General features: G+C 48.3%; 3 protein-coding genes across 6 annotated transcripts in view; all 3 read right to left on the bottom strand.

The window, feature by feature from the left end:
• Nucleotides 1–3,233, bottom strand: part of SLC45A3 (solute carrier family 45 member 3) — a 6,765-nt gene extending 3,532 nt beyond the window's left edge. Inside the window, exons 1-3 of the mRNA XM_074163453.1 lie at nt 3,086–3,233; nt 1,985–2,818; nt 188–453 (exon numbers count right to left, since the gene is read on the bottom strand). Coding sequence (XP_074019554.1) covers nt 188–453; nt 1,985–2,818; nt 3,086–3,233 — 1,248 coding nt within the window. The remainder of the gene's footprint in view (nt 1–187; nt 454–1,984; nt 2,819–3,085) is intronic.
• A 38,450-nt stretch (nt 3,234–41,683) lies between these two features.
• NUCKS1 (nuclear casein kinase and cyclin dependent kinase substrate 1) lies at nt 41,684–57,693 on the bottom strand. 3 transcript variants are annotated; one of them, XM_074163456.1, is made up of 8 exons: nt 57,500–57,693; nt 49,619–49,668; nt 48,444–48,549; nt 46,374–46,429; nt 45,895–46,047; nt 45,497–45,649; nt 44,578–44,724; nt 41,684–43,899 (listed from the first exon to the last, which is right to left on the bottom strand). In XM_074163456.1, exons 1-8 carry the CDS (start codon nt 57,514–57,516, stop codon nt 43,700–43,702), a joined length of 882 nt encoding a protein of 293 aa, XP_074019557.1. In that variant the 5' UTR covers nt 57,517–57,693; the 3' UTR covers nt 41,684–43,699. The 3 variants fall into 3 exon arrangements, with proteins under 3 accessions (XP_074019557.1, XP_074019556.1, XP_074019558.1); XM_074163455.1 differs by having other exon boundaries at nt 44,578–44,727; nt 57,500–57,616; XM_074163457.1 differs by lacking the exon at nt 45,895–46,047 and having other exon boundaries at nt 44,578–44,727; nt 57,500–57,516.
• A 2,689-nt stretch (nt 57,694–60,382) lies between these two features.
• RAB29 (RAB29, member RAS oncogene family) lies at nt 60,383–70,276 on the bottom strand. Of its 2 annotated transcripts, XM_074163311.1 has the most exons (5): nt 70,144–70,276; nt 68,476–68,547; nt 65,844–66,025; nt 64,580–64,701; nt 60,383–63,918 (listed from the first exon to the last, which is right to left on the bottom strand). In XM_074163311.1, the coding sequence occupies exons 1-5, from the start codon at nt 70,265–70,267 to the stop codon at nt 63,801–63,803; spliced, it is 618 nt and encodes a 205-aa protein (XP_074019412.1). In that variant the 5' UTR covers nt 70,268–70,276; the 3' UTR covers nt 60,383–63,800. The 2 variants fall into 2 exon arrangements, with proteins under 2 accessions (XP_074019412.1, XP_074019413.1); XM_074163312.1 differs by lacking the exon at nt 68,476–68,547 and having other exon boundaries at nt 60,384–63,918; nt 70,144–70,267.
• Nucleotides 70,277–70,544: the final 268 nt, after the last annotated feature.

The following is a 70,544-nucleotide window of genomic DNA, read 5'->3' as shown; positions in this document are numbered from 1 at the left end:
CTCCATTTCAGGTGAACCTTCAGAGAAGACACAGCCTGGAGACAGGAGGCACATGTGGAAAACCTTTGTACACAGGCACGTTTCTCTTCCATGGGCTGCACTGATTGTCCCAGCTACCAGTGGCAGAAGAGGCTGGTGAAGCTGGTGACAGCCACCCGGCACATGGCCCTCTGGAGCAGATCCCTACCTGTTTTTCATGATGATACAGCGATGCCAGTGTGTAGGGCAGGATCTGGAGTGCAGAGAAGGTGAAGCCCGTCAGAGCAGCTGAGATGGTAACGATGATGACGCTGTGGGAAAGGCACATGACGAAGGCAGCCACGGGGAAGAAGACCACGCTGGCCAGGTAGACCGCCCGCGTCCCAAACTGCTTCACCATCCGGTCCATGATTGTCGAAAAGAAGATGGACGTGACGCATTGCAGGAAGAGGCCCAAACTACCCATCCGGACACCTGCAGGTAAGCAGAGGTGGTGAAACACGGCCCTGACTGCGCCCAGACTTCACCCAGCCTTTGGGCCTCCTTCCTTCTCCTTCGTGCCCAACTCAGGACAGCCCATGCAGAGTGTGGCACAGCCACAAACAGCCCTGGCAGCCACACGGCTGGGTCAGGAAGCAGAGCAGCAACACCTAACACAGCCCAGGGTCACACCAGCCACTGTCTGTAGCTCCCACCCTCCAGCAAGGACTTCCTACACGTGCTCCTGGGCACCCCAGTCTAACTAAAGGGGCATGGGAGATAGGAACCCAAATGCCATTCTTGTCTTTAGAAGTCCCTGTTCCCGCCTTCCAACTCTTGACCCAGGATCTGTCACCTGCTCATGAACCAGGATCTGTTGTTATCTGATGCCAAAACCAGCAGCAGAACAAAAGGAACAAGGAATTGTGCTTAAACCAAGGTAAAGTACACAACATCCACTAAACGACTGCAGTATCCGGTAGCAATCTGGACCTTACCCTTTGCAAAGATCTATCAGATTTCAGGGAATTAAAACCATTAACTCTTTGAAGCAAGGATCATTACTCAACACGTTTCTACGACAGGTAGCACAATGGAGCCCTGACCTGCTGGAAGCTATACAGTGTAAGTGTTAAATAATAATTAAGCTCCCTCTAAGTTAAATAGACACTAAGCACAAAGAGGCAGTGTACTGCGGAGCTCACAGAAGCAGTGAGTGGAAAACTCTGAGGGAAAGATACACAGCTGGAGGAGGAGGAGGCCAGGAAGGTGCCTCCAAGAATAAAATACTTAGATCAGGGAGAAGAAAAGAAGGGCTGGGCAGCAAGTCAAGGCTCTGGCACAACGCAGCAGGTAAAATGGGAGAGCAGGCAACAACAGCAAGTAGGTAACGAGCTGCAGGGAGCAGTATCCCATGATGTGGACACCGCAGCTACTGTCTGCAGTGGTGAGCACCAGAAAGCACTGGAGAGAGGGGTGAGAACTGGGGAAACTGCTCGAGGGCTCCCCAGATACAGACGTGGGACGGGAATCTCACAGTAGCACAAAAGGAAGATGCAGCAAAGCCCACCTCCCTGCTAGTGAGTGTGTCCTGGCTTTGCAACCCCTGCCCTCTGAGAGACAGGGAGCACCGTCACCCCTCGATAGAAAGGAGGGAATAGCAGTAAAAGGACCTGGCAGCGGCAACCCCAGCCCGCAGACAGAGCCGGATACGTCCTGCTCAGCACGCAACCTGCCAGACCGTTCTGCCACTTAACAATTCAGCCCCAGGCCAGGGCTGCGCTGCCAGATCTGGTTCTGTGCCGGGTAGCTCGGAGGACAAAGAGGCGTTTCCCTATTTGGGCCACTGTGAACGCTCTGGGGACCAAGGAGGAATGCTTTGTCCTGACCCACCTGCAGAAAGTCTAGTTTCCTGTAACGTTTTTTTACGTTACTAGCAGATCCGAGCCCATTCCTAGCTCCCACTAAACGCTCCTATCCCAGGGAACAGGCGCCGCAGCCTCAGAGCAGCTGGTTCTCTTCTCACCTTCATCGTAGTGGCGTCTGGCATCCGTGCCTGGCTTGGCTCTGGGGACCCCGTGGTACAGTCCTTCCCCAACAAAGTCCGTGTAGAACAGCATGAAAGTCATAAGTGCCATCCAGCTGCAGAGCTCGGCCACAAACAGGCGCCGGATAACCTTGGGGATGCGGCAGTAGAGGCTGTGAAGCCGTGGCACCAGCGTGCAGAGGTTTCTCAGGGCTTGCATCACGTGCCTGGCCTGCAGGAGACAGGAGCTCCGGGAGAGCTGGCAAGAGCAGCAGGCAGGAGGCGAGGGCTTCGGGGGAGCATCCTTCAGCGTGGGGCCATCCAGGACATCTGCTTGGGTGGCTGCCTCCTCCGTCACAAAGAGCGTGGCCAGCACACAGCCGAAGAAAATGACAGCGAGGAGGCTGAAGAGGCAGGTCTCCTGCCCTCCCAGGTACGGGGCCAGAAAGCTGCCCCCCCAGTCAATGGCTGGAAGCAGGTAGCCGATGCAGCCCCCCAGGCTGATCATGAAGGCGTACATGGAGAAGGCCTGGCGGCAGTTGTCTGGCTCCTGGAAGAGGTCTGAGAGCAGGGCTTCCAGTGGAGTGAAGCAGACCTGACCACAGAAATCCAGTAGCCCGATGCCCAGGATGAGGAAGGCGATCTCCAGCGGGCGAGGGTTGAGGGCAAACAGGCTGGCCAGGCTGCTGGCATGAGGGATAACGAAGAGGCTCAGCAGGACTCCCAGGCACAGCATCCAGATGAAAGGTCGCCTTCGGCCATAGCTGCTGTGCCAGTGGTCACTGGCGGATCCGATCAGCGGGACAAAAACCAAGCCAAGGACAGGTCCTATCCCTGGAAAAGAAAAACAAGGTGGTGTTAGGGGGACAGATCTGGTGGACACTGGTCTGTACGCACTGTAAAAAAGGCCTGGGACATTTCAAAAATTCAGTAAGCTCTGCTGTGTCACAGCTTCCTCCTCCAAACACAAGGCTGCCCTTGATCTAACAGCAGCCCTGCCACCACCCTGCAGAGACAAGCCTCCATGCCCTTATCTGCCCCTGCCCTCCAGTCTCAAAGGGGAAACAAGCACCTCAAAGACAAGAAAAAACCCCTGCCTACCTAAAACCATGGTCATGAACTTCTCCTCCACGCCCACTTCCAGCAGCAGCGGAGGGACGTAGGTTATTCCTGCAGCCAGACAGACCTCCAGGCCGAACGTCAGGGAGTTGACCAGCAGGAGCTGGGTCTTGCGGTTGTGGAAGAGCATGCTGCCCCCGGGTCTGCCCCACGCTGCCCCGACAGCCCTTACTGACACACAGCTGCGGTGCTGCGGCTGCGGCGCTCCCAGGGATGCCCCACAGGCAAGGTCTGGAGCTTCTCTTCCTGCTCTGCTGGGCAGATGCTGCCTCCCATTTTTAGCAATGGTGAACGAAGGGGCTTTTCCTCTTCCTCTTCTCGTAAGATGTGGCCCCAGCGACGTCGAGGCAGGGATCCCTCTCCAGGCTTCCCCTTCTGCTCACATGCTGTGGTCTGCGAGGAGAGAGAGCTTGTTAGACACGGGGTCCGGGGCAGGGGAAAGGGCTAAAAACAGGTATCACACAGACACGTCATCGCTGAGAGAGACAGTCCCCATCCCAAAATGCTTGTGGGCATGGGAGATGACGAGAGGACATCTGGGAGAGTGGCAGGGTTAAAAGACACGAACCACATTGGTGCCAGGTTTCTCTCCAAGGGCTTGTGACAGGTGAGACAGGCACCCGTCAGATGTGGTTTGGGAAAATCCAATCCCGCCTTCGGGCTAAGGGAGGTCTAATGACCTCTCCGTGTCCTGTCCAGCCTCATCCTGTCCAGTTGTGGCAGAGAGACAAAGGGTTTAGGGTCCCCTCTCCCAGTGAAATCAATTAGGAATCCCCCTTCGAGGAGCAGGGCTGCAGGCACTCGCCTGCAGTCACACAGGGTCACCTCCAGGGACCTGCGCCACCGCCTAATGACCTGGGCATCCTCCGCGCCACCCCGCAGCTCCCGGGGAAGCAGTTTCACCCAAATCCTGCCTCCAGCCCCCGAGACGGGGCGCAGAGAACAGATGGTGCCTCTGTGGAGTTTCACAAACAAACCTGACCCACTTTAGCGTCATCTAACAGTGAACGGCAATTACCTTACTCATTAGTCTGAGTCATTTATTTGCCCTGTAATGTGCTCCCTCTCTCCAGCTTTCTTCAGAGGGGAGAGGCCACCAGATCAGGACAGGGGCTAAGCAGCTAAGGGAAGAGTATCCTGTTATGAGCCTGCCACTATGTCAGTCTCCAAACAAAAGAAATCCTGCGAGGTTACCAGCATCTAGTCCTCCAAGCCGTTGGTTTGCTAAAAGCACCTCGGGAAGACGGTCTGTAGTTACACTGGGAGAGATAGAACGGGTTAGCAAGTCATTAAGCTCCTGCACAGACATTGATTCAGGAGTAAAACAAGTTGCTGCCTAATTCTCAGGATCTGTACGCTCCGACTTCTCACCCTAAATGAGCCACTATCGAGTTTCTCCCTGGGGACAAGGAACAACAAGTCCCGCTGGCCTGAATGTGCTTCATGACCCATTTCAGGACTGTGCCCTGCACCCCCAGTTTGCCGGGAAGCTTCTGCCTCCTGTCCCACCGCAGCGCAGCCCCCGAGCGCTTCGGGTCCCTTGGGATGGAGGAGGCTCAACAGAATGTGAGACACGCAGGCGGAGGAGTTTATCTCCAGTCGCTCCCTCCCTGACTGCGGGGAAGCTGTAACCACGTACCTACCCGCCTGTAGGTCTAGTGTAGCTGCATAGAATGAACCCATCAGGAGAAAACAGGTAAAAATCCAGTTTTGCAGCCCGGTCTCCCTCTAAATCCTCTGCGGCAATTACAGGGGAGAGGAAAAAGCTCCTACAGGGAATGTCTCCAGGCCAACACTCGCCTCCCTCCTCAGCCTGCTGAGGAAACCAGTGCTGGAGGCCATGCCTGGTGGAGCAGGTCAGACCTCGCAGAGCTGGACGGGCTGCGGGATGCGGAGTGTGTGCCCAGGAGGAGCTGCTGAACCACCAGTGCTGGCCCTCAGCCCTGCCACAGCTCCACTGGGCAGAGACAAACCTCCATGTTAGCACCAAACAGGGTGCAAATCAGCGTTCCCTAACTTCACAGAGCACAGGCATCTCCCCTCCATCTCTGCACAGGCAGGTACAGATGGTATAGTTTCTGCCTTCTCCCTTATCTCTTTCCTCCCCTCTTGCCACCAGCCGAGTGACCCACACAGAGGTGACCGGGTGAAGCTGGAAGCGTGGCGAGGAGGGTTTTTTTTGTGATGACAAGGTTTTTACAAAGCCTCAAGCATCACTCCCCGCCTCTAGCAGCAGCGGAGGAGAGGCACCGCTCCCGAGCCGAGGAGCTGACGGGCTGCCAACCACACACAATAACTACACATTATTTTCCTTCCCAGATCCCTCACCTTCCCCCTCCGCACTCACTTAGACCTCCACTGTCACAAAAGATACCTCCTTTTAACAACTGTGAACATTTAAATGACTTGCCCAAGGTCAAATAGCAAGCCAACGGCAGAGGGGGAACAGTAACAGTTCTCCTTTAATCACTAGAGGCGGCTTCAAAGGAATAGTCGGAGGCCCCAGATCTGCTCAGCAGTTACTTCAGACGCACTCTATCTGCAAGGAAGCGATTGGGGGCAGCAACCACCTTGCTTAGATGTGGGCTAGACACAGGATGTCTCAGCCTTGTTCCCTTCTGATGGGTGCCCAGCTGGCTGACAGCCTTGGGATAGGAATTTAAGCTGCAGCCCTCCAGCTCCAGCAGCAGAAGCCCCGCTGCTGTTACCCAGAGGAGGCAGATTCACGAGCCAAAATTAACTGAACCACCATCACTCTGCACTGAACTAGACGTAAGGTCCACTGTAGTCCAGGGTCTGGAGGGTTTACAGAGGGGGACTAATCCCAAGGTAAACCCCAGACATTAAGTAAAAGATCTCTCACACACATAGAGAAAAAGAAATTATTTTCTTCCCTTTAATCGCAGTGACATCTCCAGCACTGGGGAGGAAGCAGGAATCCGTCCATCTCCCCGACTACCTGAGAATTTCAGTTTTGAGGCAGAGGGGCTGAATTTCTCATCAGTAGGTAAGAAAAGACCCGTCTCTTCCCCCCTCCGCACCCTCACAGGGCTTTAAGGAAAAAATAAATCCCAGTGTTCCCAGAAGCTGGGATGGGACCAGGCTGGATGGGGCTTGGAGCAACCTGGTCTGGTGGGAGGTGTCCCTGCCCAGGGCAGGGGGGTTGGAACTCGATGGTCTTTAAGGTCCCTTTCAGCTCTAACCATTCTGTGATTCTATGAAGCAATACTCATGCACAGCCAGAGATGGGAAGTTGCCAACAGCAAACAAGTTGTAGATATAATTGCAACAGATTATGAACCCTTTTCTGTTTAAATTGCATTTTGCCCCAGTAGTCATCAATCGCTTTTTCTATGGTGTTGACAGAATGGAGAGACGGGTTGGTTTAGCTGGAAAGAAACGCCAGTGCAGGGTAGGAAAATCACCTGAACCGTCGATCCGTAAGGACAGGGGCAGAGGGATGGAGAAGGAAGGTTGGGGAGGCTCAGAGGAGCGGGACTGAAAGGCAGCCAGAAGCCAGGACTCACCTCCTCCGCCGGCGAGAGGCGATCCGGGCACAGAGCACTCGGGAAAAGCTGCTGAAGCCGTTTGCAGGGAAGCAGAGGAGGAACCCAGCGGCAGGTACACGGGCGGGTTTGGTTTCAGGGCCCTCCCTGCCTCCTGATAACACGCCGTTATTATCGGGGAGTTATTGGCACCAGAAGCGCGCTGGGGCCGGTGTGCGGAGCAAAGACGGGCTGCAGGCACCGGCCCCGCGCAGGGGACTGAGCCACAGCGGCCCCAAACCAGCCCAGGAGGAAAGTTGGGCTCTGGGCTCGCGTCTGAACTTTGCCCCAAGCCCTGCCCTGGTGTTAACGTTTGTCACCTTCCCTCGCTGATCCACTGGCACTCCACGAAGAGCCAGCAGAGAGAGATTTAGTACACGGGATTATTATTATTTACTTTTTAAAGACAATTAGATGTTCCCTGCAGCTTTGCAGTTAACAATCTGGCTCTAATTAACAGCCCCAGCACCAAGACCAAACACTTCATTTAAACCGCTGATGTCTTCTAGGACAATTTACCTGGCAGACTAGGCAGGAGGACTGGTTTGAGTCCGGTGCTCTGTAACTTTATCCTGACGTGGAGGGGTCAGTTAGGCATGCCCTGGCTGAGAGATCCCACCCAAGCGAGGTGGCCACAGCCTGTTTAGCCCAGTGGGATCCAGCATCTTGTGATGGGGAGACCTTTAACAGTGAGAGAGGAGGTGGCTGGTCCAAAAAGCTGCATGACAGCAGGAATTTCTTGCCCTCTGGCCTCAGTTTCCCCAAACTTCTACAATAAGGACACAGCATTTCTCCTTCCCCAGGGAGCACAAGGCCAAGCACCTTGACCATGGCAACAGCCAGCCCCCGAAAAAGGGGGATACCAGCCCTTCTTTGCAAGGTTTCCTGCACGCAGAAGCAGAAGGGAGCCACGTGTGGGGCTTTTCCACAGCTGCTCACCGAGCTATCGTGCCATGGGGACATCATCTGCCATTCAGCTTTAAGGCTCTTCCTCCGCTCTTCCTCTCCCTCCTCAAGGAGAAGCAAAGCATCTTGAAACCCAGGCTTTTTTTCCATTTGACTTTGAAGCTTGCAAACCGAACTTTCCCTTTCCTTTCTCTGCAGAGAAACAACAGATCAACGCGGAGAGGCTGGTTCACCTGGCAGCCAGGTAGGAGGCGGGTTCTGGGAGCAGGAGCGAAGCAGCAAACACTGCCGGACAAAGGCAGGAGAGGAGAGGGCTCTGCCACCCACCTGCACCGAGGAGCCTTTCCAGCAATGGCAATCAGAGCAGAAAGGATTGCATCTCCTGCAGTCCTGGTGTCTCCTCTCCCACCGGAGTACCCAGGAAAGGGAGGAAGCCCCTCTGCTGCGAGGACAGGCTGAGAGAGATGGGGGGGTTCAGCCTGGAGAAGAGAAGGCTCCAGGGAGACCTTAGAGCCCCTTCCAGTCCCTAAAGGGGCTCCAGGAAAGCTGGGGAGGGACTCTGGATCAGGGAGGAGAGCCATAGGAGGAGGGGGAAGGGTTTGACACTGAAAGAGGGGAGATTGAGATGAGATGTGGGGAAGAACTTCTTTGCTGTGAGGGTGGTGAGAGCCTGGCCCAGGTTGCCCAGAGAAGCTGTGGCTGCCCCATCCCTGGAGGGGTTCAAGGCCAGGTTGGAGGGGGCTTGGAGCAACCTGGTCTGGTGGGAGGTGTCCCTGCCCAGGGCAGGGGGTGGCACTGGGTGGGCTTTAAGGTCCCTCCCAACCCAAACCATTCTATGATGCTATGAAAGCAGGCGCTCTGCCTCTGCCAAGATCAACTCATCCAGCAGCACCAGCGCGGAGCAAGGAGAAGGAGCAGGGGTGAAGCCAGGGAAAGCAGTTTCTGAGAGTCCATTTCTCCAAAGGCAGTGGGCCAGCAGATTGGACTCGCACATTTCCCCGACTCAGAGTTTGTTCTCCGTTCACAAGCTACAGAAAAAGTTTTGACAAACGCCTTCCTGTGCCCGGTGCGGTACAGAGATGCAGCAAGGCCAGCAGACGTTGGCTTCCCACTTCCCCTCTCCCAGCCGGCACAGACGCTGCTCCGGGTCCTCGCTAACGGACTTTGAACCCCACCTTTCGCTTTTAGAGGACACAAACCCCGAGACAACTGAAGAGATGGACCACATGCAGGAAGCTGACAGACACGCATGAGCAAAGGCTGAAAGAAGCCTCTCCTCCTCCCAATCTCCTCACATCCTTCCAACGTAGGTTCTTACAAGTATTCACATCTAAACAGTGCCTAAACAGAGAGCGACGGACAGTTTAAAAATAAAATTTGGGTGTAGTTGTGGCAGAGAAAAACTCATTTATTCCTCAGAAGAATCCACACCCTGCCACACCATAATCCTCCCAGTCTCTCACATGGGTGCAGAAGGGACAAGAAATGTTATTAAATGTGGTAGCAGCCTCTCTGATTTATGACGGTCGTGCACCCACCCCGGAGTCCGACAAACAGCCACAGGAATGATGAGACAACACAGAATTAGATTCATCAACTATTTGTGACCTGTCAGGGCTCTGTAATAACCTGAGCCCTGTCTTATAAGGGAAAAAATTACCCCAGAAAAGCCTCTGCAGCAAAGGAAAAGCCATAGATTTTTGGAGAAGCGTCGGAGGGGGGTGGTAGGGGCTGTGCGGGGAGCTCAGGAGGGGGCTGCTCCGATCCAGCAGTTCTCAGGTGAGAGGGACCTGCATCCCCCCTCCCCGCACGGCAGGAATTGGAACCCAATTCCCAACAGGCAGCAGAGAGAGGGGAGGGCGAAGGGTATTGCTAGCACTCGGGTTTCCCATTCATAACCGCAACGCTACACTTCCAACCTTCCAAGGGGCTCTTTATGAATGTTATTAATTCCCCGCTCCCTGGAAGCCCTTGGGAAGAAAGGGTGGGAGAGAGCACAAGCGGGAGCGCTTAGGGAAGGGCTGTTCATCCAGCGCCAGACCCTTTCACAGCTATCAGTGTCCTTTCACTGCAGCTGAATGTGAAACGCACCATGGAGAATAGCTCTGGCAGCCTCGCGCGGGATGAAATGGAAAACTCACCTGACCTCTCCTGACCCTCTCCCCTTCTCCCCCCCCCCCCCGCCCCCCAAATCTCCTTGACCCCATTCACGGCGTGGGGAGAGGGGAGCGGTCATTAAGCAGGGATGGGAGAACCGGCGATTTATTTAGTCTCTCTGAATTAACTCTGCGTTTCCTTTGAGCTCAGGGGCTCCATTATACCGGCCTCGGCAGCTCGGCTTAGGGAAAGAGCAGCAGCGGGTGGAAATCCCCTCCGACGAGAACAAGGAAGACCCAGGCACCCCAACCCGTTTGAAATTCCCTCCCTCACCCTACAGTGCAGCGTCCAGCAGCTCAGACACCAGCATATATATATATATATATATATGTATATCCAGGAAAATGCTAGATGCTACAGATGCATCCAGAGTTACAGGAAGGGGCAGGTCCCCACGAGAGCTCAGAAGACCTTCCACACAGCTTGGTTCAAAGGCAGACATGTGAATTTGTCAGGACTGGGGGTTGGTTCGTTCCTGCCACGCTGCAAATGTTTCGTTGCAGCACCTACAACGCGACCATCCCGCTTTCAGGGGAGTTTAGCTCAGGCCCTTTTGTGCTGCTGCTCTCCTGATCCCTGGCCCAACAGACACGTGTGCCAAGACTGAAGGCAGTTCACCACCATCGCCGTTTTGTGAATTTAAAGTCAGAAGCCATAGAGAGAAGAAGGGGTCAAGTTTTAAGCACCCGCAACCATCAGCTGATTTTCAGGGAGCTGCATCTCCCACTTTCTCCCACTAAACCAGACTGCACCCACTCAGACGCTGAGCCCCATAACCACTGAGCTGCTAATAAAGGTCACTATGAGAGGGATAAGGTGGAAGTATTTAAGAATGGGAGCTAGGGAAGGATGCTTTCCCAGCCCGGCAGGCCAATATCACGGTCCGTGCTCTGCCTGTCGGACAGAGAGGATGCTTTCCAGGGTGGAGAAAGGTCTGTCCCACTTGTCCTTCACCCTGCACGTCTCCGGTATCTCACGCTCCTTTCAGGAGCCGTGCCAATAGCTCTATGGACACTTTATCCTCACCCCGCAACACGAACATCCAACAGACAGCAGGGCGGCCCCACAGGCTCCACTGACCTGACCACAACCTGCTTCTTCCCCTGCCAGATGAAGGAATTGCTCCTGGCAGGAGGCTTCCTCCCAGGCTTTGACTGCCTTAGCTCCCGTGCCCGCCTGTTTGACCAGTGGAAAAGACACAGCAGCAAAGATTGGCCAGTTCCAACCCATCCTCCTCCTCTTCATCCTCCTCCTCTTCTTCCTCCTCCCCGTTACAAACAGGAACCTTGTCTGACTCACGGGGTCAGGAGGCCATGCTGACACTTTGGGCGCTTGATGTGCTTCTCAAAAGGACAGACATCAGCCTGGTGCTCACAGTGATGCCAGCAGGTGTCATTCACCCTCCTGCAGTTGGCAGGCGTCGTTGCCGTGGTGGCCACAGGCTCCAGGCTGCCTGCGGGACCCTGCTACAGTCCAGACCAGGAGGAACGTGGCCGAGACAAGATGCAGAAGGAGCTGCCACCGCGCTTTCTGCAGACAAACAGCGGCCAAGGCTGAAGGGCTGAAACCTTCCCTTGCTCAGCCCCATTTCCATCAGGGCCACCACAGAAGGTGACCACACTGGAGGTCCCAGTTCAGCTGGGATGCGACGAAGGATGAGTGTCCCAGTAAGTATCCCACAGCTGAGCTCAGCTGCAGAGGGATCTTCAGACTGCTTGCTTGTGCCTGCAGGATGATCTCACGTCTAATCACCAAACTTCATTAAGCACACAGAAGTCTCACACACTCCAAAACACACGCAATGCAAATGAAGATGCAGCATTTTCAGCCTCTGCTCTCGAAAGCCTCACCCTTCCCCGAGCCGGCCTCAGGTCTGCTATAAACAACTTGAGACCTCCGGACAAGGTTGGCCGCCTCTACCTCGGAGCCACAGCTTTGTTTTGCTACTGCACAAACCAAGTTCTTGCTTTTATTCATGAGGGGAGCCCCTGTTTTGGAGCGGGAGAGGAAATGAGAGCAGATATAGTTCTGCTTTTCACTTGAGCTCACTTTTGGTGCGCCCATCACCCTGGCGTTTGGTCTGACTCAGTCTCTCCCCCACCCCCTCTTCTTTTTTTTTTTTTTTTTTTTTTTTTTTTTTATGATTTTTAGCAGAAGAATAAAAATGTAAATTGAACTGGAAAGGGAAAAAAATAAGCCCCCTCCAGGTGCCCCCCTTCTCCGCAGCGTGGTAACGGGCACAGATTATATCCGGCACCACATGACCAGGGCCCGTATTTATATGTCAGTGTGTAAAAACCTACCCCGCTGAGCCGCCTTTTCTCTGCCTGAGGCTGGGGGCTTCTGCTACGCGTCTAGTCAAACAGGCCTACAAAGGGGATTAAGGAGAGCCCCTCAGCCCCGCAGAGTAATCCATCAAATTATCCCTTGTTGGCGTTGCTGTCCTCTTCAGAAGAAAAAAAAAAAAAAAAAGAAAAAAAAAAAAGGGGGGGGGGAGAAAAAAAAAAAAGCAGCAGCCATCCAAAGGGTTTTAAAGGCACTGAAATTACACTTGAGCCTGAAACACTCCACCCAGCTGCTGTAGCCCACAGCACAATGGGCTGGTTGTAAAGGGAATACCGGGAAGCGAGGAGCGAGGAAAAAGAGACGGACGCTGTTAAAAAGGGCAGCAGCTTCCCCACGTCTGGAGCTCCAACAGGTGGCTCGGACCCCCCCGCTCCCGGGACCCCGCAGCGGAGCCAGCCTCGGTCACACCAGGATGCACCCAGGGGGGCTCCGGGACACATTTGCTGTGCCCAGACAGACCCACGGACACGTCCTGGCACAGGCAGGGTCTGCACCCAGCCACGGAGGAGCACCCGACCCTCTTCTAACCAGGAACCAGAGCTGGAGTCTGGTGGTGTCCCATGCCCACTGCCACCCCATGCTCCTACACAGTCCCCAGAGCCCTGCAGCCCAACAGTCCTTCAAAACCCCTACAGAACCTCACGCAAATGATCAGGCTTCTCTAAAGCTCACGGCATCTTCACAGGGGTCCCCATCGGCAGAGCAAAGCCAAAGGGAGATCACACTCACCAAAACTCTGTGAATGTCTGCTTGGACACTGAATCTGTATTTTCTTCCTCCGCAGCTACTACCTAAATAAAACCATCGCACAGGAACTTTTGGGCTGGTCGTCACCACCCGATTTTGAGGTACGAAGTCCTCCGTCCACCAGCCCTGCCTAAGCAAGCACATGGGATTTCTCGGGTTTGCATTACTGTAATCCTTCTTAGGGAGAGACGATCACCGGGAGCGAAACTGGGAAAGCAGATAGTAAAGCACTTACACCAACAAACTGGAACTGGCAAAGAGAAGAGCAAACCAGTCCTGGTGGAAGGCCGTTACCGTGAGAGAACGCATGGCAATCCCACCACATGCTATGTGGGTCACCTCAGCACTGAAAACAGTGACACAAAACTTCGGAGTTTTAATCACTAGTGCTGAGTAAACGGAGAATAATTTCCCCATGTGTTACAGAGAAGAGATGGGAAGGCAGAATCCTCGCCTGCTTTGCTGTCCGCTTTGCAATGCCTCTTCGCAGGGCTGGGAAAATGGGAAGTGAAATTCAAACTTCTTGTTTCCAAGAACAGCACAAATGCTGTGTAATGGGATGTCTGACTCTCAGCAAGCCAACACCGTTCCTCGGCTCCTCCTGCCTCCGGCACACTGTGCCTCCAAGGCAGCTCTAGGACTCCTACCCTATGACTCCGGCTTTATTTGGAAAGCTGTGACAGTCATGGGGCCGGCTGAGTCTCAGGACCAGTCTTGGGGTGGAGAGGGCAAGTCTGATGTACTAGCAAAAACCAGGGGCCAAAGCAAAGGCCACGGCTGGCACCGACACGTGAGGATGCAAATCCAGACCATCAGCTACGGATCCCAGGCCAGTGATGGCCAGGAGCTCTGCAGAAAGAAACCCCCAAGCCCCAGCAGAAGGGCTGACGGGGTGTTCGTTAGCCCAAACAGCACCCCAACAGGCTGATTATCAAGTAGGACTAAGGGCTTTGACAAATTTAACCCCAGCGGGAGCTGCTGCCCCCTAACACTGAAATCCAGCCTCCCCTCCTTTTGCCAGAAGCCACATCTGCCCAGGAAAGAAGGAGGAGCGCAACCAGCTAAAGCTCCACGCGTGGCAGCCCTCGGAGAGCAATGGGCACAGGCTCATACAGTCCCTTTTGCTTCAAGTTTTGGGAGCGTGACCTTGTGCTCTCCCTCAAAGGATATACTTTCAGCCCTAGACACACACAGAACTAATGGGCTCTTTTGTAATCACATGGTAGTTAGTCCATTTTTTCATGGTAATTTTCTGGTCTGCAATTCCAGTTATTTGTGTCCCTGCCGGAGAAGTTTGATGCTAACATATCTCTCAGCGAGCCCTTTGACCTCCGCTGGCAGGTTGGTGGGTTTCTCCCTCTCTGTTTTCTGTCTCTAAAATGAGGTCATGGCTTTGAATGAGACAAAGAGCCTTTGCAGCTTGAGGAATAGCCCCAAGACAGCTGTGAGTACAGAACCCCCATCACTCACACCAGACCCGGAGTGCACGAGAGGCAAACGAGCCGGGCAGCAGCCCACAGCCCTCCTGGGAACGGTTGGCTTTTACCCCCCCTGCCTTGAGAAGAGATAGTGCGACCGCTCATATCAGAACCGGTGCAAGAACGGCTGTGGAACCGGCAGCCACCCACGGTGGGAGCGTTCCAAGGGGGTGGGAATACAGCAAAACTCTCCAAATACCTTCCAGGAGCTCCTAATCCAAAGTATCACTGTCCCCTCTGGCAGGGTTGCACCATTTCCACCCTGATGGCTGTCTCTCCAGCCACCAGTGCTCCCAGTCCACCCTCTTGGAGCTGAGCTCGTGCCAATACAGCAGACCGTCAGTACGGCACCTTCTGTCACACCACCCTCTGCCAAAGGGACAGGCATGTGTGCAGGGATAACAGGATTTCTCCGGGGTGCTTTAAGGTCAAAGATTGCATATCAGAGTCCTGAGATCCTTCTTGTAAGAACAGCAGATTTTCGTGCCTGGGGTAGCAAAAACCGTGCAGAAGCTCTGACTTCTGCCTGCAGTACATCGTCTCCTCCGTGGCATGGAGGGCCCTCAGATCGCTGCTGGAGCACAGAGTCTTTTCCTTATCATTGCAGACCGGTCATGAGGCCTGGGTCTGAAAACATGAGATTCTACAATTTGACTTTTGCCTGAAATTGCCTGCGTAATTGCAAAGATAAGAAGCAATCAGATTCTATTTTTTAAGACAGATAAGTTTCACTGGAAGATCTTTACAGGAAACTTAAGAAGCCTTTTCCTTTCCCCGTTCTCACTACCAGTTTAATGCGTTATGGACTCCAAACATGCAGGGATTTAACATTAAGCTGTACCCGCTCACACAGAACACACAGCAGTGTGGAGTATCTGGGAGTTTCCCACTTTTCAAAAGACAAGGCTCAAAGCTGCCATTTCTATAGGAGGTGAATGGAGCATGGCATTTTTACCACCCCCCTCCCTCCTCTCCCCATCTCTCCTTACGAATAGGAACCTGACTTCTGTTTTGAGCCCTGGAAAGAGTATCAGTCCTGAATTATTAGCTTTTTTAGTAATTAAGCATGGAGTTCAAGTTCAAAGCTCCCTGGATTTTGCAGAGCCCTCTGAGCAGGGGTGCTCAGGCTTTTTGTTGCCCATGGTTAGTGCTTCTTGCTCCGATGCAGAGTACAGACTGCATCTATCAAGGAGGACAGGCAGGAAAGTGGTCTGAGAGCCCAAGTTACTTAGAGCTTGCTGAAAACGCCCGCTGTAATGCCAGAGGATAAATGAAAGTTTGTGCATTTCAGACTCCGAGGAGAGGCAGGATTTTCTTTCCACACCGGGCTCTCTCTTGCCCATATTTAGTGGAGTAAAGTTCAGTGAGCTACAAATGAAGCAGAAAGACCTCTGATATTCCTGCGATGTGCTCTAGGCTGCCTTGGGCAAAGAGCCAGGGCACCTCGGGCAGGCACGGGGCCGGCTTTGCCCAGGAAGAGCCGGGAAAGGGCTTATCACCATCCCGGGCCACTCTGGCTGTGCATCAGCATGTGCTAACTAGCCTCAGCCAGAGTCTTCTGTTAGCAGAGGGGATAGCTTGCATTCCCTGCTCTTGCCCAAAAGGCTTATACGCTGCTATCAACATTGGCCACAGACAGTGATGAATGGGAGTATCTGGGGGCAGCACAAATGTAGACTGTGTTCGCAGAAATCAAAGATGAAAGAGGCCCTGTTGAATCATCTTCCCCGGGGCTGCCGCAGGACTGCTCCCAACAGCACATTCTCCAGTGATTTGTCCAGTCTGGATGGATGGATCTCAAGCACTGAGGTTGCAAGAATTTCCCCTGAAACAATATCCATGGGCTAAAAGATTTAATAGTTGGGAAGCGTCCTTCCTTCCTTCCCTCCCTCCCTCCGGTTATCCCCTGTGTAATTCCTGTGCTCTCCTTTTTATATGCGTGGTCAGACCCCCCTCTCCAGACTACATTTAGCCACTCTCCTAAACCTTGCTTTAGTCAATTCTCATGAAAAGCCAACCCTTCCAGGCCCATTAATTGCTCAGTCGGCCTTGGCTGTAGCACAGCAGCCTTTTGTTCCAGCGTTGCTCCAGCTGCTCCCACCGCCCCTCGCACACAGGAGCCGTTTGTCATAAACATTCCCAAACACACCTCTGGAGTCCAACAGCAACAGTGGCCGCACAAAGCCCCCCCCCATCACGCCAAGAGCTGGTACCTGGTACGCATGGACCGCTGCCTTGGAAAGCCACTGTCATCTCATTGTTCCTTTGTGCTCCATCTCTTTTTATCTATGAAGTGCCTCTCGCCACAGACCTACAAGGAAGCCCTCTCTCTGCGGCCAGAACAATCCTTTATTCTGTTCGCACGGCTCTAAGCAAAGGGAGAATTTTTTCCCAGAATCCAGACCAAGGTAGCACAGCGATAACCAGCACATCACGCGGGGAGAGCACTAATGGGGAGAGCAACAGCAGCGCCACCTCAGGTCTTGCAGATCATGGAAAGGCTTTGGGTACCCTCTCCCAACACAAGAGGCAACACAGCCCCGGGCAGGGGGCAAGGGAGCAGAGTAACACCCCGGATCAGCGGCAGATGCTTCTCCAGAGGCAGAGCACAGCCCAGCATTCCCAGATGGAGCATTGCTGATGGAAAAAAAAGCATAAAATCACCAGCAGGGAACTCACGCACAGGTTCCAGAGCAACATGGAGGCTTTTGGTCTCTGTGCAGAGAGGGAGGAGAGCAGAGCGAGTGCCCCTGCATCCACTGAGAACCTAACCGAAGAGCCAGTTCGGCCCATTGCTCCTAAATCAGAAGCAGGCAACTGGGAGGAGATGGCAGAATCACATTAGATTTGAGGTTTGATCACCACCTCAACTTCTTTGATGCAGCAACTCAGATCCCAGCAGAAATCATTCCTAATGTTTGGTAAAGAAAGCGTGATCTGCAGATTTTATTGCATGCACCATTTCACTGGAAGCCTTAACCCATAAGTCTAAAGCAAGATTTAGATGCTATCCACAACTTCATGCCTGAAGTTGGCTCTACCCTGCTCTGCAAGAACATTAATGGCTTTTGAGTGCTGACAACTTGCACAGATTTGAGTCACTGCACTCATTATATTTGCATTTTTCTTGAAGTCCTTGAGTTCCTTTTCTTGAGTTCCAGCTCCTGGAAACAAACCACCACAGAGAACTTCAGCTTCCAACAAAGTGAAGGTGGAAAAAAAATCTGCTCCCTTGATTGAAGAGAAAAACCTGAGATCTCACAAACCAAACCCAGCGCCCATCATTGTTTTAAGTTTCTTTTTTCAAATAAACCTCATTATTTTGCCAGAGGCCATCCTTACACCTTCTGAGTATTCAAAACCTGGCAATTACGAGAATTCATCTCGTAAGTCACCAGAAGTTGGTTCTGTCTGAAATCATCGGTGCTGACTTCATGTGTTACTCAAACGAGGTTTCCCTGCATGTCAGACGGGGCCAGGTCCTCAAGATCTGGACCAGCAGCAGCTTCTTTTAGTACACATACAGTATCAGGGAGAAAGAAAAACGGCTCAGAGCTGCAAATCAAGCACCTGCTTATTGCTGTGTGTGTTCCAGCCACCCTCCAGCGCTGAGACAAAGAAGCCATTGGGACCACATTCCTACATCACAGTTCTTATTTTGCCAGACAATATTCACGGGGGTCTGTTTCTCCTCTTATGCAGGCTGGCAAAATGTTAAACAAATATTTTTGAACTGCAAGAGGAACTGACATTTTGGGATATGAAAACAAGGAGGAAGGGCACAAATTTGAGGACCTCCAAGGAACAGCATGCATACAAATAATAATAATAAAATGTTGACTTTATAGTTCTACTTGGTTACGTTTTTTGAACAAGCAAGTCGACAGCTCAGTTGGTAGGACACATCAGCAACTTCGGCAGTTCTATAATGCAAGATCAGACCCAGCTTCTTACAGCAGCACAAGAAATAGAACAGGTTTCAAGGGAAATGTGGATTCAACATGTTGTCAGCCTTAGATAACTGAATAACACAAGCAGCAGGACACAGAACTGTGAAAATTATCTTCTCTGAGCACATCTATCACTTGACTCCCTTGCAGAGACTGCTTTAAAGTTTCCCCATTTTTTAAAAGCAAGGATTCCTCCGTGAGGTCTCTGTCCCCTTTCTTAGCTGAACCCTAGGGCTCCTGTTTTCACGTGGATAGTTTTGATGGCTGATATTAAGCGTGCAGAAATCAACACTGAAAACAGTTGACGGCTGCTCACAAGCTTCTCATGACTCCCTTGCTTCACTCATTGCGCAGCCCCGATCATGAGTTGAACTGCACGGCTGAAGGATCACAAGACTCCCCAGGTTGGCTGTCTAGGGTTAGTTGTAGTTAAATGTAGCTGTCTTCTGCTGACTGCCCCCCACCTCCTGCAGAGGCCACAGGGCACCATCGTATGATGGAATCATCTGCAACAGCAGAAGCGAATGGAGGAGATTCACCAGATATAATTCATTTTGGTTTCTGCATACCCTTCTCCATACCATCTGTTGCTTACTTCTGAGGTCCAAGCCTTTACAACTATTATTGCCTGGTCACCACTACCAGCTGCTGCTCTCTCCCCATCCCTCTGGTCCTTTTGCCTCTGCTCGCTCGTAGCCTTGAATCCATCACAAACCCCCACAACTTTCACCCAACGGGTCAAGCATTTTGCTTTGATGCTGCCTTAGCCAAGATAAGGAGATAGCAACACGCACATTGAAGAAAACCCAAAACACTCAACTACCAAAACAAGACACTCCTTGGATGAACTGCTCCGACATAGAGAAAGGTGGAGGATAAACACAAACAGACGTTACTCACGCCGCTTAAAGCTCGTCTGAGACGCTCTACAATCCCACTGTGACAAAAGTGGTATAAACCTCTGGAGAGACTGAAGTCAGAGGAGTGCATTAGTGCCGTATCCATTGCTGTGTATGACATGCTTAAATTGCCCAAGAATATATAGCCAGCGAGAAAAAGATCAGCAAATTACTTTGCAATGTCTGCTACATGGTCTTTCTTGTCATTTTAGCAAGCTCCCAGTGCTGGACTAGCCCAGTACCAGACTCGACAGCCCAACAGGCAGCTGGAATCAAACCAAGTGCTGGCCATGGCCAGGGAAGAACACACAAACCCAGCTCTATTCTGAAGTTCTCTGCCACATCACCGTCTGCAGCTCTCCTTGGAAAGGGAGTAGTCAGGAAACTGCCACCGGCATAACTTTTCACGCTGTTCTTTATCAGCAAAACTATGCAAGCCAGAGACCGAGACAAATATAATCGAGTAGATTAGAAATATCACGTATCGAGACTACTTTTACAGAGCATCCGTGTTTGTCTTCCTTTGCTTTTCGTACATTCCTCAGAAGTAATTTGCAAACCCTCAGAGCTTCTTGTGGATCCAACACAAAAGGCTCTGGGTTACGATTTTCAGAGGATGCTGGCAGCCTGCAGACAGGGTAACGTTTTCAAAAAGGCTTTGTGAAAAGCCACGCGAGGAGACCCACGCAGTTACGTTGGAAGAGCAGATTTTTCCCCGTCACTTCATCATACAGTGGATTTCATGCTTTGAGGACCAGCTTTTTTGGTCCATACTCCAAATAAAGCTTCTACTAGTGGGCTTCATTACTAAACTGGGCAGTTAAGGTTATTTTTTTTTTATTTTTAAGAGTGTGCTGTTACAATGCCATCAGGCACAAGACTCCAGCCATTGCCCTGAACTCCATACGGAGGCTTTAGTCAAAGAATAGAGATGTGTAACTTAGGACAAACCAAAACCACCACCACCACCCTCCAAACACTGTCACTTGAGTCCTCCAGCGAAATAAACAGCTTGGGGAAAAGGTTAGCAAGAGTTTACACTAGACATCCATATTTTGTAGGGACTCTGGCACAGATAAAGCAGAACAAAGGCTGTATTTTCTAACTCGGCAATCATCGCAGTGATCGCAGTGTCTCACACCACGGACACAGCGCACCTCACGGCCGACAAAAATTGACCGTGCACCTTCAAAAAGATGCTGCTGGTGAGGTTCGTCTGGAGTACGGTGCAATATCTACTGTTATTCTATTATATTATAGTGATGATAGTCTGTAAAACTACTGCCTTGCTCACAGATGAAATTACCATTATATCTCTAGGCAGCTTCCACACAAAGCCTTGGTTCGGGCCTTCTCACAACACGTCGAGGTTCAGGTACTTTAACTGGAACCTCTTCACAAAGACACGACGCTCTCAGAGATGACACCACACAGGCTACGTACGCCCCAAGCTGTAGGGGAATATCACCCCCCAGCAGACAGCGCAAGAAAGATCTCCCTACAAGGAGAAGTTTCCTACTAAATCCTAAGATTGGTTTATGCCCCGAAATACAGGGATTTATATCCCTTGTAAAACTCTCATTTAATTTGCTATTAATTCTGGAGATTCTTGTTATCCATATCAAATTTCTAATCCTTTTTTCAAATCCCATAAGCCAGGCACTCTTGGCTTCCACGATGTTTTGTGGTAATAAGTTCCAGAGTTTAAGGCACTGCCTGGAATCCAAGCAGAGGGCTGGGAATCTGGCATTCCTGGCTCCGCCACCACAGCCACTCCCCAGCGAGTGGAAGGGTAGTAGCTACGGATGATGCAAGAAAGTCCAGGTGGCATCACACATTTAAAAAAAAAAAGAAAGAAAGAAAGAAAAAAAAAAAAAGAAAAGAAAATTGCAGGTAGGGCGAATAACAGAAAAGGTTTAAAGGCTGATACACGTTTTTCAGGAGTGCCTGCATGACTTCAACGCCCAAGTCATTTGGGTACTTTTGAAGTTCTTACTCATCTTCTATTTCTATACATTTCTAGTTACTCTCACGTTACACACACAAACACTACTCTCTTGAGCCCACGTCTAGAACTAGAACGGTGCCAGAACGGGATATGCTTTGAGCCTGGCCACTTTCTCTGTCTCTACATGAGGACCAGGAAAGCTGTTCCTGAAACGTTTTCCTTCCAATTTTTCTTTTTTTAAAAAAATGTAAGCAAGACAATCACATGTCTTGCCAAGTCTGGCTGTCAGCAGTGTAAAAGTATTAGTTTATTCTTGTGCTTTTCTCTTCCTCCTAAAGCTGTCACCCGTGGGAAGACAAATTAGTCTTTTAGTTTATGTTTACTATAAACAACTAAGGCGTTTTATCACCAAAGTCTCCAGTCCTGTCAGCAATCAATGGAATATCCACATTATGACATTTAGGTACCACTTTTAAGAAAACAGCCTGCTCAGGCTCCCGCTACAGCTGAAGGGGAGCAACAGACTGACCTGGCAGCAAATCCCAGCACAGCCTACAATTAGGTGCAATGAAAACTTCCTTTTCTCAAGGGCTGGCTTCCTTTGATTCTAAGGATTCACTGACCTGTCCCCACAAGTCTTCAGGATTTCTGGGAGGTCACGGTCACCTCACGCTTCCCAAACCCTTTTCCCGTTCAGCAGTCTTTAAAATGAACTTGGGCACAGCAGATGTCTCTGTGGAAAGGAAAAGTACGGAGAAAAATCATGCCACATCCGCGGGTTGGGGGGGCTGAGGGCGGCCCGGGGAGGTGGAGCGGAGCTCAGCCCCTACCTGCCGCCCTCCCGCTCCGCTCCCTGATGCGCCGCTGGATGTTGTTGTTCTCCCACAGCCAGGAGCATCAGCAGGACCAAAGATGAGTCTGCAACCGCCTGCTCCGATCTCCCCCGGCCGGGACGCGGCGGAGCAGCGCTCTCTTCCCGGCTGCAAGTACAAGTGCTGCTCTGACGACCCCCTCCCCCGAACCCCCCGGCGGCGGCTCCCCGCTCTCCCCCCCGGCCCGCCAGAGGGGGGACCCACTCCCGCTTCCAGCAGCCGCATCCCCACCCGCTGCGGCTCGGCATCCCCGTTCCGCGGGGCGCGGACCCCCGCACCCCCTTAGCCCCGGCCCTACCTCGGCGGCGGCGGCGCCCGGGGCTCTGCCCGCCGCCCGGGGCTCTGCCCGCCGCCCGGCCCCGCTGCGGCGCCCGCGCCTCCGCCGCCGTTTAAATGGGCAGGTTGGGACCCGGCAGGGAGCATGCGCTGCCGCGGGCGGAGCGGGGCGAAACGGGGGGGGGGGGGGGGGGGGGAAGGCTCCGCCGCCCCGGGCCACCCCCCCCCACCCCCGCGACCTCCGCCCCACCGGGGAGAGCAGCCCCTCGCCTGCCCGTCCCCGCTCCGCTCGGGGGCAGCCCCGCTGCCGTCAGCCCCCGGGGTCAGTCATTCAACCAGTCATCGCGAATAACTCGCATTTTTAAAAAAAATCCACTTTCTTTTATTATTCCCTCCCCCCCCCCCCCTTTCTTTCTGCTCGGCCATCGCCCGCAGTATGAATAGTTTCTTGTTTTGTTTGGTTTTACTAATCTATTCATTACTTGTAATTGCTTGGATTGTATGCAAATGGATTCCATGCGATGGGAAGCTTGTGACCTGGCCCCTGGACATTATTCATGGTAGATGACTGCTTAAAATCACATGGCGTGTGTGTGCGCAGGAGGGGGAGAGAGACAGAACATCCACAGGGATCTAGAGATCTTACACAGGGAGATCCAGATGTTATATCGGTACCTAACTTGTCTCTCTGTAGCCGAACAGCACCATGAGTGGAGGAAAAATGAACGCTCCTACTCATCCATCCAGCTCTGGAGATGAGAACCCTCAGAAAGAACAGCCTTTCCTTAAACATCTGCATCAACAAATATCTTTTTTCTTTTCTTTTTTTTTTTTTTTTTTGTGTGTGTCTGAACACTCATGAGCAGAGGATCGGAAAAAAAGAGAGAAGAATGCAGTTGACAAAACCAGCTGTTCTTAAATTAATGTTTGCAAATACTGGGGCCAGTTCTTCAGCTGATTGGTCATCAAAAGACTTTGCTACTTCGTACTATTTAAAGATTTGGGCCTCTGTTTTGCAATGGATTCATCCAGCTCTACTCGGTGCAGAAGCATGACAAAGAAATAGTTATTTTTAACCTTCACAGAGTCCCTCTTTTGAGCAACTTTGTACCTCTCAAGGTCAAAAATCCCATTTCCATGTCCCATTTCAGCCTGGATCAGCAGGATCCTCTTGTTTTCACTGCAGGCGGCTGTTCCCTCCCAACGTTTGCCGAAAGGACTCACCCTATGTGGAAAAAGCAGCGAAGCACCTGCAGTTGTTGTCACTTGAACTGATGAGAACTCACTCGCTGGGGTGGCTGACGAGGAGAAATGACACTGCTGTTTCCTGAAAAAAGTTTTTTTGGCACTTCAGATCCAGCTAGGAACTCACTGGAAAAAAAAAAGGAAAAAAAAAAAAAGGATAAAAACCAACCAACAGCAAACCCAATAAAAACCGCTGAAAAGTTAGGCTATGACTTAAGTTGGTAAAACGCCAGAGTCCAAATTTGGGTGGGGAGAACTACCCCTGTTTTCTCGTCAGGGAAGTTCACAAGCAATTAAATAACTATTAGTGCTGCTTTTCTTTTTTTTTTTTTTTTTTCTCTCCCTTTTGCACTGGAGAGGACTCTCCCTCCCTCGGTGGGTTCCCGAATGCTGTGCCCACAGCGAGCTGGAGGAGCTCGGCATCGCAGGGCTCAGCGGTGAGAGCAGCAGCTCCCTATCTTCTATTCCCAGCTCCAGCTCTGACTCACTGAGCCAGCACGGTTCAGGCACAAGCAGCCGCTTTTAAAAAAAGAAATTACAGGCTGTGGCGGCGGATGCTTCTCGACCGTCGCTGAGAGGAGGCTCTGCTCGTTTCACTGAAGGCCACGGCGCGCTGGCACCGTGTCAACGGGCTGGGAGCTCCGAGAAGCTTTGTGAGCCGGGGAGCAGAACAGCAGCTCCACGGATCATCTACACTAACTACAGCAGACAGGGCAGGTCACAGAGAGTCTTGGCTTGTTACCCTCAAAAGTCATGAGATAGATTAACATTTACCAGTCCGTACCAGTAGAAAAGAGCTCATACCTCCTGGAGATGGAGAGGGCTCGTGCCTCTCAGAGGTGGTGGTCCAGAGCAGAGAGAGGTGAACTGGCGCTGCTAATGGGCAGGTCACATCTAGATTTACCAGACAGAAAGTGAGTTTATCTAAGGAAAATGAGATTCTGAGTCACAGCAGAGCAGATTAGGACATCTAATCTGAGGAGGACATCATGAGGAGGAACTTCTTCACTTTGAGGGTGGCAGAGCCCTGGAAGAGGCTGCCCAGAGAGGTGGTGGAGTCTCCATCTCTGGAGACATTCCAAACCCACCTGGACACATTCCTGTGGGACCTGCTCTGGGTGGACCTGCTTTGGCAGGGGAGTTGGACTAGATGACCTCCAGAGGTCCCTTCCAACCCCATATCATTCTGTGATTCTGTGAACTGATATTCTGCTACACCAAATTCATTCATGCTTCACTTAAGTTCCTAGCACATAGGACCAGCAGGCCTGAAAAGCTTCCCTTCAACGGAGGCACTATAAAAGTTAGGTGCTGCTCTAACATTTCACCCTTCCCATCTCTCATCTCATTTTCCCTTTAATAAAGCGGCGATAACAATATTTACACACAATATTTACAAGCACTTGGCAGCTTGATAAAGGCTCCAGTTGGTGGGACGTATCTTTATTGCAACAATCTCTTCAAATTCCAGCCAGACCCTCTGCCCCTCCGTGGAAAGCATTGGTGGGTTCTGGCTGGGGGTAAACACGGCTCTATCTAGTTCCTCCCTCTGCAGCAAGGAATCGTCACACTTGGCATCAAGCACACCTTCATCTCACCTGGCTTCTGCCGAACAGGACTGGCTCCGTGCTCAACTGCCACGTCTTGCACTAGTTCCCGGTACAAGGAGCGCAAAGGGAACCCTTGAGCTCTTCTCCCTGTTTTTTTTCTTTGCACAAGTTTTCCCCTTTCCTCTCCACAAGGCCACTGCTTTCATTTACTGCCTCCTGCTCACGACGGTTAAATTCTTTGGGAGGGGGCCATGCGTTTTTCTAAGCTGATAGCAAGGTGCTAGTCCTGCATAGATAAAGAAGAGAACAAAAAATGAACAAAAATGACTCTCCTCTGGAGGAATCAACACTGGAAGTTACAGCCAGAGACATGTGTAAGAGAGATTAAGGGGACAGCCCTTGCAGAGCTGTGAGCAAGCACAAATTTGAGTTCCATGCTCCCCAAAATAGCAGGGGCAGCTCTAGGGGCAGCTTTTCCCCCCTCCCCAGCTCCTGCACCTACGGCAGTGTTTGAGTGCTGGTTTCCAACGCACCGGTTCTTGCCTCCGGGGCCTGAGCTGAGACCTCACGTGGTCGTTTCATAAATGTTACCGCAGAAAAGGCGGCACGTGTCACCAGGGGAAGCAAAATGCAAAATACAGAATCACATGGGGTTGGAAGGGACCTCTGGAAGTCATCTAGTCCAACCCGCTGCCAAACCAGGTCCACCCAGAGCAGGTCCCACAGGAACGTGTCCAGGTGGGGTTTGAATGTCTCCAGAGAAGGAGACTGCACCACCTCTCTGGGCAGCCTCTTCCAGGGCTCTGCCACCCTCAAAGTGAAGTTCCTCCTCATGTTTAGGTGGAACTTCTTACATTCAAGTTTGTGTCCATCTCCTCTTGTCCTGTCACTGGGCACCACTGAAAAAAGAAAAATACAGCCGCACGCCAGTGGAACTTCCACTCCTCCCTGCTCAGGTCCTCCTTCCTTCCACTTTACACATCTCACCTCTGCCAGACAACGACTTCACAACAACTGAGCAAGATGGGAGCGGGGAAGGACTAGGCGTTTCCTGAGCCACCTGAGATGTTCCTGTAACTCATCCACCAACCAACCAAGGGTTTCAGAGCACGTTGTACATTTTCCTGTTGCAGGGCTCCACGCTGACAGCTACTGAGGATCCCACACTTGGTTCCCAGAAGAGGCACTTTAGCAAGGGCCCAGTGGGATCTTTTGTGGGATAAGCAACTCTGAAAATTTAGTCCCTACACATGGTAGTAAGAGCCTGATGGTTTTTATACTAATGCTTTCAGTAGGCCCAGTCCTGGGCTTATAAAAGGACCTGATCATTTTGCTGAAGTAGAACTAGAAGGCTCAGAACATTGCAGGATTGAACCATCATGGGGAATCTGCAAATTAGATTAATTTATCAAAAGGGGGAAAGAGAGAGTCAACTGCCATCTCAGCTGCTCGTGCCTGATTAGATCATAGCACAGATTTGCCCTGGTTTTATCTAAGTCTCATGTACCCGGCCAAGTGGAGCTCGTGGTATCTGCTAGAATATTGACACCGTCACAATCAAGCACCATCACACGTGGCAAATAAAGCAAGGAGCCAGAGAGCAGGAGACATCTCAGCTTTACCCCGGGCACAGGGCACTCTGTGACAGCTCAGGCCCTTCAGCTGCAGCTACACAGAGGGAACACACAATCCCCGTCTCCTCTACGGACCTTAATCACGCTGCAGAGAGTGATTTCATGGATGCCGTGATTTACTCGGGAAGCCACAACAGCCCCGGATTGCCCAAAGGTAGTTCTAAGCCCATTTTGTGCTTAATTACAAAAACTGTGAGTGCTGAACTTGCCTGCAGCCTGGCTGCTGACTCACACCACAAACCTTTCTGTAAACTGAGAGAATAAACCCGGCCTCGGCACCCCACCCAGGGAGGTTTGAGGGACTATTTACACAGCACTCAGATACCGAGGTGGAAAAGTGTTAGAGAAATGCAAAGTAGAAACATATTTTGGGGGTGCTTAGCGCTGTTGACTCGAGAACAAAGGTGGGAATTCATGCTGGATACTCGGGGGTTTTAGATGGATCTTTCCTGACAAGCCAACAGCCCCAGACCTCTCGTGCCAGTTGGGAGCGATGCTGCCAGAAGATGGACTTTGGATAATTGTGTCTAATGCACCTTTAAAGAGAAAAAGCCACTAGAACAAACAAAAGCAGCGCCCGGCTGCGCGGGCTGTTTATACTGGAGGTAGCCAGAGCAGGCGGCTGCACTTTAGGGCTTATCTTCGCTCTGTTTCTAAACAGGAAATGTATTTTTGTCTCAAGCATTTCAGGAGAAGCCACCAGGCTAAAGCGCTCAGAACGTGGGGTGCCAAAAAATGAGTATTTCAACTCCCTCACAAGACCCGAGACGTGGTGGGTGGGTAGCCGGAACAGCAGGGGCATCGCCGCTAAACCACCACGAGAGGAACTTTCAGGGCTGGGGAGCTCGGTGGGGCTGGGGGGCCAGCTCTGCTCCCCGCCAGGGCTCCCCCAACACATCAGCTGTAGGGAAATCAAGGGATGTAAGTGGGGCTACCACATCATCTCTTGGGCATGCAAAACTGCCACAGTCAGCATCACTGAGGAGAGAGAATCTGGGCAGGGAAATGACAGAAATTACGTTTTCCAGTGCCTTGGCAGAGGTGTTACCTCTGGCTGGGGCAGGGCCAGGCTCGGAGGCGCCCGCTCCTGAAGGCTGAAGGGAACAGCACACGTTCCTGCTTCCCATCCAACAGCAAACCAAAGCTGCGACATCCCCCAGGTTCACGGTCTCCTCGCTCAGCGCCATCATCCCCAGCTGACGGTGCAAGCAGCTGGTTTTCTCTCTGTTAGACTGTGGGGAGAACACCGAATCAGGGCTACACTGCCTTTGCAGGAGTTTTAGCTCCTTTAGTTTTGCCTTAAGTTTCATGATATTTAGCCTCAAAGCACTTGGAGGCATGGATTCAGCAAGGTGGGGTTTTGGCTTTGTCATTTTCTTTTCCTTTTAAAAAAAGATCTATTTCCACATCATCTGGTTGTAGAGAAAAGCTTGGAAACATGATTGGCCATAAATTGCCAAAACTAGAAGGCAATTAATATTTTTTTTTTTTATGGGGAATATGAAGACAAACAATCTGATGATTTTTGCAACTCCAAAGCCTGTCTCATATTGGAAGGGCTGCATTTGGTGAGAGATTTATTTTGTGGTTTGGTAGGGAGATGGGGTCACTCTGTACCACTTACTGGATTCCAAGGCCTTTGCAGCCGAGCAAACAAACTCGCTCCCTCGTCAAAATCCTTATTGATGCTGGAAGAGCTCCCACTGTTTGCCGCTCAGCATCAACGATACCGTCCCTGCAGGCGATGCAGAAAGAAAGAAGCTGTCCGTGAAACTGTGTGTATACGAGTGTTGCTAAACCGGGTTTGAAATCCGGGCATATCTGCTGTATTTATAGAGTGCAGGACAAACATTTTAGCATTCCCCCTGCTGTTCCCTGGGCTGCATTCTTAACCTCTGCCTCTTCTAGCCAACCTCCTCTCCCCACACACAGCATCACGTGCCCCGTTGCCTCCCCTGTCTTTCGGGATGTAGGCAGAGTTTTCAAACCATGCCACCCGCCAAGCGAGCTGTGGTTGGGCTCTCCCTGCCAGGAGGACACTGCAGAACCTGGCAGGGAGGGATGTCCTTGCTACGAATGTACAAGGAGAAACAGCCAACCACAACAGCAGCACAAAATCTAAACAACTTCACTATGGGGAAGTTAGAGAGGAACTGAACAAGGGCTCTGCTGAGTCCTCTTCCCCCGTTGTTGCTTTGCGTTCATTTTTTTTGCTGTCACCTCCAGTGTGCAGGTAAGACCAAGTGTCCCCCGTGTAAAAAGGAAGTACAGCTCTGGTTCTGTCCCTGCCCGACAGCAGCCATGGACTCCAAGGGTGCAGGCCCAGCTCTCTGAACCCCTGGCTACTGCGAACTTCAACCCTTAGCGTTGCCCAGCTGTGCCCCTCCACTCTTTAACCCTCTGCACCCCAAGGACAACCAGGCACCACTTCCAAAGGCCACTGTAAAGATAAGGATCACTTTGTGCCACCTTATTCTACAGCCTACGGTCTGTCTCTGATACCAGCCTTCCTCTCCTGCCCTAACACATTGCTCCTCACCCAGCTCAGTCCTACGAACAAGGCAGGGAAGAATTTCCTGCCCAGGGCCTTCAGGAACAGCCCAGCAGATGCCAGGTTGGGAAGGATCCCATTGTCCTCTGTAGCTCAAGCTTTTCTCAGCAGAGCATTAGGCAAGTGTTCACATTCTGCCCATTTCCTTCTCGCTCTTACCCCAGGGGGGTAAATTCAATTTCACTGCAGCCCAGAGTCACGTTGCCATGGGGCAAAGCAGACAACTGGTGTCAGTTTACCATTTCCAGCTCAGGGGATAAGTTTTGAGGGTCGTCCTTGTGAAATAGCCTATTTTGATTCAAATCATGTTTGGTACCTGCAACTTCAAGCTACTCTCTGCCTTGCCCCCCTTTAGTTCTGCTAAGCTAGAGACAAAGCAATGGATTTTTTTCTGGTTCGGGTGCCAAGGAAACTGTCAGCTCCCATTCAGTCTCCAAGCCGTTCCCTGCAACACATTTGCTCAGCCACTTGCAAATGATGCTCCCCATGAGCCATCCAGTCGATTTCCCAGGACAGCCTCAGCGCCGAGCGCTGGCCAGGGGACCCCGGGACGCGAGGTGGGTAACAGATGAAACCAGGGGCCCTGGTATGCAAGAGGCTGATGACCTTGACTGAACAATAACTTACTAATACAAGTCCCTCTTGAACAAGGACAACTAGATGAAAAAGCAGGTCTTGCTGTTTGTTCCACTTGGGGGCCATCTCATTGCTTTAATGAAATTCTACTTATTTGCAAAGGGATGTAAAAAGTTCCAGTTCCTTGAATAAAGCAGGGCTTAAACAATGAGGAATGCCTTCTTTGATTATAAATCCAAACCCTTTCTCCAGGCAGTACCACAGCACTCAGCTCACACCGGAGGTGCCCCAAGACCCGTTCTGACAGTGCCCTTGGCTTTTCTTTCCCACTCACATTTTTTTTTCTTCCCATTCCTGCTTCTCTCACATGGCCACAACTCCTCCAGCCGGTGTCCTCAGCGAGCCCTGCTGCTCGCACGACACTTCTCAGCTTTGCCAGCGAGTTTTGTGCACAACTTGGAGTCAATTCTTTCAGAGTTTGGCTCCATCACAGGGTTGCATGCTGCTGCAGATGGCCTAGCGGAAACCAAAAAGGTAGTCCTAGGCCTAGATCTTGACATCTGAGCACAGGAGGAGATCGGACAGATGGGATTAAAACAAACAAGAAGAGGGAGAAACTCACTTTGAATGAAAGGCCACCCTAAAGCAAAGCCGAACCACCATCATTTTCTAAAGGGAAAGCCCTCAAACCTCTGATTTCCAGCCTCCTGAAGCCTTGTAAAACCTCCAGGTGGGATAAACCCTCCTTGTAAAACCTGGTGGGATATCAGCTGAGAGGAAGAATTGCCTCTGCAGTAGAGAAACAGGTATCTTCTAGCCAAGAGTTAGAAAGCAGCCTGGTCTAGTGGAGGTGTCCCTGCCCATGGGAAGGCGGTTGGAACTGGATGATCTTTAAGGTCCCTTCCAACTCTAACCATTCTATGATTCTATGAAAGCCTCAATGAAACATGCCACTCACACTTCTTGTCACTGCAAACTGACATCCACGTGCCCACGTGCAACACATCACGCGTCAACAACACCTGAGCTCCCAGCCTCAAGGAGCTGTAGGAAATTACGTCTATCTACATACACATTTTACAGTCTAAGCTGAGATCAAATTCCACCCGTGAGGTGAAGAACTATGCATGGTTGTGGATACTGCCAGAAAGAAAAGATTCCAGGGGTATTTGCTCCAGCAGCTCAGCTGTTAAGAGCAGTAATAAAGAAGGCAGAGAACTGCCACAATTCATCATTATTGGATGAAACAGGAAACCTGAAACAGAAAATAACTGTAAAATATTTACAGAAACCACACCAGCCATTGTTGCTGAAAAAGAAATTCCTTGTCAAACCAGTTGATCAAGAATAATTATCTCTGAAACTTTAAAAGATTAAAATTTCCCTTTTCTTGACTATTTTATTGTACAATTGATGGGCAGATATTTGCTTCAGGTAAACAACTGCACCTTGTTTATAGCACACAGTGCAAATATTTCCCGGCATGTTTATTCTGAAAAGCTTGTACTGTACCGACAGGAAGCAATTGCAGAAGAAAGACACCCGAGCCACGCTCCTTCCCAAAGCGCTGGGTGGAAACAGCTGTGAGAGAAGCTACATCTTTGCTGGATGATGAATCCTGCCTTAGAGGAACTCATAGAGACAGAGGAGAATGAGGCCATACACCTGTCTGCAAAGAAACATGAAAGTGAAGCTGTAGGACTGGGAGAGCCTTGATTCTATCTCATTAATTAAAAATAAAAAAAAAAAGTTATCATCGAAAGAATAAGAAGAGTTTTCCACTCAAACCTCGCAATAACAGAACAGGGCAAACATGGCCATCTCCTTTGCTTACCATCATCCCAGGTTTCTGTGTCTTCACAGGTCTTGCCCTTCCCTCCCTTTAATCTCTCTAAAATCTCTTTTTCTTTCTGTCACACTTCCCTAGAATTTTTATTGCTATTTGCAGCGCCTGGAGTCAGGAAGGAGGTGTCCTAGAACCAACCAAGGCATCAGCTCCTTTGCTTCTGCTATTCCCAAACAAAATAAAAAATATTAATAATGAGCGTGCATTGATAACTTTGTGATTAATTCACCTCCTGATCAGCCTCGCTATCTTAAATCCTAGGGACGACCTTGACCCAAATGTTAAAAATTGTTCCATGATGAACCCTACTAGATATAATTATTGACAATTCTGTGTCAGTCCCAGCCCCAGCAGCTCAGGAGACTTACTAAGGGGTCATGGACATTTAACAAATCACTTGTTTAACAAAGGAAGAATGGAAAAATTGCCCGGGGTCAAGACACACAAACACCATTGGAGACTCTCCCCAGCAGTGGTCCCAGACAGAGTCCCCCCTTTTTCCATATGGTAGAGTGAGTGCTCAGATTTGATGTAATGAGCGCTGTCAGAATGGGATCAACTACAGAGGACGACCTATTACCCGCCCCCCCACCCCCATTCCCTTTTTTTTAAGGAGTCGAGAAACCTCTTCTGGAGTAGATTTAGCTGCCACTTGTCTTGATTTTTATAGAGGAATATTTCTCTCGGAGAAGCCTGAACATGAGAGCTGGAAAAGATCAGCCAGCCTTGCCACCAGAATTACCACAGGACAGCTCGTGACCGTGCCTCCTCTACAGCAGGGCAGCTCAAAACTCACCAGCCGATAGCCCACTGCCACTTCTCAGGAAAATTCAGAAAAAGCATCTTAAAAGCGTTCCAGCTGCATACAGAGACCAGACACATGCTGAGGTGCACAATTCAGGCAGCATCCGAGTCAGCCTCATGAGGACAAGTGTCCTTGAGGTTCTTTCTCCTTTTCCTGACTTTTATACAGCATTTCTCAACTTTTCCACCACATGACCCCCAGTTACAAAGAGAGAGAGAAGCTTCTCTCTCATTCCGCTGTAGCAAAAAGGGTAGGGCTGCAGGGGGCTGACATCAAGTCTGCTCCTCGGTCAGATGGAGAAGATTCCCAAGAACACAAGTAATTTGTTTCAACTGGCTTTCCCTTTTTTTGTTGTTGTTGTTGTTATTGTTTTCTCTTCATCAGTGTAACTTCAGATATATTCCAATGAGGAATGGGCTAGCAGCGGGTTGAGTCTGGATTTATTAGCAGGGCTCACTACACACCGGCACAAACTTTGTCTACACTAACAAGTTTTTAACCTGCTACGCAAGCACAGCCCCCTAGAGCAGACACAACACGTACCTAGAGATGGCAGTTCCCACCCCTTCCTTGTTGTAGGTCCACGTACTTCACAGAAAAGCCTGGAGATCAAACCAAGTCTTGAGAAACATTGCAATATTAGTGAGGAAAAGGAGGTGGTGGTTTTCTTTTTTCTTTTTAAAAAAGAAAAAAGAATGTTATGCCAACAGCTCTTCTGCCAATGCTGCCAGATAGATCAGGTTTACGTTTAAAGCGTGGTTATTTGTTTTGGTGTCAGCAACGCCTTCAAGCATTTAAAGCCTTGGGAATTTTTGTTTATTTTAATTATTATAGTGTTCTACCATCAGATCAGAGAACCGGTCTCTTCCTCGTTGGATTAATTTGAACTACATTTGAACTAAAATGAGTGAACGCGCAAAGAGAATAATTCCCTACAGCTTCCTTCCCACGCTGCACTCGTCGGGCACATCGGTCTCAGTTACTGTCTTTCCATACGGAGATGCCGCTGTGTCAGGGGCATCTCCAGGAGGCTCTACTTGGGGAAGCAATGCTAAGAGCTATCCCTCTGCCAGTCAGGTTTGCCAGGGGTCAAGGGAGCTGGTTTTCCCTCCCCAGATTGTCTTGGGGTCCAAGATGTGGCATGGCTTTGGGCTGTCCAGGGAAGTGGTTGTGGCACCATCCCTGGAGGTATTTAAAAACCGGGTTGACATAGTACTTAGGGACATGGTTTTGTGATGGTTTTTATCAGTTAGGTTGATGGTTGGGCTAGATGATCTTAAAGGTCCCTTCCAACCTAGACAATTCTAGGAATCTATGGCTTGGGCCCCTCTTAAAGGAGACTTCATAGTTTCTGTCCTCACCTACACTCGGCACGGCCGTCCAGCAGAGACCTGGCCAGTGGAAGGCAGAGTCCACGAATTTAAAGCAGACTGAAGATGTATTTCTGGAAAGAAACAAATATCCAACAAGCTCACCTTAGATCTGAGCCAAGATAGCATATTTAGCACTCATAAAACAACTCTCTTTTTCAAAGTGATCTACTCACATTAAGAATATTTATGTTTGCATTTAACTGACTTGGGAAAATGAAATACAAGAGGAAACTCAAGTTGTTAAATGCTGCAAGTTGGTCTTTTACACTTAAATGTTCTTGCGGGGTGAGGGGAGAAGGAGATGCAAGAGTGAGAACAAGGACTTGCACCCAAGGATATTTTCTTTTTCCTTTTGGCACCCTTGCTCAACAAAAGAAGGAAATGGCAAAAATGTTTAAGAAGTCACTTAAGTGATATTACGCATTTAAAGGCACAAAACCAGTTTAATGTGAATAAGACTGAAAGAACCTGAGTCACTTCCCAATGAGACCTAGTTTCCCTTTGAGAAATGTGTCACCCAGTAGTTTAATGCACTAAACTGTTTCTGGGAACAGAACTGTCTCAAATGCAGTATCACAATCAGCAGTGAAGTAAAATTAGAAAAAAAAAAAAGCCAGTTTAGGGAAAAAGTAGTGATGGCTCTATATAATAAATGGGATTCTACTCGAACTATTCCTTCCCTTCATTCATTTCTCAGGAAGTGAAGCAGAAACAGCACATGCTTTAGGAGAGCTACAATAATATCTTCTTTATAAAACACTCAGAAGACCACTTACCTAAAAAAAATCCAAGCAGAAAGAGGCATTTTTTTAAAAAAATCAGTACTAGCTTAATCTCCCAAGAGGAGGAGGCAGGAGTTCTCAGACATAAAACACTTCAATTAATCAAAAATGTTTGAAAATGTTTGTAATGAACAAAGCTGACAGACCTCACTGTTAGGAAAAGCCGCTAATTGATAATGCTAACCAAAAGCTCCTAACAAGGCCAACTGCTTACTTACAAATGCTTAAGGAAAAAAGATAGTGTGACAACAGGAAATTTATTGCTGCTGGAAGTGTTATCTTATCTACTCAAAACACAAATGTTATTCAACCTGAAAGAAGAGAGATTACTCAAATAAAATACCAGTCTCTCTTCAAGCTACAGAATTTGCAAGCGACTATAAAGCAAACCCTTGAATATAAGACAAAACTTATCATTCTGAAGGGTAACTGAAATATTATTGAAGAGACAGAATAGGAAATGGCTTTGACTTTGTGCAAGATTGTTTTCATTTGTTGTCCATCAAAAAACATGCACATGCGGGAGACCAAACTGCAACCAGGGTTTAAGGCCAAGGGCTGAATTTGACCTACAGACTTAAATTCAGCATTGACTTTGAAAAGGAGCAATCCCTTAACTGGTCTTTTCATTCATGGGGGCAGAGCGCATTCCGTTAGGTGCCCACCGTGGGATAACAGCACTTGAACCTGACCTGAATCTACAGAAAGAGGAAAAAACCCCAAAATACACAAAACCATTTCCTGGTCTACCTAAAACTCTGAAGCTGGAGACGTGTGTTAGCCCAGGATGTGGTTATGAACACACAAGCAGCGCTCCCGGAACAAATTCAAGTCTAACATGTCACACCTTACAGACATTTAGTGCTTTTCAATCAATACACCGTGAACACAGAGAGAACAAACACCTTTCAGAGCTCTGTGCTCTCCTCACCCCGCACACCCAGCACAGCCTTGGTACCAGCTCCGCAGCTTAGGTTATCAGTGATAGCTTTCTATACTCGATTTATCACATTGCATGGTACATAGACCCTAAATACTAGTGAAAGAAGTAAAAAGAAAACCCTGTCCCTTTGTGATTTGCTCCATCAAAAGTATACCTACAAATATGCTTTTAAAGTAGAGGGAATTTGCTGGGAAATCTCCCGATTTCCACATCTTTTCCAGGCTTCCTTCAACATACAAGATGGGCAAGAACAGAACAGCAGCTCCTTAAATCAACTTCGTCCCATTTACTCAGTCTTTCAAGGCCACCTATAGGGCCAAAACAAGCTGTGCTGCAGAAACCAGATCTAATCTTGAATTCCTCCTTTTGACTTTATTTTCATCCCCTAACCAAAGACTACCAAAAGAAACACAAACAGGATATTCCTGAGGCAAAATTCTGTTAGATTAAACCTTGACAGCTAGGATTCTTTGCCAAGGGAATCTTATCCCCCCCCCCCAGTTTGGCAGCGCTCACTGTGGTTACAAAACCCTATGCGTGTCCACGTCTCAGATGCACATCCATTAAACGTGAAAACAAATCGTTTGTTTCTGGTATTAATTCCCTGTAAAATGCTACTACAAAGCCAAGGGGAACTTTTAACTTACGCTGGCAGAGCATCTGCCTACAGGACTGAGCAGCCAGTAAATACGCTGGGTTCAGACGAGCAATACCGAGGAGAAAAACAGCCAGAGGCTGCAAGCACTAATAGGATGGTCAGAGACAGTGGGAAGAAGAGTAGCTCTTGAAAAAGAGGTCACGGATCCTAGCACGGCAGCATTTCTTAGTGTTTACTTCTGGGGCCAAAAGAAGTGCCACACCTGCTAACTGCTAATTAAACCTAAAACTGAAGTAGTGGAGTAGTACCTGAAGGTAACTCTGCAGTTGCTCCAGATAAAGAATCATGTCAGGACCGCAGCGTTTAACTGCGGATACCACAGCAGTGAGGTAGAAATACCTGTCAAGGTTAATTGGCTGGTATGCTTCAGAAGAAAAGAGAGGAATGCCATAAGCTGCATTATTATTAAACCACTCCGTTCCAGAAGCCTGGAGCACCACTGTCAACAGCAGTAGCCAACACCAAACACGCCTACTTGCATAACCTCATTTTACCACGCTATGGAATAAAACCACCAGAACAGGTAGAGAAGTTGAATCTGCAGCCAGGCACCAGCTCACGGCTGTCAATAGGCGTATGGGATCTTGTGCTGGGCAACAGAGGTGGCATTTCACAGAGTAGCCCAAACAGCCTCTGAAAACAAATACATTAACCATCCTTCGCTGCAGCCGGAGGCAACGGCAACCTGGTCTCCTGCCCAATTGTATTGAGCACCAAATGCCTTAGAGACCATAGAATCACAGAATGGTTTGGGTGGGAGCATCTCCACGGCTTCGTTAGCGAGGTGCTGAACCGGGGCGAGCACAAGACGCACCAAAATGACCTGCTCAATAAGGTCACAAACGCGTTTTTGCCGGACCCAGTCTTTGGGAAAACCATGTCCCTTCGGATCCCAGAAGCTTCATCCCAAACCCTTTGAGAAACACCCGCTGCTGGGTGTTCATCCCGAGGAACCGCACCTGCGGTCAGCGTTTAACGCAAACGCGTAGGAGCAAAGCACAGAGGTGACCACAAGCCGCGGGATCTGTCGTGCCCATCGCGACAGAGCCCGTCCCGACGGGGCGCGCCCCCTGGCGGCGCAGCGCGGGGGAACGAGGAAGAGGAGGAAAGGGCTGCGGGACATCGGAGCTCAGGGTGTGCGGGAAACGAGACGGAAAAACGCTATAAAGGGTTTCTTAAAAACACAACGCCCCTGTGCACCATAACCTCCAGAATGAGACCCGCAGCGGGGCCAATTCCTCCGCATTTGCGATGAGAACCAGCTAACGAGGAATTAGCACACGTTCCCAACGAAGAGAATTATCCCCCTTCATGTGACACCCGCACGGAACAGGCTGCGCGTTTACTGTCGCTGCCAGGGCATAGATGGCAACACAGAAAGGCTAGCGATGGCCACGGGAAAGCTCATGGAGGCGAGTGTGATATGTGAAAGGCTTTGTCTCCTCACCAACGATTTTTATAATTGGTTTTGAACCTGAAAACCTCAATTCACAGCTCTCATGGAAGAGCCTGTGAAACCAAGGGTTGTGGTTTTTTACTGTCGCTACAGCTTAATTCTTTACATTTTCCCCTCAACTCACAGGCAGTAACGGGAAGGCCACAGTCACCACTTGGCCTGGCCAAAAAACCCGACTCGCCCTCCTCAGAGAAAGCACCAGCTCTGCAAAGGAATGAATCCCCAAACATCAGACATTGTGGAAGATAAACAGGGTTTTACATCTCACTAACATTCACAAAACAGCAACCGCAGAAGCATAGTACCTTTGAACAGCAGAAAAATTACACAAGTCATGTTCATGGGTTATAAAAGCCCTTTTATAAAGCCATTTTTAAACAAAACCAAAAAGTTTACAAAAGAAAATAAAAGATACAGAAGAATGAGTTGCTTAATATATTCCAAAAAGGAGAAAAAATAAAAGAGGGGACACAATTCCAACATGCTGAACAATAAAGGGTTCTTTTTCCTTGTGATTTTTTTTAATACAAAATACAAGCGAAGGATACACATACTTAAAACAGAGCTCAGGAGCAGGTATGCAGTCCTGGGAACCCTTCAATAAAAGCAAAGCAGGGTTTTGTTATTTTTTTTTTTTTATCTTCTTTCTTTGCAGGTACATACAGAGACTGGAATATGTAAAATTAAGTAGCACAAAAGACCATCACACAATTCTACCAATGAATGTTGCATCTATAAATTCACGAACATGGTCAACAGTCATGTTCACTTCAACCCTTTGAAAAGAAAAAAAAAAAAAAGTGTTGTTTTTATTTTAAATAAAGCATTAATGTTACATTCAGACTTAACTCCTAGTACCATGCGGTAGATCTCAGTATTGTCAAGGTATTGCAAGAGTCGCCAACCCCATGGGGCCCAGTGATGGCAGCCACAGGCCAGCAGCGCTGGAACATCTGCAGCTGCCCCCTTTTCTGTCTGCTCTCGAGATTTAAAAAGGAAAAAAAAAAAAAAATTAAAAGGGATGGGGAGGGAACCGCAAAGAGCCCGATTTTTAGAAAAGCTCATCAGGGGATTGCAAATACTCAAGACAAATATTCACTGCATACCATAGAGTGATGCCTTGCTGATAGCCAAGGGCCCAAAGCCCGACCTGGAGTCTCCTCCTCTACCTTCAAAGTGATTATTCAGGGTTTGCTGTGACATGATGTTCATGGTTAAACAAAAAATTATGTAGCTCTTATTTACAATTATTTTTTTTTGTAACAATTGCTTCTGCAGGAAAAAAAAAAATAATAGTAAAACTCACAAATCTTCAGAACACAAAGGGAATAAGATGTCAGACACTCCCATGCGCGCACTCACACCCGCGCACTCACACACAAAATACTTCAGGGGCTTTTACACACATTATTCTGGCTTAAGCTGATTGAGTATTTCTCCATCCCACCCACTACCCCTCCCAAAATATATATATAAAAAACCCTTGCCCCAATATACAAAGCATATGCACAATGGTGTTTGCAGTCACACTGAGCGTGCTGAGGCCGATGGACCCACTCGATTCACCGCGGCCGGAGGGGGCAGGCAGTCTAGAGAGTCGCTTCCAATAGTGGTTGAGACACAGAGTCAGCACATGGTGAGGACTTGACTAGACTTAGAAATATTTGTGTTTTAATAGAAAGAGTTCAATGAAAAGACATTCAAATGCCAGTCATCTACGGAAGTGGGAAGTCTAAAACGAGGGTACGCTTGATTTGGGGAGGTCTCGGAAGGACACTGTCATCTTTCAGAGCTCATACTCCTCAGAGTACTTAAAAAAAGAAAGTCATCTTGACAGTAAGAACATAATAGTTAAGTTTTGCTTTCTACCTTCATTAGCACAACTTATATTTAAACCTCCCCAAAAAATATTCAAAGTTCAGGGAAATTTTTCTATTTGATCATATACATATAGAATATATAATTTCCACATATAGATGTGAGTCCCCCAAACTAACATTTCCTATACGCCAGCAACTATTTTGTGACAGTGTCCCTTTAAATATCCATCTGCTTACATTTTCATATCCTGCCTCCCCCAACAGATGAATGTCCACTTCTCCAATATTAAACTCATGGATCAGTTTGTAGGTTTTTTTTTTTTTTAAGAACCATGTGTTCAACAATATGATTTGTTATAAAAATAAACACTTCACAAACAAATTACATAAAGCAAAGCACCAGTTTCTACAGCTCAAAAGCTTCCAGCATGTTACAGTTTTATTTCCCTCCCTCCTTAACCTGGGTGCCTCAGTGTCTATTGTACCTTTGTGACCGTCACCAGCGGAGGGGGAAAAAAAAGAAAAAAAAAAAAGAAAAAAAAGAAAAAAGAAATTCAAGGACATCTTCTGCCCCTGCCCTGGTAGCCCGTCACCTGGGGATGTCACCGTGCGGTGGCAGAAGAGCTGAGGATGCTCAGCACTGCTCTGGCATCGGGGAGGTTCCCCAGAAGCCACCCAGGGCGTGCTGCTTCTCTCCCCACACACTCTGCTGCTTTGATGAAGTTAAACCAACAAAACTAAAAGCTTCTCAGCTGCCCCGGTTCCTAAGTTGCTCTCACCCCTCAATCCATTCCGAAACCCATTTAGCTTGCTCTCACCCCACAATCCATTCCGAAACCCATTTAGCTTGACACGTTTGGCATTCTCATGCTGATCAAACAGAAACTGAAGGAAATAATCTTTAGTATGGAATTCCAATTAAAATTGCGATTTTTGCTGATCAAGCCTGGTGGCCAGTTAAAGGCAGAATTATTGACATTTAACTGCGAAACTGAACGTGGTGGTGTGGATTCAGGAACAGAATGAACGAAAGACTATATAATGGAAGTTAGTTCCCTGCTATTTTAAGAATAAGACCAGGGCAGGGTACGAAGTTAACTGAACTTTGGAATAAATCCATTTACCTCTCTGCAAAGGCTCCAAAACTACAGGTGTGTAACAGAAGACAATCTTTTCAAAGCCTTCGTCTGTGAATGAAACTTTCTGCGTCGTGAAGTACTATTCATGCTCCTAGAGAAAGGCATTTTTGCAGCTTTCCTTCAAGAAATCAGAATGCTTAATACAAATTCATCAAAAACGACATTTTAAAATGTGAAGTCTGCAGCTACCGAGAGATGTTGTGTAGTAAAAAAACCAAAAAAAATGTATTAACCTTCATAATTTTCTTCTATCTGTAAAAATGTAAACTGCTGCATTTCTAACAGAGTGACCAACAGACCGTTAGGGCTTAGTGTTTGCAGAGTCAGCAAAACAGTAAGGTATAGAAAAAGTTACAAAATCCCAGAAGTAGTACAGGATTTACATAGTGTTTGGGTTGTGACAAACTCGAAAAGATAATCATCATGCAGCCTGTAACAGCGAGCAGAGATGAACACATGAAAAAGCAGAACAGTTTTATAAGATAAAGGGCCAAAATTGCCAGGCCTAAAATAATCCAGTCCGAAACCTGAACTGAGAACAACAGAAAAGTATTTTTCACAGCCTTTAGTTAACCGTGCTAGAAAAAAAAAACCCCAAAAATGTATTTTAAATGGAACTTACAAAATACACTGTTCAGGAAAAAAAAGTCTGGTCTAGCAGGTAAAGAACCATCTGTTTGACCAGATCAGCTGGAGGTATTCTACGTTTAAGTAACCCTTGCACATTTTAATACCAAAAAAAACGCCCTAAGAATCCCATAGACAAGAACAGCTTGAAACATAGTCTGCACTGAAGGGGAACGACTATGCGGACCAGACATTCACAAAAGTGTACGTTATCCCCAAATTTAATCCAAATGCTTTTTAGAACTTGGCCATTCATTTTCCTGTATTACCCAAGAAGCACTCGACTGGGAGTGGAGGGAATGCAAGAGACTCTGCTCTCCCGGAGACCTGGAAGGTGAGAAGAGGTGTGGGAGAGGAGAGGGGGTTACATTCGCTTTTTTTCCAAGACTGATACTTCACGCCAGCCTTAAGCTGTTCTGCAAAATTAAACCACTTAAAAAAAAAAGGATTTACAATGGAAACACTGATCATCTTTATTGTAACGGCAACAGTAGTTTCATTTAGTAAAGAATGTTAGAGAACTTAATTTTTTATAAGCCAAGGTAAAGTAATTTACCAGCCTCAAAATCCAGGGCTATGAACCACACAAGACAATCACTCGGCTGTTATATTAATATTCCGTTCCACATTTTAGGCTCCACACTGTGCTCAGCATCTTCAGGCTCCCTATGCCATTCAGCCAAGTGTCCTTCCTGGTCATATTAGTGTATCACATCTAAAAGCTCTCCAAACAGGATTAAGAATCTGGTAACATGTGCACCAGAAATCCATCTAATTAGCTGCCTTATGTTACCTTCAAGAGGCTGGTTACAAAACGTGTAGTTCTGTGACAAAAAAAAGAAAAAAACAAGATGCAAAGCTTGTCAGCTATAAGATAACCGTGAGCAACATACAGAAAGCACAAAGGGTTTAAGAGGGGAAAAAAAAAAAAAAAAGAAAGAAAAATGGCAGGTCCAGTTTTCAATATTTCCACCAACAAACGTGGCAGCAACCGCTGTATTAGGCTTTGAAAACCAAGGCTTGGGTATTTGAGTTAAAGTTTAAAAAAGGATATGGCTGCTTTGATAAAAACACATTAAAATGCCACCACACACATCTCAAGTGTCTTGCATTTAGAGGGACATCTTGCTTTTATTATAAAACGATAGCTACGCTGGCTTCCTAACTCCACTTCCTCCCAGCTTCACCCTTTCACGCTGTTCCCTACTCAGCACTGGTGAGGCTCAGGGAGCAGAGCCACAGTTAGGAGCAGACGCACAGTTAGAAGCGGACACATCCCAGTGGGAGCAAAGCCCTCTCCCAGCGTAGGATGGAAGGAGGAAGAAATGGAAGTGGTTTGGGGGTGCTGTTGGGTATTGATGGAAGTCTGGTGTCCAGCCCTGCAGCTGGAGAGGCCGAGAGGTATGACTACGTAAGCCTTTCTGAGGACAGATGGGGGGAGAGAAGAGAAACACTTAAGCGTGACTCATGGGATCCGAGACTGACCAGAGCATTACAGGAATCCTTTGCTTCACATTTAGAAAAGGACATCCCTCGCCCCAAAAGCTGAAGAATTTAGTTTAACGCTAATCATTTTTATTTTTTTTTCCTTAGAAAAACTTTAAAGACGTTTTCCACAATACGAAATGGAAACCAGAGTTTGAAAACAATTTTTTAAATTTCTCTTCCCTATTCTGCCCATCTATAGCCAACCTTGGAAGAAATAAAATAGAGTTAATGGATGTGAGAAGCTTGTATATCTGAATTTGTGTAGAACGAACTGCAATTTGCCTAAAGCAGAACAGTACTCTATCCAGCAAAGACAAAAGATCTCGCAACCTAATTGGAGGGTCTTTTCTAAATAAAAGACAGTGGACGATCTACAGGTCTCTTGATTGCTTTCCATGAAAAATGTGCCTGAATCCAAGAAACATAGGTTTCCTCCCCATGTTTCATCTTCCTCAATTGGAATTCGTATCAACTACATTTTTTCTGAAAGTGAACTTGTATCAACAAAAGTCTGTTAAAGCGTAGGTTCATTTTTTCGACATATTCAAATACAGAATAATAGCTTTAAAGAACTCTTACCAGCACTGGGAAATCTATTCTACTTAACGATTTGTAAGTACGGTTTCCACGTATCAGTCTCAAACCTTATTGCTTCACAACTGCAGTATCCCTTGAAAAAAATATATATTTAAATGGTCTGTTAATTTGTCTCAAATGGCTTTCAGATTTGGTGGGGGAGGGAGAACGGAATGGCCAACAGAGAACATCGACTTCAAAATATTACTGTATAAGGGTTTCCTCTTATTAAAAAAAGGATACACTGTATTAAACAGCTGAAAGTAAAGACAGCATTCAAAGCCCATGAGTCAAGCCACAGCCAAAACCGTGTTCTACCCCTAAGTATGTTTTCTTTTCCTTTTCCTTTTTCTTTTTTTCCTTTTTTTTTTTTTTTTAAAACAAAGATTTCCTCAACTGCCATTTAATCTTCACCAGAGGGTGCTTCATCTTCAGATCCCTCATCCCCTGACTTCTCTGGTGGAGGGCTAGCTGATTTTTTCTTTTCTGGGGGACTTTCAGGCTCTTCATCCTCTTCTTTGGGGGATGGGGTCTTTTCTTTTGTTGCCTTGGAAGCTGTGGGGCGGCCCGCCTTCCCTTTGCCTTTCACTGGACTGGGGGTCACTGGAAAAAGAAAAAGCTTATAAAAGTTATGATCGGCAAAGACAAAAAAGTCATATGGCTTTATAACAACAGGATTTATGAGACACTTCAGTAGCAGGTTTCATTTTGCTTTGATCATACCACACACAGTGTTTTTCACACCGCGTATTAGTAAAGCTGAACTGAAGAGTTAACTAACAGGATTTTATAACTATTTAATTGCAAGTTCTGACTAACTATTGGATATGACATCATAAACTAACACAGCTAACCTCTTGTCAAACCAGTACATTCGTTGCTATTATGATTTTAGACTTCCTGCAGAAATGCATCAATTTTTCCTTTGGTTCAAATTTCTCCACCTTCCTCCACCCTGAAAACATCACAAAGTCCATGAGTTCCAAACAAAGGCACAAATTCTATTATCTGGCTATGAGACACAGAAAGTCAGACTGTGTAGGAAGGGAAGGTTCTGCAAACTACAGTTTTCACCACAGGGACATATATACTAACTCAATCTTCTAACTAAGAATTAAAGCCACCTTATTATTTCACAGTGCTGCTTTAAATCATGGCAAGTTACATGAATCAGCCCTTCAACATTGTAGGGCTTCCAAGATTTCCATCAAGTCTTACTATAGTAGAAAAAGAAAATATGAGCTTCTAAAGCAAACTGTGTAACTCTCCTTTTAGACTCACCCGTAGCCTTTAGCCTGGGCTTCGGCATTTTCTTTTCTTTCCTCTCTGGCTTGGATTTCTTGGAGACCTTTTTATTTTTCTTTTTTGAACTGCCATAGTCACTATCATCATCATCTTCCATGAGGAAGTCTTCATCGCTTCCTGAATCTGCTGAAAGCATAAAGAAATATAAGTTTTTGGAAAAAAGGAAAGGGAGCAGAAGATACAGTTGAGACATCTGCCAGTTAAACTGCAGAGAAGGGAAACTCGAACTCTGTAACCTTATGAGCTTCCACCTGTCTGCTGTGCTAAAGAAATCTGACAGAGCAGAAGATTGTACACTGGCAGGGATAAAGCAACAGGCAAGTGATTTGAGGTTCTCAAAATATGCTCTCTCTCCTCAATAAGTAACCCATCTCAAAACAAAGAGAATCTCTTGACAGAGAAAAGTGATCTCTTCAATGGTACTCTTACTCCATTTGGAAACTATGTTTACACTCAGTATTCCACGAACTTACAGCACTTCATTACCAGCTGAACCCATCTCTTCTTATGAAACAAACCAGGCTACTTTGATCTATCAAGGATAAAGTACTTTCATATCACCTGAAAGAAGCATCAATGCCTCAAAACCAAGGAGGTAGGAAGAAGCAGCAAAGAGCATCAAGAACTTTAACATAATCCTTTAAGGCTGCTTATAAAGACATACATAGATCTTTGCTGCAAACTTTAAACTAAAATTCTAGATGTGAAAAACATAAGCTTGGTCTGTTGGACAGATACGCAGTATTAAAAAAATTACCAAGAAGAACAACTTCACTGTCACAATCAAAAAGCAAACTGTGGTCCTTTTGCTGTCCCTTTCCAGACCCATAAACTCATGGCTGGTACTACACCCACATCACATTGTAAAAAGTTAAAATCAATCTCATTTACTCACTCTCCTGGAACTGTGCCTCATCGTCCTCTTGTTCTTCCTCCTCACTACCCACATCATCCATAAGCATCTCTCGTTGTTTAGAAGCTGCTTTGGATGCTGCCTGTCGTTGCTGACGCACATTTTTGTGGTCTTCTTTCTCATCCTCACTGTCCTCTGCAGCAAAAGTCACCAAGTTATAATGAAGATACAGAATAAAAACCACCGCTGTCTTCAGGTAGCACGTGGGCAAGACAAAGGTCATGTCATTCATGAGAAAGTTAATCAAGACGCTCACTGAATAACTGAGCAGTGAGAACACGGTCACATCCAACCCAATAAGCACGTTTCTGTAGTCACCCAACAATGATCTCGTGCAGTATCTGTCACTGCAAAGACTACCACAACCCTTTTATTTTTACCTGCAGGCCTTTTCCTGGATTTGGAAGCTGCTCTCTTATTCTTTTCTGGTTTAGCCTTTTTTCCTTTTTTGCTTTTTTGAGAGCTCTCATAATCACTGTCAGCTTTGCCATCATCTGCTCCTAAGTCATCATCTTCACTGCCAAAATCTTCATCTGGAAGGAAAAGGTACAAATATGAAGTTTCTTGTATCATTCTGAAATATGGTCGAGAACTAGAAGGAAGAGATTAACATACATTTATCTACCTGTGAAGACAAACTTTATATCATCATCATATTACACAAAAAAAATGTTATCCCAAACCAGGGCTGGAAGGAACAGCAGGAGGGGCAGCATCCAGCTGAAGACAAGTGTATTAGAAAAGTACATGCTTCTCTAGTCAGAGCCATTTCTTTCCTCTGTCAAATCCTACTCCTGGTAACTCTTAAAAACTGGGCTTTATTTTGAAGATACACTATCAATACCATGTAGTTAGTTACCTGCCGAGTGTGAATCATCTTTTTTAGTCTTCACATCTTTTTCTTCTGAATCCTCACTGAAAATGAGAGAAAGAGAGGGTTTGACTGCTGGTTTAACTTCTATTTCAGTCACTGCTGTATTGAAAATATAAATTTTGAGAGAGCAAACTGGTCTCTAAGATGGGAATATGCACTTTCCCTGGACATTATCACGTTACATTTCAGGATTACTCAGCTGTATATGTAATTATCATGGTTGGAAAGATAATGATCAAACTGAAGCACATACAAACGTACATGGAATCAAGTGAACCAACCAGGAAATAACAAGGTTGAGATGAACCATGCACTTGCCTCTGAAACCTACAATAATCCAGATGTCTTCCATTTTACAGTTAGAATTTTGAAGTTTTATATGCTAATGCATGCCCGAGTCTATAAATGGAATGCAGTTTTATTCTGAATAGATTTATAGTGATCACTTGTCTTTATGTCATTGTCTTCTTTAGACTCCTTCGTTCTGTGTACATTGCTGCAGAGGACTTAACTAGAACATATTTGGTCTACAATCTGCCAAACGATCTGATCTCTGATGGAGTTTCCTGTGATTGGAGGTTTCAGTCCTCACCAGAGGGTATCCCCAGCAAGCAGGTATTAATGATCTGTTCTTATCCAAACACACATCATTAGTCATTACCACTGTCCAGAGAGGGTTTTCCTTACGGCATGTGGGAACATGAACTCCAATCAGAGAATAAACAAGCGTTTTAAACAGGAAAACCCTGTGAAGGCCACTGATGTACAACATATGCTTCAGGAATGGCTGAAGAGCAGACTTTGCCAAGGTCAAGAAACACAATAAATCAAACCTTTGCAACATTCAAATTTGGCAGTGGGAGCTGACACATGACATCTCAAGACCTCTAATAGTTTAGATAACTTGTCACATTGAAAACATATGGGCCTGCAGGGCTGCAGTTATACAGATAACTGTGGATTTCAATCACTTAAATACATGAGTTTTACACGCAAGACCTCTGCAATTTTTGTGATTAACACAGAAACATTCTTACATACTTAAAAATCCTCAAAGCTAATAGGACATCAAGTCAACTATTTAGTTGCTTTGGGAGCTGCCTAGCCTAATTTCTTTGTATGTCGTTCCCATTAAATCTTTGATTTCAGGTGCTACAGACATTTGCCAGGGTGAAAATAGTCTCTCCCTATCAAGTCACAACAGTAGACAGACTGGGTGAATACTCCCATGCCTACATTCAGCTTTCAGCTTGTAGAACAGGAGGAGGATGGCGAAGGCTCAAGCATACCTGCTGGTAAATTATCTATATTCCAGCAAACAGTGCAACAGAATAAAGAGACATTGTGGGCTCAGAGAGTAAGAACCAGCTGGCAGAACCTCCATCCCTGAAGTTGGTGTCTGTCATGAAAGCAGTCAGTTGAGTTACAAGGTTTTCTGACAATCATTTACTGACCACAGTTATAAAAAGGAAGATACCTCCTCTCTACAGGAAAGACTTTCACTACGCAGTGGGGCATCACTTAATTAGTCCTGCCAGAGCACTTCAGTTATCAAAGCAAGTTACTTTGTTTCTGAATTAGACAAAACAGGAAATGGGAAACAAAGAACCACAAAACTAACAAAGGGCCCCTACTCTTAACTGCCACTTTACCATCCCATTTAATCTTTAACCACAGGAATGCTCAGAGCGTACCCAAAAAACATGGAAAATTAAATGCAACTTGCCCCCTAACTTACCTGGATAATTGTACTAGTTGCCAGTTTTTGTAACTCGGATCGCATTCCTTCCCATTCCAACTGTCTACTTCTTGAAAGCTATTTTAATGACGAAGTGCAAGTGACAAGTACTTTACACATGATTTCTCTGTCTACGCGGATAGTAAAGAACCACCTCAATGTCCAAGCTGGTTGTGCAAGCCTTGTGATGGAGAGCTCTGCATCTTACACTGCTGCCTTGAATTCCACTTACAATCATTCCTCTTATAAGATATTGCTCCCCACAGACAGGACAAGGTTTGGAGACATGTTCATAACAGATGAAGCGCTTCTTTTACCTGTCCTCCTGAGAATTCTTCCCAGATCGCCTCTTATTTTTAGCCTCCCGGGGAGACGAACGGATTTTCTTCGATGGGGGACCTGAATCTCTTCCATAATCTTCATCTGGACGGGACAGTACAAAATGGTTTTGAATCAAACTCCTATTTCCCAGCAAACTGACTTCCTCAGCTATAACTTAAACTGATCATTTCATGCACATCAAAAAGAAGCCCTTCAAAAAAAAAAAAATAAAATCACAAAGCTTCAAACAAAACTTTATAGAAGCAAAGTCCTGCCTTAAACTAGTGATTTACCTTTTCTTCTGCCAACAGCACAATAAAAACGCCACATAAAATCAAGTCTGACACAAGACTATTAGGAAACATAGAAAAATCCTCACAAGAAGACACAGCATCTCATTTTACGGTTAGTTAGAAACAGTTATATGTAAACCTATTAAAAGTTAACATCCATACAGATTTCTACTTGCTTTTAACAGCACTTTATTTACTGTCCTCAGATGGGAAAAAGTATGTCATTATATAGTAGTTTACAGCGTAACTTTTTACAACTATTACACAATACCTTATACAATATGAGTAACAGGACTGCAATCAAGAACTACGCATATTTGTTCCCATTGATTATCAGTGCAACCTCACGTAGCACAGTAGCAGTATGTCTATTTTCTAAGAACACAAAACATATTCCACATGGCTTTCAGATATATTTTGTTAACTCACACAGAACGTAAAGTTTTTTTGGTTTTTTTTTTTTTAGATGCAATTCACAAAAATGCCTGACTATATGGGATTAACTAGAGTCCACTAAAATAAATTGAAAACATATTTTACTGGAGAGAAAAGTGGCATCAGGGAGATTCTGCCACAGAACATAACATAGACCAAGGAAGAAGAGAGTTGCTGCCAACAGCCTCAGGGCACTACAACAATACAAGCATTAAATAATAAGATTTCTATCACCATTGTTTGTTTAATACAAAACATATGAAAATCATTATATTTTCAAATACTTATTAACAGTTCAGAGACTGTGAAGAGCAGAAACTCCTTAGAATTTAAGTTAAAGATGTGACTAGAAGCAAAACAATATGCAAAGTCATAAATGAACTGCTCTAGCTCAAAAGTATTACATTGTGAAGAAAAAAAAAAAAAAAAAAAAGGTCATTTACCAGCATCATCTGATTCCTGAAACTGGGAGTAATCGACCACCTTCCTGTTCCTGTTTAAAAGCAGGGGAGAAAAATAAAATAAAATTAGCAATTCATGATCTCAGAGACTCAAAAGCTTTATTCAAGTAACAAGGAAGTGCCATATCCTTGTTTCCAGTGCAGGATTTGGAGCCCAAAAACATCCCAAGAAAACTCTCATAAATAAGCCGCCTCCACCTCTGAAGTCAGAAATGAACACACAGTATATTCTAGCATTTTTCTAAGGAGCTATTATAATAGACTGGATTATATTCTCAGATTTTCAAAGTGCTTTTTGATAAGCAGCTCTGTCTTATGGCTCATGACTGCAGTGAGGAAGAGTCATCTTAACCTATGCCACATGGTTCTTTTATTATTAAAACGATATATAAATCATTATATATCACTATTTTAAAGCAGTGCCTGCACCTCAAGATTAAAGACGCATTTAAAGAATGCATCAACCTGAACGTTAAGCCAGAGCTCCCCCTAACACCGTGTCTCAAAGCTGTAATACTTAAGACTAGGATTCCAGGTATAAAAAAAAGTATAAAAATATTATAATGAATTAAATAAACATTTCCTAACTGCTCTTTTTTGAATTTCTGCTTCTCGCAGCTCACTCTAATCATGCTTGCTCACATACCTTTTCCCCAAGATTTTTCTTTTCCCACATGTTCCCTGTTTCTAAAGCATTTTAAGTTTTCACCAGGGACTTCTCAGCGCTTTCTCAATTAGTTACTTTGATGCTCTAACAATATGTAAGAGGACTGTTACAATGCTTAACTATATCACCAGGCACAGCAACAGAAGGAGATAGGCATTTCACCCAACCTATGGTTTTGGAGAGCAAATGAGCATGGACCCAGGCTTCCTTTACCTCATCAGCACCTTCTCTGCTCTCCAACCAAACTGGAAGTAGCACAAGTAACGAGGTATCCTTAACAGTGCAATGCAACAGCCAATTCTAGACAAAATTAGAACTAACTACACAAGCTATTACTGAAACCAATGTCTCACTTGCCAACAAAATTAGATGTTTCTCTAGCTTACCACAACCTAAAAACCCAAGATATAAGTAACTGTTGGCTATTTTCTCAGCACATGTCCCAACTACTTTATTGACAGGGCATAACTGCTCTGTAATACAGCTACTCAAGGGAACCAAGACAGTTGTGTGACTGAATTGTATTTTAGTTCCAGCTGATAACATCTCAAACTCAGACTCCAAACACTCACCTCTCATGGCTGACACGCAACAGGAGGAGGAGGCACAGCTCAAGAGATTCAGACACCCCTCCACATACTTTTTACAGTCCCTTTGACCCAAAGCCATTGATGATTTTGCAGTAATCCTCACATGAGCTCACCTCTACAGCTAGAAAAGCCAGACAAGCAGCAGATTAAGTGCCCCCCCCAAGCATCACAGACTTGAGGACATCTGCAGAGAGTGACCACCACAAGCTCCATCCAGCATGTGAACTCCAAAGCCTTCCCCGCTCTTGCACTGCAGGGCACAACTCCGGGATTTCACATGCAGTTCCCGTAACTGAACTGCACTTTGTGATGAACATCATGCATTGCCGATAAGGCTGTTTAGCTGAAAGGTACCCCAAAAGTCATTGTTGTGTTCTGGCTGTTGATCCATTTGAATCAATTATAAGTCACCCTCCTGTACAAGTACCTCCATTCTCGGCTTACAGCAGCAGCCTTCAAAAGATGAAGGGGCATGATTATTTTATTTCAACCCTACACCAATCCATTTAAACTTCGAAAAACCCACCAATTCATCAACAAAAAAAAAAAAAAAAAACCAAACCAAAACCAAACAAGCAAACAAAAGGAAGGCAAGACCAGTCATTTCTACAGGTTGAATCCCATCCAAGCTTCACAGTACGCGTGAGTGGAACGAAGTACAACAGCAATGTGCTACACAGCACTGCTGCTCACTCACCCTCCAAAGACGGGAAAATACGAATTTAGGAGTACAACTATTGGCAAGACTTGTTACAGTGTGCTATCCAGGGACTCAGACTCCTGCTCCAACAGGCAGCCTTGCTGACGATTGCTTCCTGACCCATCTCACATGTGAAAACACTTATTTTATTCTGGTGAGCATCTGAATAACAATTAACTAACTAACTAAGACATTTGATTTGGTGTAATTATCAGGTATTAGGGGGTTTTCCCTCTAAAAGCATAAACAGGGGGACAAAGTAGAATTGCCACATATTCTGTTCTAGCAGCTTTGGAAAAGAATGGTTTCTGACATCACAGAAATTGCAATTTTGCCACCTTGTAGTAAATTGGTCATAGACAGCTTCATCTTGCTTATTTCAGTCAGAGACCCATATTAAATCAGGTACTGAAAACATAACACAGTCAGATATAACATTAATGAAAAACATTGCCTATGTCCTTCCTCTCCCTAAGCACTGTACCCTGTTTTCAGCTAGAAAGTGAATCCTGCTGGGCTCTCGTTACCTTGTGAACAGGAGCAGTGATAGTTGTATCAAACGGAAAATAAAAAATCACTATGGCAGAAGAAAACAGGAAAACAAGGCTCTTTGGCTTGCTTTATGTTATTTTGCAGGGCAAGGAGAAGGGTGGAGGGATGAAGGAATAGCCACATTGTTACTGAAGATAGAAACTCACGAGTCTTCCCAACAGAACCAGAGAAGCTCATAAGGGCAGAAACATCAAACAAACTGCTCTCCTACCTGCCATTCTCCTCACTTCATACTCATCATTCACTCTGTTTAGATCAACTTACGGCTTTCTTCAGAACTGTCAACAGCACTGATCTGCAATGCTTAATAGCTACGAGCTTGCAAAGAGAGGATCCATCTTTCATTACACCGAGGTGATAAAAACACAGCAGATAAGTTCACTGAGGTTAAGAGCCAGAAAAAAAATATTGCTTGTTTTATCAATGAAGACTATCTCTTTGCCACTAGCAAAAACTAGAAGATGTTAAGGCAAGCAGCCAGGCATAAAAATAAACTATTTGTAAAATCCAGTTAGGCTGAGCATTAAAATAAAGTCTAGTAGACATCTGGGATGGATATTGGTCAACCTGGTTTAAAATATGCACTGAAATTTTATGGTAACTTACTTGCTAATTCAGCTTAACATTTAAAGCGTGCACGTGAGAAGGGACTGAGAGAGGAAAGGTAGAGGTCCCAACAGCCTAAGGTTTTACTAACTGCTGTCAGTTCCGGAATAAAGAGTAACTCATCCAGTAACTCATGCACACATTATGTCAGAAGCACTTACTTAGCAAAGTAATACTCGAATAATTTAATAACAACTCAGAAATGCACATCAATACTTACATTCCATACTCAATGCCTACCAAACTGAAATTTTGAAATGATGAAAAGCAATATTAACATTTTAAAGGATCACTAGATGGCTATTCAACTGAACAAGGATTGTACAGTAGCACCCCATCTTCAGCGAGTGAGGTCCCTAAACCCTCAGTCTTTGTAAGTCAACACGTCAGAATAAAAACTAACAATCAAGTCAGGAAGCTTTTGGGTTTTTAAAAAGGGAATGCTTAGATCCCCAGAAGTTTCCAAAGGCATTAAAATCCACAGAAGGAGTCTTCAAAAAGCTAGTAACTGATCTCATCCTGCACTGAAGGAACGTTTAGGTCAAATTATTACCAGCAGAAGTAACTTATCTTCTTATACAACATGGCAAGTAAAATGAATGACAGATTAAATAGTTACTGAGATTTTTTTTTCCCCCCAACTACAGCATTTAACCAACATAACCATCAAACTAAGTATTTGTGATAAATGTTACAAGTATTTCTTCATTCTAAGGGAGTGGTCACTTTCACTTTCTGGTTCTCATTCCAGTTGGTAAAGGTGTCCCACTTGGAAGTCAACATATTATCAATAAATATTGCCATTAAAAGCACCCCGTTGGTGCCATTTTATACACAGATAGAAAAAAAGATATGATATATTTTTATATGTATTTTCAGAGTTGTGCAAAGCAAATACACAGTGCTAGGCCTTAAATGAACATTCACTTACAATTATGCACCAGAAGTTGAAATATTGAAGCCTCGTGACAGTTATGTACCTACAACACGTCACTATGGTGTTAGTCTATTTAAAAATCAGCACAACTGTACTCAGACAAGACTCACCGACTAGAGGTTCCCAATTACAGAGGTCAGTGTTTGGGTCTGGACTTGGTGTAACTCCAAACGTCAGTAAGACTAGGCACTGCTCATGGTATCTGCAGAATTTTTAGGGATACACATGACTTGAAACTCCATAAAACAATTAAATGATTTATGCAGCAACAGTTTAAGCAGTCTTGTGCCCATCCTCCATTTCAACTTAACTACAATTGAGAAGATTTTAAGATACAATATAGAAGTGTTCTGATGCAGAGCGGTGGGGGGGGGACGGACCAAACCCCAAAACACACACACATGAAAAAATATAAAAATTCCGCAGCCTGTGTTGTTCCTGGTATTTTTGTTTTTATTGTACCTCTACCTTGCTCTCTGCTTCTCTTTAGACTGAAAGTTTTCAGAGCAAGTACCTTATCTCTTTACTTATCTGGAAAGTGTCTACAGCCTATCTCTGGACACTACCACACTTTATTACTCAGGTTAAATGCCAGTCCCCAAGGAAGTGTTGCTTTCCTGCTATCCCGTGGAAGTTTGCCAGAATCACAATATTTATACTTTACATTGTCCAGGTACAACACTGGCAACATGACAAGTTATATTTAATAGTTAAATACATTTTTTTCCTGTGAGTAAAATTTCCAAGGACCACCCTTCCACTGTAGTGCCAATGCAAGACCGGGATTCAGGAGCTACTAATAAAGAATAACTAAAGCCTTGAAGCACTGAGATACCATTAAAGACAGTTATGAATTAATCTAAAATGAACAAACAAACAAACAAAACCCCTGTGATTTCCATACTTGCCCACACGGTTTCATTTTGCAGAAGGAGTACCAGCAAGTGAAAGTGACCAGCGAGGAAAAGCAGAAGCAAGCTCCAGCAAGTTTAAAGTCAAAATTCTTCCTAAACACACATTAATTGATGCTGTATATAAAAACAGTGGCTCAAAATGTTTAATTGCATTTGTATTTGAGGATAGGGATATAACAACGTAGCCCCCGGCTCCAAATGCCTTTACAGTACCCTCAACATGCAGAGGTTCAATAACTGTAGGTTCCTTTACTTTTTACTTCTTGCCATTTTCTAACAATAGCCCAGATACCATCGTTATCCACCCAGAAGTTTAATTGTGTAGAAAGGACTTGGCTCTAAGTGTCAGGCACATGAAGCCTGTAAATACTGGGACTTTATTATTACTTCTTAACAATTTTAAGCAACTGACTTCAACAACAGACTCACCCCTAAGGCAGTCTTCTACCAGCGAGTAGAAACTGGGGATATATGTTGGACTTCATTAAGTTCATTGTCTTAGACGCATACATATTCACTAGAAACTAGCACATAATAATAAATTAATTCAAAGACCACTGAATGGAGGAAAATTTTTGCAACACTACATCTCATTCTGATGGGGAACCATTCACTAGACTTCCATATAGCTAAGATATCCCGGGAAAAAAAAAAGTATACAATTTTAAAAGTTTTGGATTTAAATCTATTAGGAGAGTTCTCCAGTAACTACCTAGTAGAGCAATATAACACACTAGCCACTGAATATTTACATTTTTCCCCCTGAAAGGGCTATTACAGCTAGATAGTGGGTTGCTAATCTATTCCCGACACATGCCAAAAGGTTTTCTGCTACTAACAACCTGCTGGACTTTGGCACTTTATTTTCCTGTAGACCAGTGCCTGTCAACGGAGGGTAAGACAAGTCAGATCTTTCACACACTGCCGGATTTTTTACGGAGATTTTTCTTTTTTAATTATTTGTTATAAATGGTTGCTTACAGAGTTACTTAATACCAGAAACCTCAGAAGCTATATTTTTAAAGATGCGACATTTTCCTTACCTGCAGCAAGATTCCAGAGCTGGGAAGTAAATCGCCAGCAGAACATACACTGAGGTGTCACCCTGAGCAGCAAAGTCACATCACCGCTGTATTTCAGAGCACAGGCACTGTCGTTCAACATCAGACCACTAGTCCATCTAGTCCAACATCCTGCCTTGCAAAATGCCAACGCTTGATGCTTCAGAGCAGGGTTTACCCAGTCCTGTTAATCCACCTTTTGGACATGAGACAATTCCCTAAGACTGGAACTTTGAGCTTTATTTGCCCATACCTCTGCATGCAGGAATACACTACCGGTCAAAAAAATGAGCTATGAAAAAACAATCGTTTCACTAATCACCGTGTCAAACCTCCCTACTTAGCAAACTTGTCCTAGTTTCCATTTATTTTTTAAACTCTCTCCTATTAGAGATATTACTTGCATACAAAGGCTATCATATATAAATGTATGTATGTAACTTTTATAGCCTCTATTGATGTTATATTTATTATTCCAAAAGATCCAAAATACCTAGGATCCACACCCCCAACCAGGCTTACTGGGAATAGAAGTACAACCAGTTACTTAAAGTATGTTGAAAATGAAAAAGTTTCAGAGCATTCAAAGAACACCTTATGAAACCCCTTACTCTACACCTCCGTAAACACAATTTAAATTACAAGTCCACTGAGCACTTTTCAAGAGAAAAGTAAAAAAGAATACACTCCTCCCCCCTCAGCAAACTTTCAGATATACGGAACGTTCACTATCCCGTAGATTTTCGAAGTTATCACGATTCAACAATGTAGTTCAGATTCCCCCGCAGCTCCAGCGCTGAACTAAAGACACAAACACTACGACCTCCCTCCTTCACTGCTGGGGAGAACACAGCCCCTTTAGCTAAACCACCCACGGTTCCCTCCTCTTCACCACCTAAAATCAGCCCTCTGGCGGGGTGGGAAAGGGGGGAAACACCAGTCGGAAGCCGAAGGGGGGGGAGAGCAGTTAGGCGAGAGGAAAAGGGCGTGTGTTCCAATGCTGTTCCCACCAGAGGAGGCGGCTCCTCCGAACTCCTCCCCTAAACGTGGTTTAACTCGCATGCACAGCCCCTCTCCTCCAGACCCTCGCTGGTCACGGCTTATCGCCTGCCTATCCCCTCCCCCAGCCAGCGTGCTTCGCTCTGCGCCCCCCCAGTCCCCCCCTTCTCCTGCAAGGGAGCGCGGGGGGCTGCGACAGAGGCCTGCTGGCGACCACCGCCTCTCGCCCGCCCGCTCTGCACCAAGTGGGTCACGCTGGATGGCAAAGATTCACTTTTTTTTTTTTTTTTCAGCCCTCCCACCATCCCCCCCCAACCCGTGACAAAACGTGGGAGGCCGGAGGCAGCCTCCCCCCAAGGCCTCTCCCCTTCGCACCCCCGGAGCGTCGCGGCCACACGAGCCCACATTCCCCCGCGCCAGGCCAGCAACGAGCCGCCTTGCAAATAATAACAATAATAATAATAAATATATATATTAAAAGTTGGAAGAAAAAAAAATAAAAAGGGAAATACGGGAGAAAATGGCCTATGCGGCCTGCCCGCCCCCTCCGCCGCGCCCGCTCTCCTCCCCACGGCCACGCAGCCGCCCCGGGCCCCGCGGGAGCCCCGCCGCAGGCCTGCCCTCCGGCGAGCGGGCTCCGTCCCCCCGCCCCTCCGCCGGGCCCGGCCCGCCTCGCCTCAGGCTGCCCCTGCGGCGGAGGCCTGCCGCGGGAGGGCCTACACCGCCAGCCCGCCGCCGGGGGCCGGGCCCGGGAGGAGGGCGGGCGGGAGGCAGCGCTGGCGCGGCGGGTGGGAGGAGAGGCGGGAGCGGGGCCTCCGCGCTCCGCCAAGGACTCACCTGACAGGCCTGGACATTTTCCCCGGCCGTTCGGGCCCGGCCCGCGGGACGTCGCCCAGCGCTGAGGGGAAGGGGGAGGAAAAAACAACGGTCGCCTGGTGCGGGCTCGGCGTCGCCCGTCCCCTCCCCGGAGCGAGCGGGAGCCCTGGGCCCAGCGCCTCAGGCCGCGCCTCCGGAGCCGCCTCCTCCCCCGCTCAGGCGCCTCCGCCGCCGGCCCCGCGCCCCGCCGCGGGAGACGCCCGCTCCTCTGCCTGGGCCGCGCGGCGCCCCCCGCCCCCGGTCACCGCTCCGCCGCTGCCGCGGTCGCCGCCGCTCGCCGATCCCCCCCGCAAAATGGTCGCGTTCGCACCGCCGAGAGGATGCGAGCGGGGGGCGGTGCAGCCTACCCCGCTGGCACCACCTCCTCCCCCCGCTCATTGGCGGCGGCGGGCGGGCGGCCGCGTCCCATTGGCTCGTTCGAACCATCACGGCGGGCAGACCCTGCCCACTCTCTCCCCGCGGGGAGGGGAGGGGGGCGAGGACGCCCCACACGCTCAAGCTGCTGTGAGCGGCAGAGCGGGCCTGCCGTGCCGCCGGCAGATTCGCCACCGCCTCTCGCCGCGTTCCCCCTCGGCGCCGCGGCCGCCCCATCCCTCCCCACCGGCACCGTCCCGACAGCGCCGGGACCCGGTCTGGATTTTTCCCCGGGGCCGCACAGAGCGGGGAGGGGTCTGCAGGGCCCGACCCGCAGATTCGCCGCGCGGGGCCCGGCGTGGTTTTGGAGGGAAAAGGCGGGGAAGCGCCGCGCCGCCTCGCAGCGGCCCCGGGGGAACGTCGAGGGCCCCGCCGTGTCCGCCCCGCTCCGCACGCCGTGCCCGCCCGCGGCTGCCCCGCGGCCTCAGGGCCCGGCCCACGCGTGGGGCCTACAGGGTCCCGCCGGCTCCCCTCAGGGGAGACCCGCCGGTGGAGGGGCGGGAGCGGGGTCGGGCCTGCCGGGCCCGCCGGGGCTTAGGAAGGGAGGTTAGGGCCCGGGAGGGGGATCTCCGCCTCCTGCGGCAGCCCCTTTGTCATGGAAGCGTGCTGCCATTCAGGGCCGGGCTGCCCGGGAGGAATACACAACCCGGGAGGGCTCGGTGTCTGTCCCCCGCCGGCGGGGACAGCCGGGGTCACACCGGGTCCCGGGAGCACCCACCGCATCTACTGCATCAGCCCTTCGTGCTCCAACACCGGGGCTCAAAGCGCACCTCTGCACCCTGAGGTGAGCCCCCCGCCAGCTCGGAGTACGCTGTGCGATGGGATTTACCATCAACCGACATACTTTCATGTTTTTTACAGCACATAACTGCTTTTTCGTTACAAAGATTCGGTGTGAAATACTTTTCTTAGGGGGAAATGCAAGAGAATTCATTTTATTTATTAAAATTCTATTTATTTATTAATTTTCTTATTTTATTGCCCCCAGCTCTGGGGGGCCCCAACATCAGAGGGACGTGGACCTGTTGGAGCAGGGCCAGAGGAAGCCATGGAGATGCTGGGAGGGCTGGAGCCCCTCTGCTGCGAGGACAGGCTGAGAGAGTTGGGGGGGTTCAGCCTGGAGAAGAGAAGGCTCCATGGAGACCTTAGAGCCCCTTCCAGTCCCTAAAGGGGCTCCAGGAAAGCTGGGGAGGGACTCTGGATGAGGGAGGGGAGCCATAGGAGGAGGGGGAAGGGTTTGACACTGAAAGAGGGGAGATGGAGATGAGATCTGGGGAAGAACTTCTTTGCTGTGAGGGTGGTGAGAGCCTGGCCCAGGTTGCCCAGAGAAGCTGTGGCTGCCCCATCCCTGGAGGGGTTCAAGGCCAGGTTGGATGGGGCTTGGAGCAACCTGGTCTGGTGGGAGGTGTCCCTGCCCAGGGCAGGGGGTTTGGAACTGGATGGGCTTTAAGGTCCCTTCCAACACCAACCATGCTGTGATTCTAGTCTATGATTTTCCAATGGTCAGTACTGATTTCATTACCACCAGCACTTTTCCCTGTACTAGTCAACAGATATAAAGACCATGCACAACTCATTCAAAGTCCAGGGAAGGTTTGGGGTTCCTTGACTTTAAATTCCCTAGAAACCCCAAATTACTCATTTTGTTTAGAAAGGCAGCTGCTTTTGCCGTGGAAAAATAAAATGTATTCCACAGTCGATTAAAATGGCAGCTTCTGCCGTAGCAAGTTCCTTTTGCTTTGCACATGAATCTTCAGAGTGACTCATTCCTCAGTTTTATTAAAAACTACTTTAAAACTTTTTTTTTATATGGTGGGTTATCTGAGAAGACTGGTTTGACAACACAAATATGGTCAGCTTTTACCTAATTACAGGAGTAATTTGAGTTCATTTAATGCCTTGCTCGAGCTTAATTTGTCTCCTTTGGAATGACTGCCATTTTTCTGATCAATTCAGATGTGCCCCGTCCTTCGTGCAAGTCAATACTCATGAAAATCAAGCTGATGGGGGAAGAAAGAGGGGCATTCAGAGCGACTGCCGGCCCACGTAGCCAGCCCCAAAATACCCTCTGGGAATTAATGAGCCATAAGGAGGAAGGCGTATTAACAAACCACCACATCAAGGAATTCTTTTCTTTCTCCTCTTAGCTGGGTATATTGGATTAAAAGCCGCTACAACTGACTCAGGGATGCGAAAGTTTTGCCTGCTCACATCCCGCTTGTGGGTCAGTGCGACTCCCATAATTGAGACAGGAGGATGTTTCGGTGAAAAGGATCTAATTTGTTTTGCTGGCAGCGCAGGGCAGTCCGCCCTTTATACACCACCACCCCCCCCCCCCATTACCCACAGCGAGACTGGTTCCAGTTTGAACTCATGAACCCCCTTTGTTGGGGCTGTCGAGACAGGAAAACAACAACAACAACAGCGACTACACAAGCAAGGTCAAACTTTTATTTCCAACTTTTGCACTAGTGCATTAGTTACTGATTGATAGGGAGAAAACCTCCCGGCAGCTTCTTCTCTAAGTAACATGATAATACTGCACCTTCACAGTCATCAGAACCCTGTCTCTAAAATACTTCTGCGTAACTGCAAGCAATTTAAAAAAAAAAAAAAAAAAGGCAAAGTTTTGATATTGTTGACTTATTTCCGATTTCATGCTTTCAAATTCTACTGCAGTAAAAAATTTTCCAGCTATGTGGACCCATAGTGTGCTGTCATCAGCATCCAAAATGCACCCTTAAACTGCTGGTGGTTTTGAGTCCCATAACCACAAATTGAAATTATAGGAATGAGGAACACTACCACCACCACCACGTGGAAGAGTGAAATAGGTACCTTAAAGAGAGAAATAGTTGGCCCAGGGTCACACAAAGGTACCAAGTCAAAGCAGGCACCGGAGGGAAAATCTTCACTTGATGAAACACCTTTGTTTCCAAACCAGGTCATTCCTGATGAAGGCACCAGTGAAGAAGCATCATAATAAAGGCGAGGCTTTTTCTGATTCAGATTTGGAAAATCGAGTTTTTATCGGTCTGCGTGAACAAGACTTATCTTTGTTTAAAATGTTTCTGAGAAACTGCTTCATTCAAGTTGCCTTTTTCCTTTCAGTTCTTTTAAAAAACAAGAATTACCGCCACCAGCACGAGCTGGGCACGACCCATTTCACCCCCTCCTGGCCCAGAAAGAGCCTGTTGAGACGGGGCTTTTGAGTCAGTTTGTTTTACCAGGACTCAATCAAGGGTTGTTTTTTTTTTAATTATTTCAGTTTGCTTTTTTAAGCACCTCGTGTGGCGCAGAGCAAGCTCTGAAACAACACACACACACCTGCAGAGTGAAGTCGTTTTCCTGCCTGGTGGGGGTTTTATACCCATCTCAGCAACGACTCGGGCTGGGGTTTTGACACTTGTCTCCTGTGTCTATGAAGATGTTAACAAACAGCGGGGAAAAAAAAACCGCAGGGCACACACCGGTACCGGAAACCACTGGGAAGAACAGAAATTATGTATAAGAGAAGAAAAACCTCCCAAGACCTTCCTTTGGCTTTTTGTTTCATTCCGAGAGGCACTTATGAAAAAAAAAACAACCAGAGGTCCAGAAGAAGAGGTCCAGACACCGGAGAGGCACTGGGACACACAAAAGGTAGAAAGATACTTTTCCTGCGAGATGCGTGGCCCGGCCGCGAGGCCATGGAAAGAGGAATTAAGGCATTTTCCTTTCAGTGCCAAGCTCTTACTGAGCGGGGTACTTTGTTGGTCCTGGGCAGAGATTTCCAGCCCCTGCCTCGGTTTCTCCATCCATAAGGAGATCCAACACTTGACCTCCTTGCTGGAAGGCTTTGAGGGGCACATCCAGAAATCAATAAATAACACATGAATCTTAACGGTTTCGTGACAGATCCTTAAAAAAATTAGATCCTTCTCCCCATGTTCCATGAAGAACTAGAAATATTTATAGGATTAAAAAAATTTTTCTTTAACACAATGTTTAGGAAGTAAAATTCAACAAGACAGTTCAATTTTCTCACTAACCAGTTCTGCACGTCTCACGTGTTTCTACAGTGACTCCAAATGCACAGAAAAGGGGATATTTAAGCATTTATAAAACCAAATTTGGCAATGTATTTGCACAAGAGAATCCTAGCCCAGACATTTTAGCTTTTTAATTTAAAAAGTGGAACACAACACTTGTTCTAAATTTCGTAGCCCTTCCTGTTTACTTATCAATCCTTCCCAACTCCAGGGAATGACAGCTCAGAATTTGTTGTGCTCAGTGAAGGCGATCCGTTCCCGTTCTTACCACCTTCTCCCTCCACCTTGTATAACGGGAGAGAAGGCAGCCAGAAGGAAGACTTTGCCAGAGAACGGCAGTCCTAATTCAGCAGGAATCAGGACAAACCAATTTATAGCCCCGTTTTCGAATTAAACTGCTCGAGGAGGGAAAAATGTCGTTGAAGACTTGTTCAAATCCTAAACCACGGGCGAGAGAATCCCATAGCGCAGCAGCTTATATAAAACACACGCAACGCTATGTAACTCCAGCCCGAGAGCGAGCTTCCTATTAACTCTTCTGAGATAATTACCTCGTGTGCTTTCGCCCCTTCGTCGTTGCTGTTGTTGGCAGGAACCGTTCTCAACAAGCAGCACCTGGGGAAAGCGGGCATCGAAAGGCAAGCGGAGAGCGGTTCTTTTCATGTCCTTTTGTCCTCAAAGCCCTCTCCTCCGCGTCCCCCCTGGTACCACCCAAACCCGTGGGGGGGCTCTCCGAGCCCGGCTTTCCCGCACCATCCCCAAACTCACCCACCGCCTCGGGATCATTGTGGGAAGGCAATTCACGGGCAATTGCAAAGCTATTGGAGATGGGAGGACACGGGGTGCTCTAAAAGTGAAAAGGACCGGTTGTTCTGTCCTACAAAGGAGTTTACAACCTATTGCTCATTCGGCTCCCTAATGACGCGGCAGCGGAACAGAATACGTGGGGTTGTGCTAGAGAGAGGGGGGGTGAGAAGGAACTAACAGAAGGTAAATGGGCAATTCTTGACAAAAATTTGAGGTCTTTGCTGTCAAGCCCCCCAGCCAGCATACAGGAAAGCAAGGGCTGTGCCACACCACGTCTCAAATCCACAGCAGTGATTTTAGAGGTCTGGGTAGGTGGGACATCTCACTAATCCACCGCTGGATTCACACGGTCAGGACAGGGAGCGGCAATGGTGAGGTGTGCCGGTCTCTCCGGGACGTGTCAGCAGAGGTCTGGAGCTCCATGAAAAACACGTCCTTCATCTAGAAGGACACAGACCACGGGTTTGCTGTAATCCCACACGGGGAATCCACAGGTGCAGAGAGATCAACCGGTCGGACGCCGCCTGCCTCCACGGGAAGTCGCTGCTTTGGGCCGGTGCCTCTGTGCGTGGTGGGTGCAGGCGGTGGGGAAGAAACGTGCAACAACATCAAAAATAGACCTTCGACATCCTTCGCCCTGCCTGAGACGGGCCATCACCTGTCAGAGGATGAAGTGCTCAAAATTTAACAAAAAAAATAATGAATCCAAGCCCTGTGCTTGAACACGGACTGTGCCACATCGCTGCAGCGGAGCTCCCGGTTGCTGCTACGCTGGGAGAAAGAGGAATCTTCTCACTCCTCTCTTCTTTCCGCTCTTCACTCCAAGTCGTTGCAGCAACGCTCTGCTGAGATCGAATACGGGCTAAACACAAGACAGTTCATCATCACGTAAAAAAAAAAAAAACCAAAAAAACAACCCAAAAACCAGTAACAGCCAGTTTAGGAAAAAAAATGGTAATAATAATAATAATAAAAAAAGGCCATCGCTGCAGCAGGTGTAGTCAGTGCATCTAACAGCAAGCCCAGCCTGGCGGGGATGTCTCTTTGATGTTGATGTAATCCCCACTCCCAGCAGCAGAGGAGCTTCCATCGCCGGTGGATGAGGACATCATCTTTTCAATCAGGACCCTGGAAGACAAACACATGTGAGTTTGTTTAGCGTTTGTTTTGTTTTTTTTTTTAAACAAGCAGCATTGGGCCACACAGTTTTTCAGCAGGACAAAAAAGAAATAGCAGTTCACTCTAGAAGGACACAGAACTCCTGAACTTTAAAGAATCAGGTTGAGGAACCCCAGAGCTCTGCCAACAGCAGCATCAGGAGACTCCACAGTGACCAGTAACCATCAACACCTCCTGCGACCACCTCACCTCGGTCCAGTTTAGGACTGGGACACAGCAACCGGCTGCTGGGGTAAAAACTGCCCATCCTCAACATCAACCGTGAATCCCCAGTCCAAGACTTTCCAGAAAAGGCCAAATTCTCCATCAAAGGACTGATGCGCAACAAAAGAGTTTCTAATGTCTTTGCAGAAGAAATCCCATCCTCCTGGTAGAGGCCAGAAAAAGCATCCCTGGTGTTGTTCAAAGAATTTCTGTTTCCAAAAACATGTCAGAGCTCAACCAACGGGAGAAAAACTTCTGACCTTTTCGGAGTTTCCCTTCGGGAGATTCACTTGCATGTTATTGCCACTATTTGTCACTCACTGACAGCATCTCCCCTCACCCCAAAGATGGGCCGTGTCTGGAAGAGAGAATTAACTCCGAGATGTGTCACCGTCACCGTGCCTACCTCATGGACTCGTTAATATTCTTGTTATCCTTGACAGACGTCTCCACCCAACCAGAAAAGCCATTTTCTTTGCTGAACCGATCCACTTCGTCTCTTGTCACTGCCCACGGGGAAAGGTCGCACTGTAAAGCAAGAATCGGGTCATTTTAAGTTTAGCCTTTTAATTTTTAAGCTGGGAGGGGGATTTTTTCCCCCCCACCCCAGCCATTTACTGCCTGGGTGCAGGAGGGCAGCAGGCAGGAGGCTCAGCCCTTCACATCTCCCAGATGATGAGCTGATAGAGAGTTCTCAGGGCACGGTTCTTACTGGGATGTTGCAAACAGCAATACATTTATCTCATCTGAGATGCTGCCACACCTCAGCCAAGCACGCCTGGAATGGAGGTTCAGCCAGCACAGGACGAGAAACCCTTGTCACCCATCCAAAACCTGGCCGGCCCCTCGCCGCGTCCCCGGTGCGGTGACACCAAGGCAGCCGCGCTGATGCCCAGGGGACACAGGACGAGGCAGAAGCTGCCCCACAAGAGCAGAGCTTGTACCGGGGTGGCTGCAGCACGTACACTCGCTCAGATTCCCCCAATGCCGGAAAAACAGACACCTTAAAACAGGTATTGGGGGAAAGAGCGTTATTCGTGGAGAAATGGGGGAAAAAAGCCACCCTCCTGCCCACCCACCACGTTTTGTGAGTCATCTCCAGTTTTAGGCTCTCTCAATCTGAGGCAAGTCTCAAACCGCACCTGGAAGGGGCTGCTGAGCCAACGCTGGCACATGAAGAGCATAAAGGTAGCTTTTAAATGAAAGAAAAATAAATCTTTAAAAGACAGCAACCCATCTACAGGGTGAAACCTGACCCTGCATCCAAACGAAAAGTAACTCCCTCCGGCTCCTCCGAACAGAAACTTTACCTGCAGCGTCATCCCCGACCTTCCCGGGCTACTGCAAGTTAGAGAATGAAAAAGAAAAGCTTTATAATCCTGGGGCTACAGAGCTCGAGCTCCGACAGCACAGACAAGGCACCGCAATCCCAGTTGGGAATGTCTCCTTGGTGCCACCCACGCGTCGAGTCCTACCGGTGTCCTGCTAAGGACAATCCTTGCTAGAGAAAGAGAATTCAAGAAGAGTTAAGGAAAGGATTAAAAAGGCCACAGGCGATGGGACAACTCTGGGCAAGGCTTAGCGCTGAAGGGATCTCCTTCCAGTTTGAAATCCCGTGGACACACACGGACAAACGCACGGACCCAGGGAGCCCCTCTGGAGCTGCTCACCTTGTTCGCCAGCAGCAGGCACGGGACGGGGCTCCCGTCGGGCAGCAGGAGTTTGCTGTCCAGATCCTGCTTCCACTTCTGGCTGTTGGTGAACGTGCTGACGTTGGTGACATCAAACATGATGACACAGGCTGACGCCTCCCGGTAGTACAGCCGGGTCATGGATGTGAAGCGTTCCTGTCCTGTGGGGTCAAAAGGGAAAAAATAAATAACCCCCCACCCCAGAGTCACCATTTTTAGATTTGTTCATGCAAATAACATGTTTATCACGGTACACCATTTTCTCGGCTGACATTAACAATCTCCACCTAAATAATGGGGAAATACGGGCATCGAGATGCGTCCTGCTGGGGTACCTCAGGATGCAGCCACAGAACTGGGACAAACTGGGCAGCTCTAAATCCTGACCCAGACACTCAGATGTCCCAGAAATACCTGCGCTATTCCCGGTGTAACCATTTAAATTTAGTGTCCCCGACCACACGTTCACCCCATCCCGAGCAGAGTCCCGCCAGCAGCAGGGTGGCCTGGCCACCGCCACCAGCAGGAACTGTGCCACCAGCGTGGCCTGGTGCCGTTGCGGGGACAGTGTCCCAGCCTGGGCTGTTTGGGGAGGAAAAATCAGTACTAACAGAAACCGTCACAACTTGCATCCGCTGTGTCTGCTGCTTACACCCCACGGCCTGCCTCTGCTACCAAAACCTGCACCCACCATCCAGCTGGGTGGTTTGATGGCACCCGTGTGGATGGGGACACACCACGGAGCCTTCTCATCGCATCCCACGGGGGAAGGAGCAGGGGGAAAACCGGGATTTCTGACACTGGAGGGATTTCACCGTGGGCTCCCCTGCAGCCCCGTAGCTTCTCGCTCTGAAGCCATCGAGATCTGAGCACTTTGAGTCACCTCAAACCTTCTTGCCCAGTGGGCAAAACCTTGCCCAGTGACAGGACAAGAGGAAATGGGCACAAACCTGAATATAAGAAGTTCCACCTAAACATGAGGAGGAACTTCTTTGCTGTGAGGGTGGCAGAGCCCTGGAAGAGGCTGCCCAGGGAGGTGGTGGAGTCTCCATCTCTGGAGACATTCAAACCCACCTGGACACGTTCCTGTGGGACCTGCTCTGGGTGGTCCTGTTCTGGCAGGGGGGTTGGACTAGATGATCTCCAGAGGTCCCTTCCAACCCCATGTGATTCTGTGTCATTCTGGCTGTCCCCGCAGCTCTCCGAGGCGGGAGGCCACGCGGCAGGGACTGTGGGTGCCTGTGTCCCCGGCTACTTGGGGCACGGCCAGAGCACCGTGGCCACCCCTCTGCTTTCCAAACCTTAAACGCCTTTTCGGGGCCGAAACTGAAATCAGTTTCTTGCTGCAACCCTCTTGCTGCAAACTTCTCCTTCCTCTTCTCTTTATAAGGATTCCAGACGTGCGCCTCTGAGCAGCGAAACTGGAGGAAACCACAGCCCCGTTTTCCTCCCCCCTCTAGATCCAGAGGTGCCATTTTCGAGACGCTGCTGCTCCGGCCTGTCCTGGCCCTGCTGCCGCCGGGGACACGCGGGAACCACATCTGTCTGTGGGAATGGGTGCTCCTCGCTCCCCTTCATCACATCTAATGCTGTTCCCCAGAGCCTGCCCCGCTCCCGGCCACCTCAGGGTCACTCACGGTCACCTTCACAGAATCTCCACAGAATCTTCTTCATGGTTGGAAGGGTCCTTTGAGATCATCGAGTCCAACCATACACACAAAAAAAACCCCAAACCCCACAATCTCGGGCGCTAGAGCATGCCCTGAAGTGCCACGTCTACACCTTTCTTAAATACCTTCAGGGATGGCGACTCCACCGCCTCCCTGGGCAGGCTGTTCCAGGGCCTGACCACCCTCTCAGTAAAGTAATTCTTCCTGATATCTAACCTAAACCTCCCCTGCCCCAACTCCACACCATTTCCTCTGCTCCTGTCATTCTCCCCTTGGGAGAAGAGGCCAACACTGAGTTCTCTACACCCTCCTTTCAGGGAGCTGTAGAGGGCAATGAGGTCTCCCCTCAGCCTCCTCTTCTCCAAACTAAACATGCCCAGTTCCCTCAGCCTCTCCTCGTGTGACTTGTTCTCCAGACCCCTCACCAGCTTGGTGGCTCTCCTCTGGACACGCTCCAGCCTCTTCCCACGATGGCTCCCGAGGGATCCACCGGCTCCGCTCGCAACTCCCCATCCCCGCTCCCGACCCCGGCAGCACGAGGCCAGCGGAGCTGCTCCAGGCTCAGACCCAAGGATCAAGCCAGAAATTACGATTTTAATAGAAAACTCGGAGCTGAGAAGTGCCACATCCAGCTGCAAATCAGCCCCTTTCCCCGTTCGCTCTGTTCTGGCTTTGAAATCGAAGAAGAAAAAAGGCTCAATAGGGTTTCTCAGCTGCGCTGCTGTGCTCTCTGCAGACAGGCTTTGATTGAATATTTAAATTACTACTGCAAATTAGGGACAGCACGGCAACCCAGCGCAGTCCTGCCCCTTGGATCCACAGGCTTTTAGGACTTATTTTTATAGCAGACTCCTACTGAAAGAAAGACGGGGAAAAAAGAAAAAGGGCCAAGCCATTGAGAGCTTTAAATTCTGCTCCTGAGCAGCTTCGCGTGAACATACCTGCGATGTCCCAGAGCTGAAGTCGTACCGTCTCCGATTCCGACCACTGGACCACCTTCAGAGCAAAATCCACTAGAGAATCCCCCAAACCAAGGAAAGGAAACCTAATTAGTGGCATTCTGCACCGTGGGGCTTGTTCCTCCGCAGCCTCTCACCGTTTCCCAGCAGAGCCCCCAGCATCTCGTCCCTCCCCGGGATGGGACTCTGGGCTTGTCCCTTCCTCAACTTCAGATTAGAGAGTTAATTAACACAAGGACGGAGCGGCGTTCCTCCCCGTCTGGCAGAGCCCACCCTGGCCGCTCGGCAGTTCTTTGGGAAGGAGGGCAGGAAGGTGGAATTTCTCCAGCAAACGCAGCGCTGGGTGAACCCCGCTCCCCCAGATCACGGGGCTTTTCAGAATCCTGGCCCCCAGGGGTCTGTAACCATCCCGTGCACAACTCCCCACTGGCAGCAGGGAGCTCGGACACCCCTTCCTCATCCCTGGAGCCGGAACGCCCGCACCAGTGACACTAACCGAGAGCTAGGGAAGCAGAAATTAAAGTGGTCAGGAGAGTAAGAATTCCTCCTGCATGTAACCCTGAATAACCACGGGGAAACAAAAGATACTGGAAACCTTATTGCATTGACTCTAAATGCCAGGAAAATGCTGGATTTGCTGCTGCTGCCCGTCTCTGCGCTGCCCGAACCGTCCAGCCACCGGTACGTGGGGCTCCGTGTCCCCCTCACCCAGCACCTTCTGCCCCCCACATGCCCTGGAGGAGCAGAAAGGGAAACGCTGCCTTTTCCCCTGATTACAATGCGTCAGGTTTTCACTGCGGGGGGGAAAACTGTCCCGCCAGGCCGGTCCCCCTGCTCAAACAGGGCTGGAACTCACCGAAACCAGGAATTCATTAAAAAAGAAGTAGTAAAAGGGAAAAGAAAACCATCTGGAGCTCTTACTGCTGGGAGAGACAGTGCGGGCACAGCCCAAGCGCCCTGCCCGGTGGGAAGTGGCTTTTCAGCATCTATCCCCCCCCCCAATTCCTGAATAAGAAGATTTAAATGGCCGTGCTCTGCCCCCCCACTATTTTGGGTCCTCAAGGAGATTTGCTGAGTAAAGCCCTGGCGCCCCCCGCTCCTTGTAGGTTATTCATTCACACTGATGTTAAACAAAGAGTAACCGACCCCGTGCAATCTCCTGCCCAGCCTCCTTGCTCCCAAACTGTTTTCTCCCCCAACATCCCCCCCCCCGGGCTCCGCCGAGGCTCCAGCGGGGGTTTCCTGCTGTTAAATAAATGTGAAAATAACGCTGTTCTTGGCTTTTCCAGGAAGAGCTGGGGCTGGGACCTCAGACTCTCCAGGTTAAAGCTCCTGGAGGCGGCTGTTCCCAGGGGAGGAGGGTTTGGGGCGCCCCGAGCCTGTCACGGAGAGGGACCGAAGCCACCGGTTTGTCCCCCACCAGGGGCTGGGAGCGCAGCGGGAGCCGCAAAACCCATCAACCGCCCACGGGCGCCGGTTCCTTTCACAAACTCTCCCTTCCGCGTCCGCAGGGCAGGAGAGGGGCGAGTTCCCATCAGAACCCAGGGGCGAGGGGACCTTAACAGGGATAAAAGCAGTAGTTCCGGGGGGGATGGGGGTGGGGGTGGTGTTTAAGCCGCTGGAGACCCCCCCCGGAGGAGCCGGACTCACCGCCCACCGTGGACTTGTAGTGCCGGTTGAAGCTGTCGTTGGCGTAGCGCTGCACCAGAGAGGTCTTCCCCACCGTGGCGTCCCCCACCACCAGCACCTTGAACATGCGATCGCGCTGCCCCATCCCGGCCCCGGCCCCGGCCCCGGCCCCGGCCCGGTCATGTGAGGGTCAGGTGGAGGCAGCGGCGGAACCGCTGAGGGCAACGGGGCTGCCGGGACCTGTAGTCCGCGCTGCCGGGACCTGCCCTGCGCCCCCGGGGTCTGCCCCCTGCATCCCCGGGATCTGCCCCCTACACCCCCGGATCCTGCACCCCCGGGATCTGCCCCCTGCGCCCCCGGGGTCTGCCCCCTGCACCCCCGGGATCTGCCCCCTGCATCCCCGGATCCTGCACCCCCGGGAT

This window comes from Numenius arquata, chromosome 24 (assembly GCF_964106895.1).
Source record: "Numenius arquata chromosome 24, bNumArq3.hap1.1, whole genome shotgun sequence".
NCBI classification, from domain to species: domain Eukaryota; kingdom Metazoa; phylum Chordata; class Aves; order Charadriiformes; family Scolopacidae; genus Numenius; species Numenius arquata.
The sequence above is the reverse complement of the archived record's forward strand: the minus strand, read 5'-3'. Positions and strand labels throughout refer to the sequence as shown.

Excerpts from the sequence above, each read along its gene's own strand:
- NUCKS1 (XM_074163455.1), bottom strand. Across the intron at positions 45,650-45,894 it reads ATCCAGGAAAAGGCCTGCAG|AGGACAGTGAGGATGAGAAA; the intron begins GTAAAAATAAAA and ends CTTTTGCTGCAG. Across the intron at positions 44,728-45,496 it reads TGAGGCACAGTTCCAGGAGA|CAGATTCAGGAAGCGATGAA; the intron begins GTGAGTAAATGA and ends TTATGCTTTCAG.
- RAB29 (XM_074163311.1), bottom strand. The coding sequence starts at position 70,267 with ATGGGGCAGCGCGATCGCATGTTCAAGGTGCTGGTGGTGGGGGACGCC. Across the intron at positions 64,702-65,843 it reads GCCTGCTGCTGGCGAACAAG|TGCGACCTTTCCCCGTGGGC; the intron begins GTGAGCAGCTCC and ends CTTGCTTTACAG. Across the intron at positions 63,919-64,579 it reads AATATTAACGAGTCCATGAG|GGTCCTGATTGAAAAGATGA; the intron begins GTAGGCACGGTG and ends TTTGTCTTCCAG.